The sequence below is a fragment of the Eucalyptus grandis genome, chromosome 10, assembly GCF_016545825.1.
Source record: "Eucalyptus grandis isolate ANBG69807.140 chromosome 10, ASM1654582v1, whole genome shotgun sequence".
Taxonomy (NCBI): Eukaryota; Viridiplantae; Streptophyta; class Magnoliopsida; order Myrtales; family Myrtaceae; genus Eucalyptus; species Eucalyptus grandis.
In genome coordinates, this window is record NC_052621.1 from 13,220,386 (window position 1) to 13,280,607 (window position 60,222).

Here is a 60,222-nt window from a genome sequence, read left to right on the forward strand (position 1 = left end):
GCAGCGCATAGCTGGAATAAGAGATTAAGAAAGTGCCTGCGCCACAGCTCATTATCCTCGAGCGCGAAAGCGGTGATGGTGTCAGGTCCTCCGAGGTGTAGCAGCAGAAATGGAGCCCAAAATGCCAAAAGGTCTCCATATGCATAATCCTCGTCTGAAGTACCACCATTGAATTGGGCTTTGGCAATGAGCCCAAAGGCGTAGTCAGCGACCCAGTCAGCAACCAAGTAAGCTGACCAGGTGAGGATCATTATCAACCAATTGGACGTCCGCTTTCGAATGGGTGCCAAAAATATGAGAATGACTTGCAGAAATAGGCTCATAACGATCATCCCTCGGAGATTGACCTTCCACCATAACTTCTGGGCTGCTGTGAGAAATTCCATGTTTCTCTCTTACTAGATCCTGCAAGGAAATGTTCTAGTCAGGAAGAGTATTACAGTAAGGCAGCGATTATGGAAGAGTATTACAGTAAGGCAGCGATTATGGAATCCATATGCAAACTGGAGAACATAATAGCAGAAAAGGTGATTATTAAGGGCGAAGAGTCGATGATACCTCAAAATTTATTTATGATCAGATAGGGAATGGACGTCCTGCTTCACGCACATAAGTGTCGAGCAATGTGTAGTTATAAAGGGGTCACACCCATTTCCAAGCCCCAAAAGTCCCTGTTGACATCGCTTTTGCTCAAAGGGTCACTAGTACTCGAACGTCACTTGAACCGTCAATCTTGTTATCCTATCAAATAATTGAGAATCAATATTGCGTAACACGCTAGATCAACTATGAAACGGTTATACTACGCTTAAACTCTAATAAAACGACTAATACGCACTAACAAATCACATACCCAAGGCAATCATTCAAGCTGTTTACAATGCAAAGCTCGTACATAAAATCCTAATATTCTCGCTCTGACCAAAACCTTGCTTGTAAACGATTTCCGTTAAACTCATGCCTCAATAACGCCATAAACCACAATTTTCATGAAATCCCGAAGCTTTATAGCTCAAAAATCGGATTATGCAACTCAAATTTTTCAAAATTCCAAATTTAAGCTATAATTTCGAAAATTACCTCGATTAGGCGAATGAGGGACGCGAATACTTATCAAACGTTGTATTATGTAATTGAGCCGACTTGGCGAGACGTCCACAGCGAATACATGCGAAACCCCTGCTTTTCCTCTCTTTTCTCCTTCTTCTTCTTCTTCTTTCCCGTTCTTTTTCTCTCTTCTTCACACCCTTTCCCTCGAACTGCTTCAGCTGTTATAAATGAGCGAGCAGTGTCCTTTTCCTTCTTCTTCCCCATTTCTTTTGACTTTTCAACTCTTTTTATTTAATTATTGAAATTCGTTCCAATAACGTGGAAGGAGAGTGAAAGATTTAAATCTCCACATTTTTAGAAAGAATTATGATAAAAAATGATTTAATTTTAAGTGTAGATTTATACTATCATGTTTTATAAGGAAGCATGTCAAAATATAAGATTAAGAATTAGAATAAGAGTAAAATAAGATCGGTAAAATTTTTTATTTTTTTTTAAAGATAAGGCCCTCTCTTTGACTTGGTCAAAGAAATATTCAAATATTACGAAAGGAGTTAAGAGGCAACATCACCTGAGCTGAGGTCAGCATGGAGCAGAACAGGCGTTGGCGAGAAACTCGTGGAGCGTAAATTAAATGCACGAAGACTAGGGCACTTTGGCTGTTGTTAGTGGTGTATGTTGTATTTTTAATCATACTTTAGCCTTTTCTTCTTTAACTTTAGGGTTAATTTCATGAAAAACTCCAAACTGATATATTTATGATAAATTTATCTCAAATTATTTTTTTGATCACTAAAAACTCAAAACTAAATTTACTACAAAGTGGTACACTTATGATAAATTTATCATATATTAGTTTTTGTTAAATTTCTATCAAATTATTAAGTTAAATGACACGTGACAATTGACTAGTATATCAATTTGAAATTTTTCATTTCATTTGCCACAGTCTACAATTTATTTTTTTTATTTTTTTATTAATACAATTTAGTAGATGATATATTTGTCACAAATTTATTAATTTTGAGTTTTTTTAAGCGGTCGAAAAATTAGTTTGGGATAAATTTGTCGTAAATGTATCGGTTATGACTTTTTATGATCGGTTGGGGTGAATTTATCACAAATGTATTAGTTTAAGATTTTCTTATGGTCAAAAAAATAATTTGGTATAAATTTATCATAAATGTACTGATTTAGAATTTTTCAAATATTAACCATTATCTTTAATGACTCTTCCCATTCAATCATCATCATCGAGGGGGAGAGAGAGAGGTAGTCTTTTGTCATCTCTTGCTTTAGTAAATAGAGTTCACAGAGTTCAGGACATCATCCAAGCTCAATCTAGTAGCTTCACTCCTTCGCGCGAAATGTGCAAATTAATCCTATAAAAAGAAAAAATCGAGTACTCGTCCGGAACTCAGACGGCGAGCGACCAGAATACCAAACCAGAGCGCAATTTCTCTGTAACGCAAATCATATCCTTCTCCTTCTGCACGGAATCTGTAATAATTGAAACGTTTGACCAGATCAAAAGCAAGTGGTGGGGCCCAGAACAAAAAGGAAGAATAAAGAAGGGAAAGAGAGAAAAAAAGGCACACTTTACTTTCTAATTGGACCGACAGAACACACGGCAGAAAACAGGAGGAGAAAAGAACGGAAAGAAAAGGGAAACGTAAGAGGGTTCTGTGCCACAAGGTTCTCATCAAACCAATTTGACTTCTAACGCAATGTCGGTAAGGGCTCGTACCCTCTTTCACCTGATCAGAGTAATAGAAATTTTGAACTAAGAGATTCGATTACAGGAGTGTTGAACAGCGCGTTACATATATATATAGAGAGAGAGAGATGACGGAACCATAAAATTTTGAAGTAAGAAGTTCCCTGGAAATTCCAAATTCCTTCCTAGAGAAAAGAGGTCTAATATATATTGGTGGATCAGAGAGGGCTTCGTTTAGAGACAAGACGTCAGAGCGAGTAGGCGAACAAGTCTATGATTAGCTCATAAAACAAGGCCTAATTGAACCTGATGAGGACTATCCAACCCCTCTCATAAATAAATCTAAAATACATCCATGCATTCGTTACATGCTTTTATCTCGTAGGCGGAAGAAGCGGGTTTTTCTATTTTAGTTCGAAGGATGAAAGGTTCTGAGGTTCTCTGAAACTGCTCCTTTAGCAGCAGCCGCCTGCTCTTATTAGATGAAGCAGACAATCCACCTGGTAGAGAGCTGGCTAAAGATGATGAATTGTCCACGGTGTTCAATGTTAATCAAAATACCTTCGTCTACAACCCCAAAGGCTTTTTAAATGAACTAGCCTACGCAATTTTAAAAGAACCTAAAATGCATACCATGTGATACACATATAGCATGGCCTAAACTAGGTGACATGCATGACATTTTTGGTGTTCTTATTAAAATTCGAAATTAAAAAGTAAAAAAATATAATTAAATTGAGATATTACTTATTTTAAGTTGGGAAATGGACCCACTTAAATCCTATCTTATCTTGCATACTTATCTCAACATGCAATTATATTTTTTAAAATGATATATTGCCTAGATATTATCTAAACACACATTTAAATTAATATAGGAAAATATCTATCTAGCCATGTCATGCAATCTAAACGATATGATATGCCGTGCAATTTTTTTATTCATTGAAGCTAGCAATTTTATCTAACCAAAATTTCAAACATGGCAACATCATTCATGACATTCGATCAAGATTTGAATAAATGATCACAATATCTAGAAAAATAATTCATCATCTCGCATCTTAAATTAATGAATATCATAATCTTGATAAGGCACTTAAAATCAAATATAATCAAAAAAATAATACGTCGTCTCACAACTCAAATTAAAGATTATTGCAATCTTAGCTAATGAAATTATCCGATAATAAATTGAAATAATTTAAAAAATGATATAATATTTTTACGGATCAAATTAGTAATTAAATTAATTTTATTAATAAGCTCTAATTAGATATGCTTAGTATCTCAAATATCACATATCACATGACAATCACTTCGAATTAAGAAATGGAATATTCCAATTGAATTGGATAAAAATTATTATCTAATTCGAACACGTGTAATAAGGATCAAAATCGCACTGGATCATGGCTTACAGATGGGGCTCGGCGGATGACCGGCGTCTGGGAGCTGCTCGGCTTAGCAAGGATGGCAGGCTCGCCAAAGCGGCGATGGCGACGGCGACGGAGGTGTTCGGTCGTGGTGGCCGAAGGAGACATTGGCCTTTTCCCTTCTCACTTTTCTCTCGTCTTTTATTTCTCTGCACTTGTCAGAGGAGAAAAGACCCCACTTTCTCTCTCCTCTCTCTCACGTTTTCTTTTTCTATAGCCTCCTCTGAGCGTGTCATACTAACAGAGGAAAAGACGAGAAAATATTGGGTACGTCTTATGTAGCCAGCGTGGCAAACAAGAAGGCGGTCGCAGCGCGACACGTGTCTCGTGGGACCATAAGGTCAGGCGCCATTTTGAAAATGTTTATGTACTGTAGCTAGGGTTTTCAGTTCTTTCTTTCGTCTCTCTCTACACTCGCTCTCTCTCCCCGAACGAACTCCCGAGGAACTCTCTCTCTCTGCCCTCGCTTTTTCCGACCGGCGAACCACCGCGAGCAACCGACAAACCAGGATACCGGCGAGACGACCGCGAGCGACCAACCGGCGTGCGACCTTCCTCTGCCCTCCCTCTTTCCGGCCGGCGAACCACTGCGAGCAACCGACGAACGAGGAGGATACCGGCGAGACGACTGCGAGCAACCTCCCTCTCTCTGCCCTCCCTCGCTTTTTCCGACCGGCGAACCACCGCGCCACCCCCTCCGGCTCCGGATCTGGCCCCGACTCGTCCGTCCCCTTCTCTTCTCTGTCTGCCCTCCCTCTCTTCGCGGCGAACCACCGCGTGACCGGCGAACCACCGCGCCCCACCTCCAGCTCCAGATCCGACACCAGCTTGTCTTGTACGCTGGAACGTTGGTGCCCGACCGCCTCACACCCGCCGACCTGTTGATCTCCAGTTCCGCTCGCATCACGATCCCGCTCTTCTCTGTCTGCCCTCCCTCTCTTCGCGGCGAACCACCGCGTGACCGGCAAACTACCGCGCCCCCCCTCCAGCTCCAGATCCGACACCGGCTTGTCTTGTACGCTGGAACGTTGGTGCCCGACCGTCTCACACCCCCCAGCCTGTTGATCTCCAGTTCCGCTCGCATCAAGATCCCGCCAGTGCTTTGGTTCAGGTAAAAGTCAGGGGAATACAGTGATTTTGGTGGGAAGGAATCAGTCACATATTAGATTGTTTTCCATTAAAGTAACAAACGCAGTTTGATTCCCTGTTTTTATTTTTTGGTAGTCCATTGTGAAAAGTCTCCTTCCCCCTGTTTCCTGGGAGATTATTGAAAACTATGCAAACTGCTGGGAGATTGACTTGAATCACTTCCTCCTTTTCTTGAATACCAATTTGTTGATTCTCATTTTTTTCCCTTTGTAATATAACTAGCATAGTCATTCCAGAGGACATTTTCTGTCGATTCTTTATGCATGTGAACTGCTTTTGCCATGTTTTACTGCAAAATAACAGATACTACAGGGAGAATACTTTCTTGGTATCTTAAATTGAACCTGCCTTTTTCTTATTCTTCTATGTGCAGAACGTTGCCCGATTTGTTTAGCAGTAGTGTTTCCTATCACACTCTGAATATGTAAATTCCATCGGGTTAGTGACTTCCTGAACTCTTTTATCTGTACATCTTGTTTCTCATATTCTGCTTCCTTAATACTTTTAGAAACCAGGGCCTTCTTGATGCATGGACATCTTTAATGATCATTTGTGTCCCCTTTAATGCAGCTGTTTACATGTAGGCTAAACATTTTTCTTAGTTCTCATAGCTCAGTTGGAAATGATAATGACTCGGTGGCGTTGAAACTGATGTAAAGTGTTAGGTAGGTTTGGCAATACAAATCTCTCGGTGCATGTGAAACCTATCAAGTAATGAACTTTTGAGACCATCACCTTCTTGTGTACTGAATTGGTAGTAATGGTATTTCAATACATCAACTTCACATGCAAGAAATAGTAGTGGACCCACATGGAGGTGTCCCAAGACCACTTGACACTTGTTCTGTTCCGTAAGAATGGCCTTCAAGTTAATGTTTTTCATTTTCATTTTCATTGTCATGATAAATAATAGTTCATCATATAATGCTGTGAGACGACATTGTCCAAAGATATGAATCTTCAGTTTTTGAAGTTTGTCTAAATTAGCTTAAACATGACTTTGTGACTGCTCGAAGCAATCATTCTATAGCACCTGTCCAATCTGTCAAGCGTACTTGGGAATTTTTTTCTTGATGGATGTTGAAAGAAAAAGTGAAAATTCAAGTATTGTTGTTTATTGTCAAGAAAGATTGGACACCTTCTATAGTTTGAGTGCTAATTTTTCATTACTTCATATGTTCAAGATTGAATTATTGTCTAAAGACAAAACTGTGCAAACTAAAACAACAAAAGTGATAAACAAGATGTCAACTATAAAGTCATTTTCAAACAGTAAAACAAAAGAAATCATTTTGATGTACTTTCGATCAAGGTCACAAATGAAGCTCAAGCGGAAAATGTCCTATTTGGAGATGTTGGTGCAATCCCAGGTAACTAATTCGTTTCTTCTCCTGGATTCTTGACTCAGCTGGAGCGATGATTGCAAAGTATGTCCTTTGTCATGCAATGGATTGATTTAAAAGATGAACGCCCATCTAAATAAGAAGAATAAATTTAAATGTCAAAATGATGCCGCATTGAATGAGGGAAGTTCTGCAGACACTCTTAGCTAAACAACGTTCACTTTTGTTGTTGAAAACAGAAAACTAAAAGTTTTATTCGATAAACTAAAGAGTTTATTTGCCAGCATTCTTATTCTAAATTTCGTGCTGCATGTGTCATATTGCAGGTGAAGGAAAAGATCTAAAATTGGTGGACGCCCCTGTTTCTGGTCATGTTAAAAGAGCTGCTGAGGGAAGTCGATGACTTCTCATATGGATGTGGACAGGCTTTAAAGAGTTACGGACTTATTAATGTGCAAGAAGAAGAATCTTATGGTGATATATCGTTGAAGTTGACTCCTACATTTTCAGAGGCGCAAATTTGGTTTCACTTATAAATGAGGTCTTGGACCAAGTGAAGATTGAATCTGGTAAGATTGAGATTGAGGATGTGCAGTTTGATCTAAGGGCCATATTGGATGATGTCGTCTCTCTTCTCGGGGAAATCTCAAGAAAAAGGAGTGGAGGTATTGACTGCCTTTGTTACATGGTGCTGCTAATTCACCTGAGTCATTATCTAATAATTTCCACCCGTTCAAATCTGCAACTAGCAGTTCACATTTCTGAAAATGTTCCGCAGAAGTTGATTGGTGATCCGGGGAGATTTCGGCAGATCATCACAAATCTTATGGGGAACTCAGTTACAGTAAGCTATTTAAGAGTGGTTCACACATTTTCTGAGAACTTTGTTTTTGAATCTCAAGCCGCCATTATAATTCTTGATCTTCCTTCAATAATCAGGAAAATTGTACTTATTATCATCTTGATATATAAAAATATTGCCAATGACTTGATCATTCAGGAGGTCACATGGATTGGCTCCTACGTTACAATATTTACAATCTATCCCGCATCCATGTCATCTAAATAGCTAATGTATCTATTATGGTTTTCCCTACCTGATGTTCGTGTCGATTGTCATTAAGGTTTTCCCTACCTGATGTTCATGTGCTATGAAGCGTGCAAGAGGATTATGGTTGAGGACGATAAAGAGGCGTAACCACATATTTGACAAGAAGAAATACAAGGTCTTTTGCTATGGATCATCGACAGAAAGAGTGGATAAAGATGACTATTTTGTATACTATGATTTTTTTTTTTTTGGTCAGATGTATACTGCGATTGAATGGTTTAGTTTATGTTTTTTTCTTTTGCTCATACGATTTCTTAGAAGAATTCTTCAAGGAAGTTCTTGTTACCAAGGTTGGTTCTACATGCACTCGCAAAGATATTCGAGGGTTTACTTTTCTTTTGGAGTTCTATGTGTTTCGAAGAAGGTATTGGCATGTTTTGATAATGTGAGTATTGCCTTTCATGAGAAGATGAGTCGGCAAGAGTCGAACCAAGAAAGATGGCCAATTTGTCCAATATAATGCTGATTGAGATGCAATGTTTTTCACAGGGGTTACTTTGCGTGTGCATAAATCTCTTGGAGTACCTAACATAAGGAAAGCTTTTTTGCTTATTGGATTGTCGGTTTGAATGAATAACAGTTTCATGTTTGGACTATGATGTTTCAATTTCAGGTTCGAGTACCTTCAGCTTTCTTTGACAGAACAAAGCTTTGTATTAAATGACGTCGTCAGATGTTGATTTTATTTCTGATCCAAACTGTGGCCCAGTTACCTTGCTAGGCAAAGCTCTCGCTGCCCTACCAATCTTGGCAAACCTGCGGCTCCAAGGGATTGCTACTTAGTATAAAATCTAAAAGTGGCAATAATTCAACCCCATCGACTCTGAATTTGACGATATACAAAGAACACATCACATTTCAATTATCAATAGTGTGAGAGAGAGAATTAATCGACGTGCGGGAAATGCTTTCCGTAGAGCCTTGCGTTGATGAGAGACCTGTTGACAATTTGCAAGAGAATTGTAGGAACAGTAATAAAGGCATCGACTTAAGCTTGACCAATGAGCTTGTTCTGTATTCAACCTTTAAGTGTTGAATTAAGTTCAAAAGTGCTACATTCTTGTGATCAAACAACAAAATACTGCACAATAAATAACAACAGATGAATCAAAGCTTCGAGATGCCTATTTTCCAACACGGACAACTGTGGAAAGGACATGACAAAAAATGACATTCTCTGCTTTTTCTGTTTTACACCCACCTTCTTCCCGGACGAAAGTATTGCCTCAATGATGAAAAGTGACTTTGGGTGGCAATGAGAATCTTGTTACATACATAAAAGAACAATTAGCACTTGAAGATGGCTTCCCCCACAGGCCAGCATTATACAATTAGCAGTTGATGCCGCATTGACCATTTGCAGCAGATTTTGTGAAGGCTGAGGTGAAATGGTCAATCCGTACCCAGAGCAATGAGAATATGGAAGCAAGAAGGATAGACCACACAATAAGAATCGTACGAGTACGATTCTGCCGACCCAACAGACCCTTCAGGAATGGGTAAAGGTCAGCGATAACCCATATGGCGAAGAACAGCTCGCCAAACAGTGGACCCCATGACTGATACCCGCTGTTAATCGCATAAGACACACCTGCTACAATGCCAATGATGTTCACGATAAGAACTGTGGTCGGAGGAATGAGAAGCGATGTCCATTTGAACACATAAAGCTCAGCAAAGTCTCCTTCCTCATCGGCTGCTTTCGAAGTGACTGAAGTTGGTATCAATGCCAGCGAGCACTTTAAGAAGCCCTTGGAACACAGCAAAAAGGTGAGCGGATGTACCACCAATGACCCAGAACTGCTCATTCCTCCACCAATCCTCAATGCTGACACCACTCCAACGGAGCTCAAGAATACCAATTGCGAAAATTGAGACGAAAAGGAGAATGAACCACATGCTAGCAAAGTTACTTATCTGCAATTTTATTTTTTTTTAACATCGGATCGGTCATCAAATGAAAGAAAAGAGGAAACAATCTCTAATTACGCTGAAATTACTTACATGTAGCTCTAGATAGTCTAGCGTAGAGAAAACTATATTTAGTTTATGAAATCGGTAGTATAGCATAATAAGGAGAATATCTAATAAAGATGGAAACTAGCATCGTAATTGAGCCGTCTTTTGTCAATGAAGATTACTTTAAATGTACAAACGATGCAGAAGAGCCAGGACTAACAGCTACATCATTTTTAAGGTTTAAAAAAAAATGCAAATAAATGAAATTGAGGATCATGATCATACTCTAAAGAATACAAAGAAGAGTCCACCTGTGAAGAGGACTTTGGTGACCACACAGTAAGGGCACCTAGAATATGGTTGACTTAGGGCTTTCTATTTAACTATATCAAAAGGCCTATGTTTGCCAGCTATCAGCTGAATATTATTCAACCACCATAGCCATTGGAATGATCTTTAGGCATCTTCTTTTACCAATGTTTCCTAATGGTTTCTCATCCAAGCTTTATTAAAACAAGATGCAGAGCCACTCGAAAACTAAATACAAAGAGAACATTAACTCCATTCCAAAGAGGCGGAGATGCTATGATCAGATGACAGAAGTAAACAATGACCCTTCTTTTGTTCATCTCACTTAAATAGAGTTAATGTGGATTAACGTACAACAAACGAAATACATGAGATTGAATACTCTACAATGAAGAGAGAAGTATCACTTACCTCAGGTATAATAAATTTGTTAGTGAGAAGACAAATTGCAGGGTGAATACAATACACAATCAGCGGTGTTGACGTGAGGGGATACACAATTGTATTGATGTACGCCAATCTCTCCAAGAGCTTCAATTTCCCATTATATCCATACCATATAGGACAATGCCTGCTTAGCAAAATCTCAATTGACCCCAAGGCCCACCTGAGAACCTGGTTTAAACGATCAGAAAGATTGATGGGAGCAGACCCCTTGAATGCTGGGTGAGGAGGCATACAATAGATTGAAATCCAGCCCCGAGCATGCATCTTAAATCCAGTCAAAATATCTTCTGTAACAAAACCATATATCCATCCGATCTGTTCGTAGAAAGAACATCAAGTCAATTCCAACCATATGACATGGAATTTTACATCTAGAATAGAAATTGTATATCATAACATACCTCTTTGCCCATTCAGTCTTGTCCTCATAGCCACGGCTAATAACATGGATGGCTTCTTTCAAAAGTGTTGCAGGATTGGTAGATGGTCGTAGGCCACCCTGTTCCATGAAAGTAGCCGCAATGAAAACAGGAGACTGACCGAATCTTTTCTCTAGACTTTTCTGAGACATCAGGAGCGACCTCTCATCATCATATCCTACAAAACAAATTGGTGCTGTTAACATGATATAACACATAGCAAAGGTACTGTTAAGTCAGTCGAACAATTAAGTGGCATCAAAAGAGAGACATTTTTTGGTTTATTCTACAGCTTAAGGGGGTCCTTTAAGGGCAAGGTAAGATTCCCCAATCTGACATCAATTCAGGCTAGTTTTGACAGTAATCATGGAGTAAGTCCAGGCATTTGGACCAGTATAAGTCTGCTTTCTAATATCCAAAGATACAAAACGAAACTCATAATTAAATCAAGACCTACCTTCAATCCCCTCCTCAACATCTTCTATATTGAAAATTGGAACAGTGGATTCAGTTCTTTTCATTGCTCTTTTCTTGTCAATGTACTTCTTATTGCCACCCTTCCCCTTCTTTCTTGAACCACAACTCTTTACAATAATATTTGCTTCCAGATCTTCCTCAGTTAATATAGGGTCATATCCATAAAGGGCTTGCCTGTTGAAACAACATCCAGTTCCGACATAGACAGGACCTTGGATGACGTCAAGCCCTTTCAAGTTAATCTGCATTGAGATCATAAATAAGATAATCTAGCTCAGTTAAAAAAGGCAACAAATGAACATAAACAACTAGCATTTTGGAAGTAGGAAAAAGATGAAGACACACCTACATCAAAGAAGACGATGTTGCGGTTAGCATATCGATCATGCAAGTCAATCCCATCAAAACGTTGTGGGAACTGCACATAGCACGTCTTCTTTCCATAAGCGGGATCCATCATGAAACACATTGCTTCTTTCAATGCTTTACTATTATTAAAGTAATGATCACAGTCAACATTCAAAAGATACGGTCCGTTGGTTAGGACAGCTGAGACCCGGATCTACACAAAATGAAACAGTAAGTTATAAATTCAGAATGCCAAAAAGTAATAAGCAGATCTAACCAATTTCTCCAGCGGATAAGAACAACATTCAGACAAGCAGCAATGTGGGAAAATCAAACCGTAATATTTGTTTCTCAATATGAAGAGAAATAGTATGAAGTTAAAGTAGGGTCGGGAACAATGAATCTCAGCTTCAATAATGTAGCGTGAACTTGGAATGCGATTTCTCGAACCTAGAGATCCATTAATCAGGATCCTAATGCATATAGATATAAATTTCAATGCAAGCAAGCGATGAAGAACCTAAATGAAGAATCTAAACTGAAAAACCAAATCACACCAACATACATTCATTTCTTTACAAGTAAAGATGCCAGCCTGTCACTAAAAGAGACACATGACAAGAAAAGCTACATAAGATGTATAGAGATGACAAACCAAAGCAATCATGGCTCCAGCTTTCTCGTGATGTTGGAAACCAGGTCGCTTTTCACGAGAAACATAAACAAGTCGAGGTAGCTCATTTCCATCAGTATCAAGTCCCCCACTTTGGCCCAGGAAAACCTATTATTTTCGACAACAAAAAGAAAACACTAACTAGATGCATGAGAGGGGAGAGGGTTGATTTAAATGCTTCTAGAATACTGGTTAATATCGTATACCTGTATCATTCCAGGGTGATCCCTGGGGTTATTTCCAGCCCAGGCAGTGCCATCCTGTATTGTCCACCCTTCTTCTGGCATCTTTTGTGCCTTTGCAACCAAAGCATTGATTCGCACCTTGAACTCCTCATATTCTCTCTATCAACCACATAATCAAACAATTTTACATTATATATACCAAAACATTTGTAATAGATTATGCATCTGACTAAATGCTACATTGTCGATAGGCAAACCACTAAATAATTTTTTCCTTTCCCAAGAAACTGAGTTACAAAGGTAAAATAGGTGATGTATGGACCCCTCCCCAATGACATTCATTTCAGTTTTACAAAGGCTTACGACAGAATTCAACATAAAGCAACTGATCGAATAATTAAGCAGCACCGATCAATCAATGTACCTGCTGAGCTTCTTAGAAGCAGGATCATAGGCTTCACCGCCACCCTTAGCCCCATCAACCTTCGCAGCGTCGACCCCGCTGTCATCCGACTATCCAGGCTTCTCCTTGTCGCCGGACCCATCGGCTATCTCCGCGGACCCATCTCCGGGGGAGTCAACGAGCACGTCAGCGAGGAACCTATCGCAGAACTCCTGGCTCAAATCAGCCCTAATCCCGCCACCGACAACTCCGCCATCCTCGTCGTCCTTCATCAAGATGTTCTCGATCTCGTCGAACCCCGACTCTATTGACGACGACGACGTGTTCGAGGAGCAAGCGCCGATGACGTCGCCGGCCTCAGGAGGTCGCCGAAGAAGCCGTCGAGGTCGATGTGAGACATCACGTCGTCCTCCATATGCAACTCCAGTTCCGCCATCAAAACAGAAGGAAAAAAAAAACAACAAAACAAAAAAAAAGGGGAAAAAGAAGATGAAGGCGACGATGGGAGATCTCTACAAAAACATCTCATTTGCTCGCGGTGGTTCGCCGGTCGGAAAGAGGGAGGGCAGAGAGAGGGGGAGGTCGCGGTCCTCTCGCCAGTCCCGTGTGGTGGTTCATCGATTGCTCGCGGTCCTCTCGCCGGTCCCGTCCGGTGGTTCGTCGGTCGGAAAGAAGGAGGGCAGAGAGAGGGAAGTCGCGGTCCTCCCGCCGGTCCCATGCGGTGGTTCGTCGGTCGGAAAGAACGAGGGCATCAGAGAGAGAGGGAAGTCGCGGTCCTCTCGCCGGTCCGTGCGGTGGTTCGTCGGTTGCAGGCAATCGTTCGCCGGTCGGAAAGAGAGAGGGTAGAGAGAGAGGGAGGTCGCAGAGAGGGACTTCGTCGGGAGAGAGAGCGAGTGTAGAGAGAGAGGCGCAATAAAAGAACCCGCGGCAGAGCTACAGTACAGGAAAATTTTCAAAATGGGCGCCTCTGAAATCGTGGGTCCCACGAGACACGTGTCGCGCTGCGACCGCCTTCTTGTTTGCCACGCTGGCTACATAAGACGTACCCAATATTTTCTCGGAAAAGACTCACTTTTGTCTCTCTCATTGACTGACAGCTAGACTAAGAAAGGAGACCCCACTTTCGTCTGTTTGCGTGTAGCTTTTCATAGATGAGGGGACTAGGGTTGTCACAGAGAGATAGCGTAGACTCTCTTTCCAATTGCGAGCACTTTTAAAATATTTCATTTCCTTCTATTGCATGAATATTCTCTTAAGATCCCGCACCAGCTTCCACGTCATGGTCACTTGCCTCGCTGGACGATGGAATAATTCTCTGTGTATTATTACTTATCTTCTTTTTGTTTTGGACCCTTTACCTTTGGATTTTCTTCCATTACAAAGCCTAATCTTTGTTTTAACACTTTTGTAGCGGTGGGATCCAATATCACCTCAGCAGCGGCATGGGAGTTCCATCGTTGAAGTACATAGGATCATTGAGGGGGTTTTATCTACTTTTTTTCATTTTTATAAACTTCCTAAGTGGTGGATTGCTTAGGGTGGATGTGGCTGAAGTTAAGGGCCTCTTTGCTTTTAGGAAATGCATTCCATTTTGAGAATGTGAAAACTACAAGACCATTTTATATTTTCAGTTTTTTTTTTTTCAGAAACATGTTTGGTTTAGAGAGAGAGAGAGGTGTGAAGCAGAGCACCACAGTTGTCCAAGGATCTTTTGCATTGTGGGCGTCCATGTTTCCAATTCGAAGAAACCATACAGAACATTACAAAATTATTTTCAAAAGTTAGGCCACAAAATCTTAAAACTATTCTTCATGGTTTCTTTGGAGAACAAGTTTTAAAGACCCTTGAAAACTCACACCGAACAAGTTTTAATCTAGACTTTTCAAATTTGAAAACAAAAACTTGGGAAATTCCTCAAGAAAACTTACTGAAGTGTTCAATATGAGAGCTGGCTAATGGATTTTTGTTTGCACTCCGAACTTTATTAGAATTCACGTTTTTATATTTTTGACTATTTTAATGAATGAGACAGACACTTGATTGTTCTATCCTTTCAGGACTTGCAGAAAATGCATGCGTATACTATCTTAATTGAAGTGAACTTATTCATCTGTGCATATTGCTTTTTGCAAACTGTTGATCAATTCTTCGCTCTTACCATTCCAATGAGGTATACGGAATTAAATAGCATGCTCAATGGCATTGACAATGTATTTCACATATATGCTAATTGAGTCACTGATAACTTGGGTGCGTTTTTCCTAAATGTCCTCTGTTTCAAATGATTTTCTCTTATTGAGAAGAAAAAGCAATATGTCTCTTATGGGTTTGCGTGTTTAATTCTCTCTCTCTCTCATCAAAATTAAGACTTCCAGCCCCTATGTTCTTTCTTAAATGTCAACCCGCTTTGGCTGTTTGAGATTTTTCTCGTACATAGTTGTTGTTTCCTTTATGTTTTGTTAGGAAAATACCATTCTTCTTGTGAAGTACTCAGTACATTATGTTTGGTATGTGCAACTAGCAAAGAGGAGCAAATTCCACCAGAGCTAGTCTTTACACGATTCGAAAAGGAAGCTGGGATGAAGGCCTTGGTGAAGAAGGAGCTTTTCGATACTCCTAGGATTCCTGATGAGCGAAGATCAGTTGAAATTAACATTCGACAACGCCAACACTGTGTGTGCAGTTATGTGTGCAGTTAAAAACTCTATATGTGAGTGTTGCTTTACTCTTTGCATGTGTATGGGAAGTTATCCACTTTCATATTGTTTCTGAAATTGGTGAACACGATAAATGTCAATCCATAGTTTCGTGAAAATGCACCACAGAATAATGGTGCCCGACGTTGCGTTAAAAGGAAAAAAAAGGTTAGAGTTGTATAAAAAGCTAAAATGCTGAGAAACAATACAGCTTTTAGATTTTAAATTGTCGAAGCACACACAGATACTAATGACTTATTTTGCTAGAACTTTCCTTCTTGTTTAATTTATGTAGGCAGGAATACAAAATAATCACTAGGAATACAGTCTTGCATGCTCGGTGAAAGGAGATGGTTTGCAAATATATATTCCAGCTGAAGAACTGAAAGGTGCTAGGTGAAGAGAAATAAATAAATCCATATCGGAGATAATCAATGGCGGTTGGTCTTAGTATACTTCATGAACTGTCGAAATTAACTTAGCCAAGTTTCTGAGCGGGGAGAGGGAGGGAGGGAGGGATGAAGACAGAGACAGAGCTTACACTGTGCAGGCCTTGACACTAGTTCGGTGCCACTGCGAATTTTGGTTAAGTCATTGTTGACTAATCAATACGTATGTTTTTATTTCCTGACAGTGTGCAATTAGTCAACTTAATAAGTTGGAAGATAGCATATATAAGCGATGGAGCAGGAGGCAACGTCACAACTCGGTAAGCTTATGTCCTGGGGGTTCTTCTCCCCCCTCTCCCTCTCAAATTTTATCAAAGCAGGAAGTTCTCTTTTTCTAATACTGATGAGACTTTGGCTATCACTTTATAAGCTTCAAATGAGCCACCCTTGTCTCCCATGGAAACTATTTTGCCACTATGTTGTGAAAGTTTAAACTCAAGCTTACATGAATAGCTTTAGATTATTTTTATATCTTTGTCCATTGAAGAATGCTTTTCAAGACAAACCTTCAATGTCCGAACTCATCAAGAAAATTTTCATTTGACGTAAGCCCAGGCTTCATCATTGGGGGTGGTTCTTCATGCTTGTTTTTATGTCTCTCTTTCTTGAAGTGCATGAATCTTCTCATCTCTTCGATTTCATTTATTTCAGCTGATTCTTTGGACTAGAAAGATGTTAAGCTTCTTCTTGAACTAATGCTCTGCATACTTCCAATGTTTTGGCTGTGGATTTGCATTCCAAGACCTAATATAGGATTTTTTTCTTATGAAAATAAGTTTATTTTTACAAGCATTTTGAATGGAGGTTTTACCTTTGAATTTATCTTATGATTATTCGTACTACACTGACCAGATTCTTTAGATGGAAAATCAAAAAGCTTGGTGCAAAAAGCATTTGATGGGAGAAAAAGAGATTTGAATGCAGCCATCAATCGCATATGCAAGTTTACTGGTAAGAGTTACTAGTTTTCTCACTTGTTTCCTTCTGACACCTTGCCGAAGAGTTTAGTGACTTCAACTTCGGGAACCAAGATTGTCTTCTGAGATTTAAGGAGCCATTCATCGAGAATCTGTATAAACCAAGCGTTTTTCAGTCGATATTAGAGTCATTGGTTGAACTACTTGACATGGTAGGTCTTTCCTGTAAAACTTTCATTCAAGTCTGTTTCATCTTTTCACAGCTGCTTAAAGTGAGAAAGATAATTTCCTGAACCTGATTAGATCTAAGATTTTGAGGCATTAGCATAGTTGACTAATGTTGATCTGAATAATATTAATCTTGTATGATTAGGTGCTCATATATGTATGATGATATAATTAGCCCTAGAATTGTAACAGTGAGTCTTGTCATTTTGGAATGTTGCAGGGACTGAATCAGTTGTGTCACATTATTGTGGAACCCCTTAGGGATCGCGTTGTGACCGGTCTTCTTCAAGCATCACCGGTGTCACTTTACTTACATAGGGGGATATAAACCTAAATCCATTGTCACTCTTTTATGGTACTTATGCTATTCTTCCGTTGCGAGTTTTCTAACCTATAGATGCAAAACTATTGGAGGAGGATTTAGAAATACTGAAGTTACGTGGATGTAAATACAAGTTACACCTAATATATCTGCAAGAGACATTTGATCAGTGATGTTTGTTGTACTTTTGGACAATGGCACCTCATTATATGTGTGCGTTTACATTACAAGAGTTCTTTATCTCCGGAGAAGATGGGCTTCCATAGGGCGTAGTCGAAAATCAAGTGGCCCGAATCTGTCATGTTATAAGGTTGCATGGTTATGAGATTAGCTGTTTTGCTATACAGTTTATTTCTCCATCAATTGGAGAAAGGATCACAATCTCAAGTAATTTAGTATTCAAAGCTTTATATGTGCCCTAGCTTGGCTGTCTTTTTCGGCCATGGATAATAGACAAGGAAAATCCATTTTCAATAAGTAGAGTTGCAACAAAACTAGATGACCCAAGTCCTCGCTTTATATACACATGAGTCTTTAAATTAAGATATTGAGCTATCACATGAATCTCATTTTTACCTCTATGGATCTCAAAAGGAACGTAGATTATAAATAAAGCATACATGAAAATCTTAAGTTCTATCTCCTAGCAAAATCCATATATTTCCCATCTTGATATCTAGATGTGCAATTTGTCCTTGATCATTTGAGTACTACAAATAATTATCCGCTAAATCATCTCTTGTAGACGTGAGAACTGATCGACTACTCAAAATCTGCAAGTAGCATGGAAATGCAAAGTGACATAAGCAAGCTTGGCGCCAACTCTAACACACTTATGAGAATATTAGGCCCGCAGGAGTGACTCAGAGGCGTCGCAATTACTTAAAAAAGCAGTATAAATTGCCCAAATCTTCTGCTTAGGGTAGCTTTTACGTAACCTTGGGATCATCACCGTCAAGCCGTTTAAATAGTGTGATGGTTCTTCCTAAATGAAACTTGTATCTCCACAACATTCATTGTGCTTTACCTTTATTCATTACTTCTTTGTTGTAACGATAAAGATTCTTGAACAAATTCCATCGAATGTTTTTGTAATTAGCTGAAATAAGTGTTCTTTCCTTTAAGAGACATTTCTGAACGCCATATTCCCAAGTCATAGTTGTGCAAATCCATGACTAATAACTTGAAGCCAAGTGTGGGAAATTGAACATTTTGTATGTGCTCTTGTTTGCGGTAAAAAAAAAAAAAAAGGAAGCTAATGCCTTCTGCATGAGATTAATCAAGGTCCGTACTTTGGCTTTCGGGCTTTTTTGGATTTTCTCTTAGCCTCTATTAATTTTGTGAAAAATGAATGATTTAAAAAATATTTGTCTAAAATGTTTGCTTGCATCTCTTGGAATATATTAGTTAATAATTTTTTTTAATTATTGACAATAATTTACGTTTAAATATTTTCTTGGATGATGGAAATATCTTTTGTTAATTCATTTTTAAGAGAGATACAAGCGATTATTTTTAGGAAAGTATTTTTCAAATCATTCGTTTTCGAGAAACAAATACACCCTTAATTTTGTTAGAATTTCTTGAGGAATTACCTCTTAACTTGCAATTCTATTTCTTTGTATGATAAAGTCAAAGCAGTTCCATCCTACGAGCTAAACTCCAATAACATGAGAAGTCTTAATATCATTCGTCTTAAGAAAAGCACCAAATTTTCTCCGTGTGGATTGCTTGATAAATATTTTAAATAGATTCTCGTAATTGGCTATTTAAAATATTCGTTGGTGCCTTTGAGAGGTATGAGACTAGTCTTATCATCAGCAGAGAGAGAACATGAGGACTCCAAAAGCGATTTCACGGTGATGCCAAAAGCCCAGCAAGAAATGAAATTAACGTAGCAAAATAAAGAATATGTTCCATGAAATAAAAAATTCCTTCCTGGTCTAGAAGTTATTACCTTCCCTTGTCCCACTTCCCAATCTCAAGTTATTCCCATTTTTCCCTTCTTGGGTCCTTTTCTTTGGTAAATAGAGGAAAGCTATAACCTCTTGACACAATCAGGAATCTTCAAGTTGAACCCAAACAAAGCCGTCGTATGTTTTTGTAATTACCTGAAATAAGTGTTCTTTCCTTTAAGAGACAGTTCTGAACGTCATATTATTAAGCTATAGTTGTGCTAATCCATGACTAATAACTTGATGCCAAGTGTCGGAAGTGGAACATTTTGTATTTGCCCTTGTTTGCTGTAAAAAAGGAAGCCGATGCCTTCTGCATGAGATTAATCTTGCAATTCTGTTTCTTACTGACGGTGAAGACAAAGCAATTCTATCCTATGAGTTAACGCACGACAAAATGTTTCACGTAGATTCTCGTCTCTAACTCATAAAGCATGGACGTCATTGGTAAAATATTTGTCGGAGAGCCTTGGAGAGATATGAGACGAGTGGAGAGGGAACATCAGGTGTCCGAGAAACGAATTCACGGTGATTCCAAAAGCGTAGCAAGATACGAAATCGATGTAGCAAAGTAAAGAATATATTATGTCCCACGCTAGTTCCACGAAAGAAATAATTCCTTCCCTAGTCCAGAAGGGATTACCTTCCCTAGTCCCACTTCCCATTATCAACTTATTCCCTCTATTCCCCTTTTTTGGTCCTTTACTTCCATAAATAGGGGGAAGGTATTACCTCTTGACAATAATGAAAAGCTTGGAGCTCTGTGCTTCCATTTTTCGTGGACAATCAAATTTTTGCTGTTGCCCCCTAGTTCTTCTCTGCCTGTTGCCTTCAATGCCTGGGATCATGAAACACCAAATTCTCTTTGCCAATCTATGTAAGTGTCGTTCGTAAAGCTTTTCCAGCTACTATTTACAACGGCAGTTTATTAGTATTCAGATATCTTCACCATATCTTCTATATCCTATTCCAATATCATTTCATTTAATAATGCAAATGTCTGTGGATAAAGACGTGTCTGGTTACATGAAAGATTTGATATCTAAAGTGCAATCCTGGGAAAAGGACATGTCGGCTATATTCACTGACGTTGAAACCAATGTTAACATTGCTGAGAAAAAGCTTGGCGACTTAGAGCAACTTGTGCAAGAATACGGGAAGAAGATCAAGAAGGCTAAGTCCTCAAGACACCGACAGCAACCTCCAGATATCTCTGAAGATTCAAAAGAAAGCACATGCGATAGCCATCTTGTGAAGAACCTTCAGCTTATTTATCACAATATGAGTCCTCAGTTGAAGCTATGCCTTCTTTCTTTCGCGATTTTTCCCAAAGATTCCATTATAAAAAAGAGAAGTTTAATTTATTGGTGGATAGGAGAGAGCTTAGTTTCTGAAAGACAAGACAAGACGGCAGAGCAAGTAGGCGAAGAAGTCTATGAGAAGCTTATAAAACAAGGCCTAATTGAACCCGACGATAACAATCCAAGCCCTCTCATGAATAGATGTAAAATACATCGATGCACCCATTACATGCTTACCTGCCTGGCACGAGAAGCGGGGTTCTTCTATTTCAATTCGAAGGATGAAACGTCTCCTGAGGTTCTCCTAAAGTGCCCCTGTAGCAGCAGCCGCCTGCTCTTATTAGATGGAGCAAACAGTCCACCAGGTGGAGAACCAGCTGAAGTTGAAGATCGGTCCACGGTGTTCAATGTTAATCAGATAATACTTAATCTTCCACCCCAATGGCTTTTGAAGATGAAAAAATTGACAGTTCTTCAACTAGGACGGTGGATGTACTCCCCAAACCATCATATTGAAGTTGATGATCAGAGATTCTTGAATGATATCGGGGTTCATCATCGGCATTTGAAGTTCCTAAGTCTTCGAGGAATTTCTAGGATCACGTCTCTTCCTGATTCTATTGTCCAACTAGTCAGCCTAGAGATTCTTGACCTCCGAGCGTGCCACAATTTGGAAGAGTTGCCTGAAAAAATAGCATCATTGAAGAAGCTCACGCACCTGGATGTATCGGAATGTTACCTTATAGAGCGCATGCCGAAAGAGACTGAGAAACTGTCCTCCCTCCAGGTCTTAAAAGGGTTTGTTATAGGGACTGCGAGGAATAATCCATGCAAGATCAGTGATTTGGGAAATTTGACTAAACTGAGACGGCTAAGTATATACATAGGCCGTGGAGCAGCCATAAATGATATGGATTTTGCATCGTTGAAGGATGTTGCATCTCTTTGCTCTCTAACCATCTCATGGGGAGTCACTTCTTCGGCACTGCACGCAAAGGGTGCTGTTGATTGGGATTTTCCACAACAACTGGAGAAACTAGAGCTCATAGGTATGCCAGAGAAGAGGATGCCAGACTTGAAGAATGTAAGGAAGCTGTACATCATTGGAGGGAAAGTTGCGAGCTTGGATCCCCTGCAACAGATTGAATCAGTTGAGATATTGCGGCTGAAGCACCTTAAGGAGTTGAGAATTGGAAACACGGAAGAGGTGCTGAAAAAGTTTCCCCGGTTATTTTACTATGAGAGCAGAAATTGTGCTGACGGCAATAAGTTGTGGTACAAGGGTAGGGAAATTAACAAAGGATCGTGAACCATTATTAAGAAGCCCATGAGAGAAAAACTAGAGCTTGTAGAGAAACTGTTCTCATTTGAGAAAGACTGATGTGACAGTCAGGCTCATGAGCTAAAACTGTAACTTGACAAATGCATTGTCCTTCGCTACTGAAGCTTTGTCTCATTTGTTGTCTTCTAATTTCTATTGTAATGATTTTCAATGGTCATTTGTATAACATCTTTAAATTAATTCACTTGAGATATTATCTATTTCGGCCCATCCCATTCCGAACCTCTCAATTTTGTCCTTTGGCATACAGTCGGGTGTTAGGATTAGATGCACAAATACAATGGAATAAAGAGTAAAGGCAAGAAAGAAAAATTGAGACACAAGATTTATACTGGTTTACACTTAAACTAGGGCTACATCCAACAGAAGATCTCACTATAATTAATATCTTCCACCCCTCTATCACAACTCTCGGTTATAAGAGATTGCGATTATATATAAGTGGCACAAGGAAACCCTAGGGATCAAGAAAGCCCTATATCACTTGATCGGTATTCATGAACTCAAACTCAAACTACTAATAAAATATGAGTCTAAACTATAAAGCCACTAGGCAGTCTAAGATTGCTACCCTCTTCGACCCTCATCAAGGTGTCCTTGGACCTCTAACTGCTCACTTAGTAGCTATTCATGAGCGGGACTTCCTATTAATGGAGAATATGAACAACACCTGAATATGAGGCACTTCCTTAGAAGGTTACCCATCTTGGGAGTGCTCCCAAGCACGCTTAGCCCTGGAGTTCCAAAACGAAGCTTGCCCTTATGTCAAAATATGCCTCTATGACTTAATTCTAATTTTCACATATATATCTAGGCATGGTTCCACCTGTTCATTGTGCAATTTGATTTAGTACTACCCCTTTGGCCAATCTAGAAGCCTATCAAAAGTCGCTTCTTTTCCAAACTCTCTAGCCTTGGCAATCACTTCCCACCTTTTGTCATACTGGGTCATTACAATTTATTTGCTCCGTTGAAAGTATGAGATTGTTACAATTTATTTGCTCTGCTAAAAGTATGGGACTTAAATTTGTTTGGGATATTTGGTCATTTGATAGTAAAAGTAGTCACCAATATCAGTGGAGCTTTTTTTTCTTTTAATTGCTGAATTGTTTATGTCAGCAAAGTTATAACTGAGTAGAATGAGCAGGCAAGAATTGTTTACACTTTATTTTTGTTAATTAAATAAATAAATACGGCAAAAAGTATACATAGCCAAAACATAAAAATAAGTGAGCATGAATAAAAGGGGCCATATAAAGAAAGGAATTTACAAAAAAATAAAAATAAAAATGAAAGTAAATTTTTTACAACTGGCCTGCTTGGGACAGGTTCAATCTGGCCCGCTTGAGCCTAACGCGCACATTGGCTCAATCCTTATCACGTTTGCCAATTTTCTCCGGCCCAGCCCTTTCCTTGTTTTCTTTCCTCCTTAATTTTTATTTTTTTCAATTTACACACACATTTATGTGTTTTTTTTATCCCGGAATCGCTTTCGATTTGAAGTATATGTTTTCAGCGATGTTAACATTGTCGGTGAGGTTTGATGATGGCCCAAGAAATAACTAGTGATGATGTCCTAGTGATGGTCAGTGAGGTTGGTTATCAACGTGGGATTGGTTGAGATTTTAGCATGAGTTCGTATAATGAAATTTAGTGTTGAGTTCGTTGATGGAGAAGCTTCAGTGATGTAGATGTCTTGGTGAAGAAGACAGACTCGGGCAGAAGATGAACAAGAAGGGAAACAAAAAAGTAAAATAAAAAGTGAAAAAAAAATCAAATATAATAAAGATCGGGTCAGATCCGGTTATTTGAGCCGGATCGGGTTGTGGTCTGGGTCGGATTGGAAGTTGTGCTGAGAAGTCAATCTGGGCAAAGATATGGATAGATGAGTCGGGCCAAGTGTTCTGATTGAGAATGCCTGGCTAAAGAGTCGGGCTGAAAGCCGAGCCAGGAAAATGGGCTGAATATTGGTGGGGCTGAGTTTTGAATATAGACTTAAATGGACTAAAGACCAAAAAGTTGGAAATTTGGGTTTGAGCCATTGGATTTTGCTCGAGCCCATCAAATCATGACCCTATTCGGACTGGGTCTTAGAGGCTGGTCCGAATCCAACCGGGTACCCCAACCCAATCCGAGTCCCTTTTTCCAAAATTTAAAATAAATAAAATATCAGAAGAAAAATTCAAAAATTAGAAAATTTTTAGAAATTAGTTGTTGGCTAGTTTCATTTGATTTTTTTTTTTATGCGTCAATTTTAGTTTAGAGTTAGTTTAGCATAAAAGAATGTGAAAATCTTTTGATAAAACATGAACACAATCATTAAATTCTAGGATGCTGTTTAGACACTTTCATTTCTATTTTACTTGATTGCACTCTTTCAAAACATTAATTTTTTTTCCTTTTCTTAAAATGGGTAGGATGAATTTTAGGATCTTTGATTAGTAAAAGGTTGCTCTAATACCCTAGTTAGCAAATAGTCATACTTTGGTACCGAAGGGCACTAGTTAGAGGGACTAGTGTAATCAAGTCTTCAATACCTACATTTCTAGTTACCTAGACAGTGAGGTATTATCACTTACCTCATTAGACTAATGGCGACTCCTTACATAGAATTTTTAGGATCAATTCCAATTTAAATTACAAATCCCATGTCACATGAGGAATGATATTGAGAGAGACCTTGTTTATGATTGAGGGTTCGTTTGCAGTGTTATTGAGTAATGATCCATTCGAGATCTAAGCCTATATGTACCATTTGAGCCGTCTCATCAACACCTCAAGGATAGGTCGCGACAACTTGGCGACTTAAGAACTTAAACCTAGTATAACTTGGTTGTTTAGTAAAAATGGTTTCATGGCAGCGCATGCCGTGAAGGATGAGGTAAGATTGCTAATGTTGTATTAAATGTTGATATAGGTTGGGAGTCATTAGGGGCGAAATGATTGTTGACCTATTTGTTTTGCATATGAGTGTTATGTTTTTGTGGAGGAAATTAAAGCGGTATTTTGATATTAAGTACTGTGCATATGCTTACACACTTTAGCACTATACCTTTTGCACACACGGCTTGCAATTAAACCTCGGCCGCACCATCAAGCATCACTTAGGAGGTGTCCAGAATCAATTAGACCATCCGTAGTTAACGATTGTGGGAAAATCATTCTCAATCTCGCTCATTTCCTCGAAAGAAATAAGTCTAATCCAACCACAATTTGCAATATTAGGAAAAGGCTTACTATTTCGTTGAGATGAGAGCCTTGAGCCTATAGTATACCTTACCCTTATATGTCAAAACCAATGAATTGATCTCATTTTTAAGAATAGAAACAACCCTTTGGAAAGGGTTGCAAAGTGAACAGATTATTATTTTTTTAATAGAATTCCAGATTTTATAATTTCTATAAAATAATGATTGAACAAATATAACCTTTCAAAGGCTAAGAAATTATGTCTAAACATGTTGCAACCTAACCTCGGGTGGAACCACTTAGAGGTTCGACTAATGAATTACTAAGACTAAACTTAACTTAGGCTTTTCCAAGCCCATACCAATTCGTGAAGTTTTTAGTGTGATAATGATTTTTATCTAGGAGTCATCACCAACCGGTTTATGGTGAATCGATTAGACATCGAGTTAAAATATTGAGAGAAATATCTTACTTCTACGAACCAAATATCAAATAAGTTTGGGAACTTAAATTACTTGAAAAGCTCGAACAACCTTCAACAAAAGAGTACCTATACCCGAAATTGACAAGGGTGGATAGGTAGAGAATATCTAGGGGTGTGAGACAACTCTCTTTAAGGAACTCGACAAAATAGCCCCGTAATGTCGGGAGAAGGGTTGCCTCCTCACAAAGGGGGTCGCAGTGACCAGGCCCGAGTGACTGTTTACCAAAACACAGGTCTTCGCCATTCTCTTTTATTTTCAACAAATATTTTGCATGTAACTTGAATTGATTTTAGGCTATCTCTGACATATAAGGAGGTCATGCGGGTGTATAACCATTATTGAACACTAACAAAAAAACAGGGCAACAAATAAATTGCAATAATATGGAGCAAATACTTACCTTGATGCAATGTAAGCATCTGTGACAATTATTAATTAGAAACACATATTCGACCTATGTGTAATTTCTAATTATGACACAATTCCACTCAAATCTCTTCTTACCTTGATGCAATGCAAGCATCTACAACAATTATTAATTACAAACACATATTCGACCTATATATTATTTCTAATTATGACACGATTCCACTCAATTTTTTTTTTTTTTGAATTTTCTCTTATTTAAATGAAATTTAAACTATATGTCACACAATTTAACTAAATGGCCAGATTATGATGACAAACAATAGTTTAAATGCGACTACCCTACATGACATGCGACCTTAATTAAATAACTCTACATGACATACGACCCGATTAAACAAACCTATCATGCAATTACTAAATGACACACATCTATGACATGCATTAATTACATGACCTAAACTATATGACACGGTAGATGACTTGGATGTGATGCATCTAATCTGTATGACATAGTTCAAATTTAGAAACATCTAATCAACTTGATTATTCCATGAATAAAATCAATAAATTAATTATAAGCTTTAAATATCAAAATATTAATTTTAAAATTTTTTGAGAGAATTAATTATTCCATTTAAAGCCTTATACATAGAATAAATCTAAAGCCTAAAACCAATGTGTTGTTGCGAATTAGGAAACAAATCATAATGAATATTGCCTATCACTCAAATATGTAAATGTAGACAACAATCTTCCAAATTAGGCAACAAAATATCTAAATCAAATTTAGACAAGATAATTACCTATTTTGAGGATTGCATTTCCAAATTTGAACCGACGAGTGACGAGACGGCCAGCAATGATGTATGATTCACGACAAGGATGACCGTCGGCTTGGCTCGCAGCTCATGGTGCTCGTGGTGGCTTACGGCACGTTGACAGTGGGAAATCGTCGCAGAACGGGGAGGCAGATCACGGGCTAGGGAGTCTCGATTCAAGGGACGGATCTTTGGGGAGGCCTATAGCAGCTAATGAGAACGTCAATCTAATGGAGTGCCGCCAATGCACATGTGTATTCAAGTGCGAGTCCCTCCTGGAGTCGTATTGACTATTTAATTGAAACTCATCCGGTATCTGTTCGGATAAAAAAAAGAAATAACAAAGACCCAAACTCTTCTCTTGCAAGTGGTTTTGATTTGGCCTAAGTAGAGAATTTCATGTTCCGTCGTGTGCCGCTCCCCGAGCTTCTCTTTTCTCCACCGGTCTGCTGTATGGATTATGTCATCTCCGTGAGATGACCCAACCTGCACAAGAAAGATTCAGGAGTAATGGCCAAATAGCCACGCAACTGCTCACGATGAGGACTGGCCGGGACTGGAGGAACAGTGCAGCGACAAAGGCGGATCAGATGCAGCTCGGTTGGTCACGGCAAGGCCGTCGGCAGCAGCAGCAGCATCCCCGGAGCAGGAAGTTATTGCAGCGCGAAGTAAAAACAGAACAAGCTTGGCTCGCCGCTATTAGGCTTCCTGAATCAGGGCGGCGGCGAAGACATCGTCATTGTCAGAGGCATCCGCGCGGTGAAGGAGAGCAGAGGCTCGTCAGTGCAAAGACCTCCGCTGTGCGGGGCAGCAATTCATTGGCTGGTGTCGCAATTTGGCGAGGCAGAAAAACGGCAGTGAGGTGCTGGATGGACGTCGGCGCGGCCACAGCACGGTAATACCAGTCGTGACTGAGGAGATGAGCGCGCCCGAGGATGAAGACAACCACTCTTTCTGTCTTGTATTTTTCTGTGCGTCCTCCTACCACTCACGTTTTCCTCTCAATGGCCGTGTATTCTATTGTGTGGCTCCTCTTTTTAGCTATGCAATGGTCTATTTATACCGTATAGGAACCGACCTCCTCATTCCATGAACAAAGTAACGAGGCTTGACAAAAGTCTAATACAATATTATCACGAGCTCAATCCAATTAATCAATTAAGCTAAAAATCATTTATTTGAGTCCATCCGCCGCCAATCTGATTAAAATGCAAGCATAAGAGCCTATTAACTACTAATGCAGATGCTCCTAATAACTTCATGCAATTTTAAATAACATTTCTGTTTAGAGGCTGAAATTTAGTCCCTAATTTTCTATGTAATTAATAATTAAATGAAATGCCAAAATTTAAGTGTCAACAGAATAAATACAATCTTTCAAGGGTTATAAAAGTGCTTAAGGAAAAAATAATAAAATAATTTGAAATTAAATAATAATAAAAAGTAGTCAAACTCTATTGCAAACACTCACATTGTTTCAATATTACGCATATGTTATTTTATAAAGTCGAATTTTAATAAATAAATAATTCCTATTGTATACCATACCCTTTGTTGTAAAAAATGATGAATTTAGTTTAGTCTTTAGAACAAAAGCTACCCTTTAGGCAGGGTTGCAAAGCAAACGGATGTTTTTGTTTTTGTTTTTATAGAATTCCAAATTTTATAATTTCTAAAAAATAATGATTGAACAAATATAACCTTTTAAAGGTTAAGAAATTATGTCCAAGCATGTACAATTTTCGAAAGGTTATAAGAGAGCCTAATAACAAGTAAGCAAAAATAATAATAAAATTTGGAAAACATGATAATAAAAAATAACCTTCTTTATTGCAAAAAGTCACATTGTTTCAATAGTAAGCATATGTTATTTTATGAATATGAATTCAATAAAAAAATAATAATAAATAAGGATTAGTGCCATTAGTAGACATAGTTAGGGAGGCATAGTTCGTGAGGCTTAAGTGCGCCTAATAACCCCCCTCCACGCGGGTACTGTTGGTCTAGCCCACTTAACACAATGTCTTCATTTGAACAAGCTAGATCCTGTTAAAAAAAAAAAAAAAAAAACAAGCTAGATAATATCCACACTTATATAGTAGCTCATACACTCTTAACTTTTTTATGTGGGATAAGAAAAAACACAATTTTGTTTGTTTTAGAAACAAACAACCTATAGTTCGTGGGTATCTCCAAACAATTTTGTATTCTCTTTGCCAAAAGGCACTCCAAGAGAAAACCTATTTGTCTCTCTCCGAGCAAGTTATGAAGTGCTTTACTTGGGGATGGAATGTGACTAAAGATTGATGATGAAGCCCTCTCCTATTCAAGAATGAAATAATAAGGAATCGCCGTAGGCGGAGCAGCTCGAAGAGCTTCCCTTCATTCGCTTTGTGGGGGCCGCACAGCACATAGTTGGAAATCAAAAGGCCCATACTACCTGCCTAACCCTTCAAGCTTTTCATTGAACTCCCTCAAGCCAGTCATCCGTGCACCAAATTTCATCCACCACAGGCTTCGTGATGCTAAAATGGCTTAATTCATCAATATCATAGCCTAACTCCTTGAAAAACAAACACTATCACCTTAGGCTTGTCCACTTATTTTCCTAAGGATGCGATGAACATAGCCATATCCTGGGATGAAAAGTTGTGGACACATCTGATCATTAGAAAAGACTACGTGCCAAAGTTGTTTTCTTTGTTCCGCATGTACATGTCGTTAAGATTATGTGTCAAGTTTGAATTTGTGAAACGTGACTCAAATTAGAGGATGTTGATCGAAATTCTTGACTGACTCCGTGATGGAGTCTTTGTCTGTATTGGAGCTTGAACTCCATATACATTAGTCACTAAAAAATGTAGGATAAAGTTGGACGTCAATTTCTTTCCTTGCTTAATAGTGGTCGGTCAACAAGGGTTTGACCATGACATAGACTCCTATATGTCTCTTCTATTTCGACCACACCATAGCCTTTTTCTTTAGAAGGAGCTGCACAAGAAAACAAAGGATAAAAAAAAAAAATAAAAAAAATGACGGATGTCTCTGTTTAGAGTTTCCTTTGGCGCACTCACAGAGTGAATAGAAGTTTTGTGCTGTGAATTTTACATTCAATTGAGGTATTTATTTGTAAATATTATCGGTTGTGATGTAATTTAAGTATGGAAAACACTTTAAGTGTTAAGTGTGTGAGTGATTGTAACTACATGATTCTTCGATTTTCAATAGATTATTTACTACTAGCTCTCTCCATGGATAGATATCGATGCTCGGATCAAATTATGCGAATCTCATATTTTTTTACCGTTTCTCATTTATTTCTTAGGTGATTTTGCATTGATTTGATTGTAAGATCCATCAGTCCTACATCCCAACCACCCTCAATCCACATCAAGAAGATTCATTACGGATTAAATCTCTGTGGTAAGATATTGTGTATTCCTTTACGAGATTGAGAGATTATCTCATGAAAAACTGTGACGTATTCTATGATAGTATCTAAGTCATTCGAGTATGGTTATAATCTCCATCATATCTCTTGATATATAATGAAATCATGTGACGGTCTACCTGTGTGGTAGTTCAAATTGATTGATTCACGTAAATATAATGTCCATTTTTTTAAAATTTGTTTATTTTACTATACAATCATTTGTTTTCACAACACTTTAATCCGGTAGTGAATTCAGCTTAGTTGTACAAGAAGAAAACCGTTTCTTTGGGGTGTGAAGGAAAACATAATTAGGATGAAATGTATCACCCCCCAAATCCAACAAAAATAAGGGATGACAGGATCATCCTTTCACACGAAGGACATAGCCTTAACCACAACTGATAACTTATTATCAAAATATATATGATAAGGTAGTAGGTTGTTTCCAACATTAGAGTTTCTAAAATGCATCATTAAGAATACTTACATCTTAGAGGTTAGCTAAACACATTGAGTATCAACTCACAAATCATATAACTAGCTAAGCTCATACCAAAATCCTACCACAATAAGTTCCTAGTTGACAATATTCTCGCCTACTCGCCGCTAATCACCGACCTAAAAAATTGAAAGATAAGTGGAATAAACAACTAAGAGTAGTATATCTATTGTAAGCAAATAGAGTAGATACTATGCATGTTTATAATGCAATACCAAAATTAAATACCCCAATCCAGTAAATAGCAAGCTTACAAGATCAAAATGAATTTATAATATTACAACATATAGAAGAAATATATTTTTCATTAATAATATCAAAATAGATAATTAATGGTCTAGTCCATTGACAAATCTCAAATCACACATTAATAGTCTATTCCATTTACCAAATTTGTATCGCATCACATCTTAAGGCCCTTGAGGTAGCTCCCGCAAAACTCACTTCATCTTATAGTACTTAGCCTTTGAGTAGTACAAAGTCCCAAAGGTGGCTTTAACAAGATTTGTGTCGCTGTAGAATACTTAGCCATTGACTAACACATATCAATAGTATAAGACCCTAGAGATGGCTTCCATGAAATGACGTTTTCATGTAACACTTAGTTATTGACTAATGTATATCAATAATACAAAGTCCTAGAGGTAGCTCATGCAAATTTACTTTATTATGTATCACTTAGTCCTTTATTGGTCCATAATCACAATTGGCTTCACAAATCAAAACATAGCCTTTCACAAATTAATTCTTTTCATAAAACCAATCAAGAATCTGTATTATAAATTGGTTTCATATACCAAATCAAATCACCTCTCATAAACCATTCTCAAAGTCAATGTAATTCTTACACAAAAAGGTTTCACAAACCCAAAATATATCATCTTTCTCAATTTCGTTGATTAGACAGAGTATATATATTTCAGAAGATATTTTTCACATCATTTCGAATTCATTTTAGAATTCATGTCATTAATCAGTTCACAAGGTAATACACAAATATATACTTTCACAACACCTTCCATAAAACACTTCTCAAACCATTCTTAAATAATAGAAAAGCAGTAAATGCCTTTTTAGGTTTTTATGCAATAAAAATGTATTTCATAACTTATAATATATCAAATTTCTATAACTTCAAGAGATGAGTTTACAAATTTATACAAGATATATCACTACAAGCTTGGGAATGTCCAAAACCAACAACACTCAACTAAACGATCCAATGACTTGTAATCCTAACAATTAAACGAGAATCAACATCAAATCTAAGTAAAATACTACAACAATTGCAAAACAGCTATGCTAAACTTAAACACTGGCAAAACAACTCCTATGCCCTAACAAAATTCTCAACCGAATGGGATATTTGAAGTTATTTCGAACGTGGTGCTTCTACACAAAACTTGATCGTACCTTAACTCTCTATACTAAATCCCATTTCAAGTGAGCTTATAGTTAAAAAGAAGAGCGCTCAAAGCACTAGAAAACCCATAGATTGGCTAACCCAAATATTGAGTCAAAAAGCGACAAAATTTGGCCAGAAAATTGTTAGTCACACATTGTTCATTGCATATGGGAAACTTTGAAAATTTGTTTCGGACAAATCTTAATCTCAATCAAGTTTCGTAAAATATGATAACTCCACAATTCTCGAAATTATCATTCCCTCATAATTTCTCGGCTTAACAACTTTTAAATTGGACCTTGCAATTCCAATATAACTAATTCTGAATTTGAGTTATAATTGCGAAAATCATTTCGATTAAATGAACAAAGAGCTTAAATCCTTACTAGGCATTGCAATTCAAACTTTAATCAATTTGTCGGGGTGCTCGAATTGTAAATGCCTTGTTCCCAGGTTTATCAATTTAGTTTTTTTTTCTTGGTAAAGCTTATCAATTTAGGTTCAGTAGGAGTAAAAAGAGTAAAACAATATGTTTGGCTTAGTTTTGATTCCCTTTTCCCCGGTTCAAACATAACACTACTTAATAGCCACAAACATTTCAGCATTTACATTGGTTTGATCACGTATATGAAGGATATGTAATTTTGCGGAAAATGCTTTCCTTTTGGACAAGAAAATATATTTTTGACAAAATGACTGATATTTAGTTCTTTTGACTTGAGAATGTTACTTTCTATTGCCGATTCAACATTAAATTTGCGACATGAAAAATAAACCAATGCAATTGGATGTAATTTGTGTGAACTTCAGTTCAAAGAAATGCAAAGGAACTCAAGATATTGGAGAAATTGAACAGCTAGAGTTTATAGGGAAGGACACTTCAGCAAGGTACTCTCATAGCAAATAAGCACACTCATTACAAGAAGAAACGAAACAAAGGTGTAAACAAAGTGACATTCCTACCATGAGATTCTCAATGGAATTTGCACGTGGGAGCCTCATCCTTTGCCGACTCAACAACTTACCCCAACTATTTTTCAACAAGCAGCTTTGCTCTAGCGTGACCCTCGACTATTTGGAACTGTTCACTTAAGCCGAGATGTACCGTCAATAACCAAATCAAGGTGAGAAGTTCTCCTCCTTTACTGAGTTGTTGGGCATGATTGTAAGGTCGGCAATGGATGGCAGCATACACGAGCAATTCCACCCACACTTCACTCACGATCTCCCACTTGGTCTCCTCAAATTTGTCCAGCTCTTTTGCGAGTATACATGCATCAAAAAGCACGGATTTGCTCCTGTCCCCTTTCACATCAGCAGGCTTCACATCTGTAGGAACAACAAGAAGACTTTGGCACACACTTTCCATCGTTTTGCTCCCAGCAAAGAATTTTTCACTAATGAACTTGTGCATCTCCGCACAAGTGTCTCGAAACCTTATTTGGCCAATCCCAGCCACTGTAGACATCATATTAGGTTGTTTGATCATAAGATAAAGCATGTAATCTGACAAAATCTTACTGGTTTTCTTCCTAGTTTTGCTATAGAAGTTTGTATTTTCATCCTTATTGTAACAAAGTTCAGTGGCAATGTGCCACAGTAAAAGGCTCTCGCCATAATCAACTTCACTGACGAATGAAAGCAAGTCTTTCCAATCTTCCTTCTTCTCCAAAGCCCATTTACCTCGAGTAGCACACATCTTTTTTATGCTATCTGAATCTCCTACAGCATATGACATCTGTATCAACACATCAAAAATCAGTTTGCCTAATTCGTCGGTGTACGGTTCTTGTCGTCCAGACTTCAAATCATTAAAAAATTCCTTGAGAGAGATGTGATGAAGGGGTTTCTCAATCCACTTTGGCAACCTTCTCAATTGAGAATCAATCAAATTGTACTGGAAGATAGATTTAGACCATCTAGAATAGAATATAGGCATCGATGAACTTTTAGATTTGAGTTTTACGAGGAACTCAATGACGGTTTTTCCTATACGATATTCCTCATATCTCCCTAAAAATGCAATTGTCCAGTCAGAGCAAATGAGCATACTAAGAGCTACAAATTCTAGGCCAATAGCTCCATGGAGCAAGGCATATGTAATCCGTATATCATATTCGTGAAAGCCATGCTTGTCCAGGACATGGAAAAGTGCAAACGCAATAATGACGGAACATATTGAGATAGCTCGGAAAATGTACCCTGTTAGATAGTGAATTACGGCAGCCTTAGTATAAAGAACATCATAAAAGAAGTTGAGCTCAGCCTCAATGACCCGAAAGGCATCCTCAAAGGTTCTGCTTCTGAAAAATTTCATGGTTTCATTACGTTGACGGAAGCTGAAGATGAGATCCACAAGGAGGCCTTTATAGGTTGAGAAGTAATTAAATGCCTCTTTTATCACTTCTCTGTCGTCCAACGTGGTTGGTCCTTTCGCTTTTCTGCTTTTAGCTTCATCCACGGGGATTCCATATCGGGCTCCGGCGTCATCTTTATTGAAGCAGGGATATTAGCTTCCTTCTTGGAAGAGTATTCTTCCATGAGCTTGGCATAGTTTGGGCCAGCATCATCAGACGCGAGCAAGGAGTCACGGAATTTACTAAAGCTTCCGAGCCACAGCGCATATGTTCGCTCTATGTATTTGATGATTCCACCAATAAACATGAGGATGGTTGGCCCAATTAGCTTGTTACTGGGCAGCGATTGATAAAATACATAGCCTGCAACGCCTAGCTGGAATAAGAGATTAAGCAAGTGCTTACGCCACAGCTCATTATCTTCGAGCGCAAAAGCCGTGATGGTGTCGGGTCCTCCGAGGTGTAGCAGAAGAAATGGAGCCCAAAATGCCAAAAGGTCAGCATATGCAGCAGCCTCGGAATTTGAAGTACCAGCAGTGATTTGGGCTTTGGAAATGAGTCCAAAGGCATAGTCAGCGACCCAGTCAGCGACCAAGTAGGCTGACCAGGTGAGTAGTATGATCCCCCTTCGTGAACTCCTCTTGCGAATGGGTGCCAAAAATATGAGAGCGACTTGCAGAGATAGGCTCACAACGATCATCCCCGGAGATTGAGTTTCATCCATAATTTCTTGGCTACTATAAAAATTTCCATATTTCCCTCTATCACCAGATCCTGGAAGGAATTGTTCTAGTCAGCACGAGTATGCAAACCGGAGAGCATAATAGCAGAGAAGGAGACTATTGAGGGCAGAGAGTTGATAATACCTCGAAATTAATTTACGATCAGATTGGAATGGACGTCTTGCTTCATGCAAATGAGTGTCAACCAATGCGTAGTTATAAAGGAGTTAGAAGCGACGGGTCTTGAGATGAGGTCAGCATGGAGCAGAACAGAAGTCGGCGAGAAACTCGTGGAATGTAAATTAAAAGCATGGAAACCAAAGCACTTTGGCTGTCGTGAATGATGTACGTTGTATTCTTTATCACACTTAATCACACTTAATCACACTTTAGCCTTTCTTCTTTCTCTTTAATCTCTCTTTCATCGCACCTGTCGCTGTCCATCCCTCAGGAGATCATGTACCAGTTTGAAGCCGAGAGAGAGACAGACAGACAGAATCTTCTTTTGTCATCCGGTGCTTGTTGTTGTGGAGCTTTAATACTGTTTTTTTTCCCAATTTTAGCTTTAGCCTCATTCACATTTCTCTCTTTTTTTGTCTGTCTCGCAGATTCTCATCTTCCTGATGAAGAAGAACATAAGCCCAGATTTACGAGCAACAAGAGGCTTCACAACCACAATTTTGACATTGACAGCTTATTACCATGAAGCATCGCACAGTAAACAGAGTTAACAGAGTTCAGAACATCATCCAATCTCAATGTAGTAACTTCATTCCTTTGCGAAAAATTTGCAAATTAATCCCATCAAAGAAAATTGAACATTCAGTTCAGAACCCAGGTGGTGAGCTACCAGAATACCAAACCAAAGCACAAATTCGATGTGATGCAAATCATATCCTTAACCTTCTGCACTCGCTTCCGGAACGCGTCTCGCACCGCCACATACGCCGACTCCACCAGACGAGTGAACACCGTGCCCGGACGTTGCACCCAGGCGGGAAAAAGGAAGATTAAAAAGAAAAACCGAAAAAAATAAAGAGAAGAAGAGCCATCAGAACAATCTTTTCCTTTTTTTAATTTTTTATCTTGATTTAATGTCGAATTAAATCATTTCCATTAAAATCGATGCGATAATAATCACACTATTAGTGGTTCTTATCACGACTTTCAAAGAATTCAGATTGAACCATACGTTTTTTGACATCCGCAATTTATTGAACTCTATTAGCATAATGTAGTAAATTAATCAAAAGAAAAATAATATACATGTTCTAAATATTTATTTTGTAAGCATGACGCAAAATTCTTGACCTCCACCAAAAAGTAAAATACATTGCATCAAAATTATTGACTGCAACTAGTCTTTTTGAGGTGAGGCAATATTAAGCTACATTTTGCTTGCAAATAATGGCAAGTTCAACAAATAAATGCAAAGATTATAATAGCTTTTAAGCTGCAAATGAAGATAGAAAAATATTCTATAGGTTAATCCAATTCCAATCCCCAAAAATGAAAAGGAACAGGATCGGGGAGGCTCTCCTTTTTCGTACATTGATGAATTAAAAAAGAAAAATCAGGCAGGCTACAGCTCCACATCATTTTGTTAACAAGTTATTAAATATCCAACCGAAAGTATTAATTGTGATTAGCGATTAGGAATATATTGAGAGATGTCATTTTGTCTCAAAAAAAAAAAAAAAATACTTCAGAAAGAAAATCACTGGCTGGCTTGGCCCAGCCCTTTACCTGAATCAAAGACGGTGCCTCCCCCAGTGGAAGCAGTGAAAGCCAGTGCACTTGGTGGGATATCCACAATTTTGCTCCCTACCCTTTTGCCCATCAAGTTGACATGGTAAAGTGAATATATCCCTGGGTTCCCGAGCAATGAAGTGTACTTTATATTTTTTTGCTGGCCCACTGGGTCAACCAGAGCGAGCCGGAGGATTTTTCAGACCTGAAATTGGGCAAGCAATACGAGAACGTGGACTGGTAAAGGCTCTGGGCTCGGGACATGAGCGACAACGGGCCTCGACTTAAGCCCAGTAGTCCCTACGCGGCATGGAGTTCCCCGTGGTTGCTTGGATGCAGCTGAAGGTGTAGCTGGGGATGGGGTCGGTGGCTACGGTGAATGTGTCTTGTGAGAGATTCACCGGTGGGGTGGAGCCTCTGTATGTCATGTTCAGTACCTGAAATTTCTTTTACACCTTAATTAGCTCGTGTGAGCCCTATTTATGAAGCTGACTTACTTATACCGATCATTTTAGAACAATAAACTTGTATGATTTTTTTGCTGAAGTACATCTAAAGCGACTCTTCAAATGTCTTAAATTACGTTTAGAAACAACAATATCAAAGGTTTTAGGTCATTGGTTAATCAATCTTGTCTTCATATTAAACTCATGTAAGCACTACTCCTAATAGTCGCGGATGTCAATGAAGAATCTACTTATAAAATTTATTCGAGAACTCAACAAATTGAATATTTTCACTCCAAAAAAAAAAAAAAAAAAAAATAGTCGACCTGACTCGTGCTTTTGTGTCGTAGTATTATACATAACGAGCGAGATGAACAATTCAGACATGTCTATCTAACTTGTATACTATCTCAAGACAAGAACAAGGGCATAAATAATCAAATGCATGTATACTACCCGCGTGCACTAAGAAGCTTGACAATCAAGGGACTTGAAGGTAGTGGACTTGGCAGGATCAAACACAACGCTTGGAGAGCAACCCACACACCCATTGCAAGGGACCCAAACAGCATTGTTGCTGGCGTCCACAGCCATGAGCATGCTTTGAGAAGGAGTCCCAATCTGAACCTTCACAACATAAGGGGCACTCTGTAGGATCTGCCTCCCAGATGCAATGGGCACCACAGATTTCTTAGCCGCTAGGCTTGAGGACAAGAAGTGGAGCCTTGCTTCGTCCTTCTCTTGCAATTGGAGCATAGTGTCTTCCCAAGACATGGCCTTGGGTGGCCTCAGTGGAGAGCATGGGCTGTTCACGTGGAAGACTTAGAGGGTTGAGCCATAGTTTAGGAGGTCACATTGGTTGAGGTTGTAAGGGTCTAACTTTTGGCCTCACTTGCCAATAATATTGTCCACTTTGAGCTACAAGATTCACTTGTCCAATGCCCTCACGATTTTGTTCTTATGGGTTTCACTCAGGATATGCCTCGTTGATTTTTAAAACCAACGTTACTCCTTATATAGTACATTATCTCATTTTCCCTAGGTAATATGATATTCGGTTCATTTCTATCCCCTTCACCATTCTTGAGACGGAGTCATACTCCCATCTCTTGCAGGACCAAGTTGTTATAGGCCCACCAGTGAAACCCCACTTCCGATTGGGTTAGCCCTGATACCATTGTAAGGGCCGACCTTTGGCCCCACTTACCAAAGATATTGTCTGCTTTGGGCTACAAGACTCACATACCCCATGCCTTCACAATTTTGTTCTTTGAGCTTCGCCTAGAAAATGCCTCGTTGATAGTTAAGATTTGTGTCATTCTTTATATAGCACATTACCTTACCATCTCTAGACGATATGAGATTTGATTCATTCTTACCCCTTTGCCATCCTCGAGGTGAAGCCACATTACCACCCTTTATAGGACTAGGTCGTCACAGGAGTTTACGCCTTGTGAGATGGAAAATGAGAGGAGGGCCAATGAGGGCAAGAAAGGGGTTTACTTCATGGTCGGTCTGCGTTGGGTTGGAAAGTATCGGTGTTTCTTAGATATGGTTAGGCTTGGGAGAGTCTAAGAGTGAACGAGTTATATACAGCTGGGTTTGTGGGTACTTGGGAGTGACTAGTGAGGAATGGGAATGTGGAGGTTTGACTTGTGAGTGGGGTCTTTTAACGGTAATTTGATCACAGACCATATTCCATTTGCTTTCGCAATTTGGACCTCTCCATCCCTTATCCATTCATTTGAAGAGATGACTTTTGTTCTATTTTTCTTATTGCTATATAATTATAAAAAGACTTTGGACCTAAGCAAGTCCCTAAAATGCTTCATCTCAAGTCTTGTTTGGACCTCAGGATCCCTGTGATGTAAAACAACTTTGGGGTATTCCCACTCTCTAGGAAAGAAAAAGATATAAATTGAATGAGGGGTATAAGGTGTGTAAGCACTGATATATAAAAATAAGGAACTCATTCGGATAATCCATTGTCATTGCAAAGCAAACAGACAGATGCAGGAAGCCTTCATAAATAATAAACCCCCTAGCTTTGGTGAGGTTAACCAAACATCAAGAATCCAAAGCCAGCCCCTGCTTAAAGGTTAACTCAGGTCATGACTCACAAGGGACAGCATGAGCATAAAATGCCTTATGTACATGCATCTAATGTGGAGTGTAGTGTGCTCCACAAATTGCTAGTGCATACTAATTGATGGATTCTTTAATTAGTGATGGACCTAAGTTGGCCCGTCCGCCCATGCTGGGCCCAAAAGGCCCGACCCACGGGAATAGGGCCCGTGGAGGGGGAATGTATAAAAGGGATGAGAGAGAGAGAGGACGCACCTTTTGGTGCATAATGTACGTCTTTTTCTCTCCAACGCTCTCTCCCTCCTAAAACAAACAGTAAGCACAAGGCCACTGTTTTCTCCCCTTCAAGCGTCATCGAATCGAACAAGGGATAAATTCTCTTCCCCTCTTCGGCATTGGTGTCTAATCTGTGGCTAACAAGGTACGCTCGACTCCGTGGTGTGCTTTACGATCGGTGATACGTGTTTTCCTGGGGTTCGTCTTCCGCATTGATTTAGGGGTTTGATTTAGTGTCGAATCCGTTTTTCGGGGATCAGTTATTCCCAACATTGGTATCAGAGCCCTAGTTCACGTTTTTCCCGACCTGTTTGACGTTTTTTCATTGATTTTTTCGCGAAAACCTTCGGCCGTACGGATCGGGGCAAAAATCCCGACACCCGAGCGCTGTTCGACCATTTCTCTGAGTTTTCGTAAGTCGAAATTGAATTCTGAAAACACTGGGTGAAAGAGGTCGTCGAGACGAGTCCGGCGACATGTTGTGCGTCGCGAAAGACGCCGCACGCACCCACACGCGCGGCCACAAGCCGCTGCGCGTGGGCGCCACGCGCCAGAAGCATTGGCTTCGGCCAGCGCGTGCGTCACACGCGCCGGCGGCGAACCGGCGCATCGGCGCCGGCGGCCGGCGAACCGGCACGCGCCGGTCGACGGACCGACGCGTTCTGACGTCACCCCAACGGTCAGTAACTGGCGGGGTGACGTCATTGATGACGTCAGCAATGACGCCGGTTAGCCGAGCGGTCACCGGCCGGCGACCCGACCCGACCCGACCCGACCCGACCCGCGGACGCCCGACACGTGCGCAGCACGTGCCAGCTGGCGTCTCGTGTCGTCAGCCCGCGCACGCGCGTGTGCCGATTGACGTCTCGCGTGTCGTCAGCCCGCGCACGCGCGCGGCACGTGTGGGCGGTTCGAGCGAACCGGCCCGACCGGCCCGACCGGTCCGACAACTTGACCGTTGACCCGTTGACCCAAAAAAAAAAAAAAAAAAAAAAAAGGTATTTGTTTCTTTTTCAATTATGTCTGTATGGGTTGTAGGTAATCCATTTTTTATTCTGCATTTGTTACATGAATCATGGAAAATTATGTATTTTCCATTTTGGTTATTATGGATTATAAGTGATCCATTTTAGTTCTGCATTTGTTGCAGGAACTATGATGCGTTATGCACGGATACACCGCAATCCCAAGAACGGACGAATGAAGAGCTAGACCCGAAAAGGCTGATGAAAGAGTTAGCTGATTATCGGTGGCTTGATGGTGATTTAGTATCACACATGGTCAAGGTCAATCAAATGATACAAGAAATCATCTGGAATGGTTATCTCATGCCGGATTTTGAGAAGGTGCTGGCTTTGATGAACACTCTTCCACCTGAATGGCAAGCAGTGTTAGATCGGCTATGGGAGGTTAACGTGGTTCCGGGTTACAGAGGGCTAGTGGAAGCTTTTGTAAGAGAGTTTATAGGATTGAGTTAGCCAAAACTTCAACCCTTAGATTGAGCACCACATGGCGCAGAGTGAATGCGCATTGGTGGCGACATGAGAGCTCTCCAAAAGTTTTTCCATGGTTGGCAAATGTACCTTCAGTTTTCTCAGATGTTTTGACTGATAGATTAGAATGGACATTCCCTAATTATTTCTTAGATTAGTTTGGGATATTTTTTATGGATGTAAATATCTCTTTCCATGTTGATATTTTTCTTTGTATATATTACTTAGTGTAATGTATAGTTGTATTATGTGAAAGCACTGTTATTCTATTGGATGTTAGATAATATTTGCTTTATGTTACTGCTGATTGCTGTGGGTAATTAGTTGTGGGTAGTTTAGAAGTTTTTGTAACTTCATAGAATTGATTTTGCATATGACAATCATATTAATGATAGTTTTAAGTTAGGATTTTGGAGGATGATTGGAAACGTAGTGACCTTTTGATTCTGAAACCTTACTTGAAATTATTCATTGATATGATGGGTCTCAGGCAAATAGGGATGCATCAATGATAGGCATTAATTATTCGTGCATGTATGTCTGATGTGTTCAGATCGATGTTTTCAGCAACTAAGAACGTAATTGCTGATGTAAACGGCAGCAATTGTGAAATATTGAATATGAAGATTCAATATGTGCTGAAAAAGCAAGAAGCACTAGAAGCTCTTGACCATGTTATGGAAGATCTTATAAATGATGTGCGCCACTTTGAGCTAGGCGAGGACCGACTAACAAAGCATTTGAGCAGAAAATAGATATTTGCAATGCTGGTTCTAGCTCGAAAGGGCTTTGTGCTCTAAGCGCAAGCGTATTGATTCGTTCAATATGTGGGAATGCAAAGGATCAAGTCCTTATTGCAAGAGATCAAGAGTTAACCAACACAAAAGAGGAAAACGTCCTCAAGTGAAGAAAATGTCAAGGGTGAGATGTTACAACTGTGACAAAAGGGTCACTATGCTCATGTCGTGAGCCAAAGTAGCTAAACACCTCTTGCACATTTGAGAACTTTGCTTATGTGTCGAAAGTTCTGCATCATTGGCTTAATCCAATCCTTTGTGGATTGTAGATTCAGGAACGACAGACCATGTAGTGAAGGATAGAGGATCCTTCGTGGAATTCCGACGAGTACCAACTGGAATTATGTGGATCTATGTGGGAAATAATTTCAGAGCTGAAGTTAAAGGGATTGGCACCTGCTAATTGAACATGCGTGGTGGACGCAACTTGTTCCCACATGACGTTCCATATGCTCTAGAGATTCGTTGAAATTTAACGTCTGTTTTAGTGTTGGTTAAACTTGTTTTTTTATGAACTTCCATAATAGAGGTGTAGATTTGTGTTTAGATACAAACTGTTATGGTTGTGGTCACTTTCTGGATGGTTTTATTGAACTGAATGTTGACTGTGGTGATGTCAATATGTTATTCCCTTGTTTCACGTCTTTTACTTCATGTGATAATGATGTGAATGTGTAGCATGCTAGACTTGGTCATATTGGCCAACAATATATGAATAGACTAGCCAAAGAGGGCTTGTTGTGCAATATTGAATAAGTCGATTTGTCCATATGTAAGCATTGCCTAGAAGGGAAAACGACAAGGAAACCATTTGGAAAAGCTAAAAGAGCTAACGTTCCTCTGCATTTAATCCATTATGACGTTTGTGGTTCAATGAATGTGAGAGAAAGGCATGGACTGTTTACTTCATCACTTTTAATAGATGATTATACTCGATTCGGATGTGTCTATTTGATTTCTCATAAATCTGAAGCATAAGTTATTTCAAAAGGTTTATGAACTTGGTTGAAAATCAATTAGACAAGAAAATAAAAGTATTTAGATCCGATCGAGGTCGATAATATTTATCTGATGAGTTCAGAAAATTATGTGGTGAAAAGGAATAGAAATACAATTGTCTATTCCATATACTCCTCAACAAAATGGTGTTGCAGAGAGAAGAAACAGAACCCTACTGGAAATGGTTAGGTCCATGATGGCGTATGCTAACTTACATATCACTTTCTTTTTTTTTGAAGTGATGCGTTGTTAACTACTGCCTAAATACTTAACCGGGTGCCTTCCAAATCAGTTACTTCCATTCCATATGAGTTATGGATAGGTAGAAACCGGACTTAAGTTTACTTAAGCCATGGGGTTATGCTACCTATACTCATGTTTTCTCACAAGTTTGGGAAATTGAGTCTCAGATAAAAGTAGAGTATTTTAATGAGATACTCCGAACACTCGAAAGGGTATGTGTTCATAGGTGAGTAGGAAAGTGGGAGAATAACCGAATTTTGAATCACGGGATGTCACATTCTTAGTGGATGAATTTCCTAAGAAGAGCGAAATAAGGGAAGATTACTTCCTATTTGAAACCTTGGATCAAGATAATGATATTAATGGAGTTCATCCAAGTGGGAGTAATATGAGAAGTGATGAATTGAATTCAACTCATTCTCAATTACAACCACATGATGAGACAACATCATCATTATCTAATCCAAGTGGGAGCATAATGGGAAATGATGTGCTAAGTGTACAATCTTCCAAACAGCGAACAAGTCGCCAAAGTATTCCCCGTCGACGTTTAGACATTGAAGGGGAAACTTTTATGGTTGCTCCACAAGATGAGGATGAGCCAAGAAATATTAATGAGGCTCTGAATTGCCCTAATAAGGAAATATGGATTTATGCAATGAAAGAGGAAATTGAGTCAATGAAATCAAACCAAGTTTGGGAACTGGTTGATCTTCCAAAAGGACACAAAGCTATTGGGAACAAGTGGGTTCTCGAAATAAAGCGAAAAGTTTATGGCTCGATAGAAAGGCATAAGGCTCGCCTTGTGGCGAAGAGGTATAATCAACAGGAAGGAATTGATTATTAAGATACATTTTCTCATGTAGTAAGATTTACCTAGATTCGCATTATTTTGGCAATAATAGTATGGATCTTGAGTTACATTATATGGATGTAAAGACTGCTTTCCTCAATGGAGAATTAGAGGAAGAAATATATATGGAACAACCTGCTGGTTTCATAGTGAAAGGTCAAGAAGAAAATGTATGTCGACTTTGGGGGTCGATATATGGCCTTAAGCAGTCGTCAAGACAATGGTATATACGTTTTCATAATGCCATAATGGCATATGACTTTACAATGATAGATAAGGATCATTGTGTATATATCAAAAGATCATAAAATCAATTTGTGATCATATCATTATATGTTGATGATATACTAATTGCCGGAAGTAATATGGAGTTTGTTAATACTGTCAAAAGTTGGTTGTCTTCCAATTTTGAATTGAAGGATATGGGATTGTAAACCCATAGACACTCCTATTGCAAAAGGTGAAGGATTGAGCCATAGGCTGTGTCCAAGGACTCCACAAGAGAAAGAACAAATGAAACATGTTCCTTATGCTAGTGATGTTAGAAGCTTTATGTACGCTATGATGTGTACAAGACCTGACATATGTTTTGCAATTGGAATGGTGAGCAGATACCAATCCAATCCATGTCAAGCACGTTGGAAAGCCGTTAAAAGAATACTATGGTATCTAAAGGGAACTGTTGATTATATGCTGAGTTATTAAGGAAATGATCTGCGACTCAAAGGCTATTTTGATACTGATTGGGAAGGAGATTTAGATGAAAGAAAATCTATCTCTAGGTTTGTTTTTCTTACCGAATAATGGCACCATATGTTGGAGCAGTAAGAAACAAAAGTGTATAGCCTTGTTCACGATGTAAGTTGAGTTCGTAGCATTATCAGCAGCAGTATAAGAAGGTGTTTGGCTTAAGAGATGTTTTCGATCATTTAGGTGTTATTGGAAGTGCTGCAGATTCATTGTTGGTTAACTGTGATAGCCAAGCAGCAAAAGTGTACACCAAAGATCCAAAATATCATGGCAAGACCAAACATATAGATACCAAGTATAATTTCGTCAAAGATATGGTTGCACGAAAAGCATAGAATGGTAGCAGATCCTATGACAAAGCCAATACCTAGAGATGTGTTTTGTGGCCATATGAAATCTCTAGGACTGCGTAGAGGCTAATGTACTGAATATTATAATTTTCCCTAAGTGTTCACATATGATGAATTTATGTTTTTCATCATTAATGCCTATGAATCTTTGTTTGATCTTTATGCATCTTAATGCTCAGTGCATTACTTTAAGTTAGGAAAGTATGTCGGACAGATATGAGATTAGCCCACTCACACGGGTAATCGCCTCTATTTACTGTGTGATAAATAGAGATGAGACTGTTTTTAAGCTTATTATCTAGGTGATAATCGAGAGCTCAAGCTTAAAACACGTATGTCGCCTTAACTTGGTGTTAAGATGAGGACATAATACTTACTATGTCCGAGAGTAAAATACCCCACATATTTTACTTTATCTGTCTATGATGCCAGATGTGTGTTCTGATGAATTTAGTGAATGAGTAGATACGTGAATTCAAGTTAGACATTGGGTATGTCTGAACTATCATCTGTACGGTATTGAAAGGTGTAGACATATGCTCCATGGGAAAGGAGTTGATACCGTAATACGTATTTCATACTGCGTATGCATGAGACGACCAATAAGAGTGGCAAAAGTTTGATCTCAACTTTTTTTTATGTCGTGTGAGACTCTTGAGGAAAAGAGTTCCTCAATTTTTTAGTCCCCTCATGACTCTTACTTATCCTCAAGATTTCTATTTAGTGTTTGCTATCTTAGGATGTTACCAATTGTCATGTGTTGATTCGATCTAATGGGGCATTTCTAGAAAAGCACGCTGAACTGAAATTGAGAGTTTGAAGGAAAGAGGAAGATCGAATTTGGAGAATCACATTGTAGTTTTTGTATTCACCGGTTAACCAATTATGACTGTCTTTGTGATAATCATAATTGTGAATACAATATATATATATATATATATATATATATATATATATATATAGGGTACTGCATATATTAAACAATAATATATATATATATATATATATATTATTGTTTAAAAGAGATCAAGAGAGATATAAATGTGTCTTAACCAAAAAAAAGAGAGATATAAATGTGATCGATCGATCTAGGGTACTGCATACTAAATCTACTCGGAGTGAAATGCCCATTATGAGCTGTTATATATTCCTAACAGATGTATGGCAACGAGCTCTCAAAGTATGCTGGTCGCACGGATTATTCACCGGTATGAATGTTGAAGAGAGGAAAAGAGGATTCTGTTCGCCCACCATGTTAAGTGAGAGTCTATGATGGATTTTCTCGATGGGGATGAGTAGGGCCTATCCGCCCATGTTGGTTTTGGACCACCATGTGCGAGTGGGAGATGATGGATTCTTTAATTAGTGATGGGCCTAAGTTGGCCCGTCCGCCCATGCTGGGCCCAAAAGGCTCGGCCCACGGGAATAGGGCCCGTGGAGGGGGAATGTATAAAAGGGATGAGAGAGAGAGAGGACGCACCTTTTGGTGCATAACGTACGTCTTTTTCTCTCCAACGCTCTCTTCCTCCTAAAACAAACAGTAAGCACAAGGCCACTGTTTTCTCCCCTTCAAGCGTCATCGGATCGAACAAGGGATAAATTCTCTTCCTCTCTTCGGCATTGGTGTCTAATATGTGGCTAACAAGGTACGCTCGACTCCGTGGTGTGCTTTACGATCGATGATACATGTTTTCCCGGGGTTCGTCTTCCGCATTGATTTAGGGGTTTGATTTAGTGTCAAATCCGTTTTTCGGGGATCCGTTATTCCCAACACTAATGAAGACTGATCTTTGCAGGGTTCAGACTAGTTCTGTTGCAATGATAAGTATTCATCATCTCAAGTGTCTCCGAATAGATATACTAAATTTTAATGATGATATAATCACACGTGCTCTTTGGCCATTCTTTCGTGTGTGGGATTGAGGATATTGCTTCATTATTAACTCCAAGACTGTTTCAAGATGAAATTTTATTGAAATACGACTATTTTCACCTGCCATAACGTATGGTAGGACTGGCACTCTCGTCCACAAAGCATCTCTCTCTCTCTCTCTCTCTCTCTCTCTGGGAAAATGGGTGCAGATGATAACAACAATCTACATTAGGCAAAAATGCACGTCTCTTTCGTTTGTTTTCTAGTCCTTAATCATACTTCATTCAAAGCACACCCTGAATCACTACCCTTTTAGTTATTTCAATCACCAGAATGGAAAAAGCATATAGACTTTCTTGCTACCCACATTGGTTTTTGTTTAATTTTGATTCAAATTACAGCCTCCCTTCTTCACATGATTGGTAGTCTAGAAATTTCCGCTATACTTGGTGCAAAGTACAAGTTCATTTAAGTGCAATGAATCCTAAAATTTTCAAAAAATGTCATTAGGTCATAAAATTTGTCAAGAAAGTACAATTAAGTTCTAACACTTTTTAAAAATGTAATTAAGTCTTAAAATTTATCAAAATGGTCCAATCAAATCCTTACAATGATTGTATTTTTTAAAAGTTCTAGAATTTAAAAATACATTCTTGAAAATTTTAGAACTTAATTGCACTTTTAAAGTTTTAAGACTCAATTATACTTTTAAGATAAATTTTAGGACTAATTGCACTTTTTAAATATTTTAAGATTTAATTATATTTTTGTAATAAATTTTAAGACTTCCAGTAGTGCACTTTTTTTTTTTTTTTGTTCAAAACTCTCTCCATGTACATTTGTCGCACAAAAATGAAGGATAAAGTTGGACGTCACTTGCTTTCCTTACTTAATTGTGGTCGGTCAACAAGGGTTCGACTGTGAAAAAGCACTCCTATTCTCTGCTGTTTTTACCGCACAATAGCCCTTTTTCTTAAGAAGGAACCACACGAGAAAGGAAAGAATATATATAAAAAAAAAAAAAGGATAAAATATACAAAGAGTGCCAAAACTTGGCACATGTGGGCAATTTAGTACCAAAAATTCCAAAAGGTATACTTAAGCGTCACTTTTTTTTTTAAGTGGAACACTTCAATGTCAAGTTCGAGGAAAGTAAAACACGACATTTTTTTTAAATAATATATGTGGTCTACATGGCTTGCCATAAGCCAATTTAGCAATGATCTCGCAAAAAACGACGTCGTTTTGCATCAAAATTGAATTTAATATAAATATTAATTAAAAAAAAAAATTTTAATGAAAGGGAGATTCAGCAAGCTTTAGCGAGGGCTGTAGCCCTCACCAAACCTGTTCCCCTTCTTCTTCTTCTTCTTCATTTTAGTTTTTTTAATTCATTTTAATTAATATTTATATTAAAATTCAATTTTTGGATCATGTCAGCACCAAAATGATATCATTTTGCACTTATCATACTAGAATGCCACGTCGGCAATTTCTCAGACTCGCCATTGGCACTTGAGTGTTCCGTTTTTCTCCGATTTCGGTACTTAAGTGTATCTTTTGAAATTTTTGACACTAAAGTGTCCCCCGATACCAATTTTTGACACTCCATGTCCACATCTCATAAAAAAAAAAAAAAAAAAAGGGACGTCTCTATTTAGAGTTTCCTTTAGTGCATGCAAGAGTGAATAGAAGTTTGGAAAATCTCTAAGTTTTGTGCTAGGAGTTTTACATCCAATCGAGTTATTTATTTATAAATAAAATGGGTTTTGGTATAACATAAGTCTCTGAATGATTGTACTTATGTGATTCTTCTTCGATTATTAGTAAAAAAATTTATTGCTGGCTCTCACCATAGATATATATCGATTATTAGATCAAATCATATAAATATCTTAGGTTTTTTTTTTTTTTTTTTTTTACACAGTTCGTCATTTATTTCTTAGGTGATTTCCGTTGATTTAATTGTAAGCTCCATCATTTTCCGCATCTCAACTACTCCCAATCCACATCTAAAAGATCCATTCCCATTTAAATCTTGTGGTAAGATGTCGTGTATTCCTTTACGAAATTGTGAGATTATCTCGCGAGAAACTATGATGTGTTATAAGGATTGAGAAACACTGATAGTGTTTGACAGATTCAAGTATGGTTATAATTTCCATTGTATCTCTTGATATATAATGAGATCATCCGATGCTCTACCCGTATAGTAGTTTAAACTGATCGAACTACATAAATATAACGTCTAATTTATTTTCTTATTTTGTTTATTTTACAATTTGATTGCCTATTTTTTACAATATTTTAATCCTGTAGTAAATTCAGCTTAGTTATACATCAAGAAAGTTGTTTTTGGGTTGTCTTTTTGGTCGAAGAGGCAAATATATATAATTAAGGAAGAGTTACACCGTTTGCAAATAGATCCGTACAGATTATATCCAAAAGCGGAGGGGGGATAGACGAGGGCCAATTTAAAGGAAGACTTCTTGAAAGCTGGGCCTTGGCGGCCCAGTTGGCTGCCTCGTTCGCGTCTCTACTGCAGTGGACGAAACACAGATTGGTGAACCCTTGCAGGAGCGCCGCAGCCTCAGCAAGCAGAGAGCGAAGCTCCCATGGCGGAGGGCAAGATTTGTTGACCGCATCCACCAGCGTTTGACAATCCGATTCCACGGTAAGAGCGTGGTTTGTGTGTCCTTTCTGCATCAGATCTCGTAGTGTGAGGGTTAAAGCTTGGGCTTCTGTCTGTAGAGCGGTAGATGCAGCAACATGGCTTGAGAAACCGTCCACGATTCGGCCAGCGTGATCTCGAGTAATTGAAGCCACCGTTCCTTCCGATGATGCAGGGATAAAAGCTCCGTCTATGTTAACCTTCCGGTGCCGGGGAATCGGAGGGTGCCAAACACGATCGGAAGAGAAGGATCGAAGCCGAGATGCCGACTCGCTGCACACGACGGCGATCTGTCGGTGCATTAGCCAAAGCCGTTCGCACCACCTGTGTTGGATCAGGATGAGCTCTGCGAAATACAAAGCTGTTTCTGGCCTTCCAGATCGGCCACAGCGTATGCACAATAATGTCCAGATCAGGTAAGATATTGCTATTCATTATAATATCTGTTATCCAAGCATCCATACGTTGAGTATTATAAGCCGCCGGATTGATATTTAGCTGCGAATGCGACCAAACCTTTGCTGTCCATGGACATAATAAGAAGATGTGTTCTGAGATTACGGGTATGTGTGGTGCATAACTTGCATAGAGAGTCGAAATAACATGTCGACGGTAGAGATTCTCACATGTGGAAAGAGCATTGTGGCGGAGAGACCACAAAAAGACACGGAGTTTTGGAGATGTTTTGAGCTGCCGGATCTTACGCCAAAGGGTTGTAGGGCTTGGTAGGAAGATGATGCGTTGTTGCTGTCATTCATATTAGCTTTTGCTCTAAGGTAGTTATAACAACTCTTGACTGTATATTCGCCGTCTTGAGTGCCTTTCCATATGATCTTATCAGTTAGGCATTGGGGCCAAGTTGAATAGTTAGGATCTCGATCACTTTGTTTGGGCATCAAAAGATTGACGCAACAAGGGTTCATCCCAAATATACTGACTGGTAAGATAAAACCAGCAACTTGCTTCGGTTCACCTTGGGGCGCGGGGCCACCAATGGTTCCTCTTGAGAGCCACCTATCTTCGCGGATTGAAATATCTTGCCCATTACCAACAGCCCACCGAATGTTATCCCGAGTGAGTCTCGCAGCGGTAGACTCTGCCAGCCCCATGAAGGTCTAAAGCCTATATTAGCATGCAAGAAATCCGTAGAATGATAGTAAAGACCTTTAAGCAATTTAGTCCATAGGGAAGAGGGGTTATTCATTAGACGCCATGCCTGTTTGCCTAGTAAGGCTTTGTTAAAAATGGTAAGGTCACGAAAGCCCATCCCTCCAATATCCTTTCTCTCGAGTTAGAAAATCCCATCTTGTTTCCAATAGATACCGAGTCTTAGTACTCTATTCGCCACCAAAATCTGGCAATTTTCTGTTGAATAGACTTGCATAAAGAAAACAGGGATCTTGAAAATAGACATCACATATTGAGGGATAGCTTGAACAACGGTTTTTATTAAAAGTTCCTTACCTCCTTTTGAGATGAACTTCTCCTTCCAGCCTTCTAGTTTAGAATGCACACGAGCTAAGATCCGTGCAAACATATCCCTTTTGATCTTCCCATCGATGGTATACCAAGGTATCTACTACATTTAGTTAGAATAGGAACTCGGATTTCTTGGGCCAAATTCTCTTGTAATTGGATAGGACACGCCTTGCTGAAAAGGATACCGGATTTGTTTCGGTTAACAATCCGCCAGCAGCTAACGCTAAAGATTGATTTAGCAAATTCGCTAGATTCGACATTCCCGAAGTTTGCCATCCAGGAAGAAAACAGCATCATCAGCAAATAATAAGTGAGAGAGGGTTGGACACCACCTATTCAATGTGATACCTTTTATATTTCCCATGAGCTTCTTTGGATAAGGATAGAAAGCACATTTGCTACCGGGATAAATAGATATGGTGATAAAGGATCACTACTGACGGAGTCCTCTAGTAGGGTGAATATATGGAAGATTTTCACCATTAAATCGACACTAAGGGTAGAAGTTGTAATGCATTCCATAACCCTTTGGACCCATATTGAGCTGAAACCCAATTTAAGCATATAATCCCGAAGAAAATCCCATTCCACTCGGTCGTAGGCCTTCTGCATGTCTAACTTTAGGACGGCTTGAAAATGTTTCTTTCTTTTCCTAATCCTAAGTTGATGAAGGACCTCTTGCACGATCAAGATATTATCTTGAATCGACGACCACTAATAAAAGCAGATTGTTAAAATCAGCATTGGTAGCCACGGTTTGAGGCGGTTGGCCAAGATCTTTGAAATAATCTTATAGATATAATTGCAAAGACGGATTGGGCGTCCGATCTAATCTTTCCGGGTTGGGGACTTTGGGTATTAAAGTGATAGTTGTTTGATTGAGTGCAAGGTTGCAAGACACCGGTGCAGAAAAATGTTGTACCAAGCCAAAGAGATCTTCTTTCAAGATGTCCCAAGTAATGCTGGTAGAAAAGCCCATTCAGTCCATCGGCCCGGCGCTTTAGTTGCCCCCAACCGAAAGACAGCTTGTCTTAATTCTTCTTGAGTGACAGGCTCGTATGAGGTCGATATTCATATCTTCCGTGACCATCTGAGGGCACTGCTGCAATATAGGTTCATAATTACGATGTCCCATTGATGTATATAAAGATTGAAAATGATGAATGATCATATCCTTAAGTTGTTGTTGATCCCTCACCCAATGTTGATCTGTATCCTGAAGCATGCTGATCCGATTTCTTTGTCTTCGTTGGATAGTAGAGGCATAGAAGAATTTGGTGTTTTTATCACCCCACCTGAGCCAGTTAATACGGGAGCGCAAGGCCCAATACTGCTCTTCTTGTTGCCAGAGGTATTGAATTTCCATCTGCAGGCGAGTCATCTCTTCATTATCATGTTGGTTGTGGGGCGTATTCATTATGTCTTGGAGTTGTAGCGTCAAATCACTAAGTTTTTCTCTACCATTAGCGAATTTTCTTTGACTCCATACAGCAAGAGCACCTGAAACAGACTTAATCTTCGCTGAAATTGTAGAGTTGGACCGCAGATTGGATCGCCAGTTTGCAGTAACAATTTGATCACACTCATGATCTTGAATCCAGAAGGCTTCAAAGGTAAATCTTCTTCTCCTTTTTTTGTTTGTGGCTTCTGTGGAAAGGAGGAGTGGGCTGTGATCCGACGCGAGAGCAGGTAAGACGAACACCTCAGCTGATGGATAAGCTAAATGCCAGTCCATTGTGCAAAGAGCCCGATCCAGTTTTTCCTTAATTAACTCCTCTCCCTCTCGATTATTGACCCAGGTATATGCACAACCTTTACTTGCCACCTCCAGAAAAGAACAGGATTCAACAAAAGCACGAAAAGATCGCATCCGATAGGGATCAGCTTGTCGCTTACTGTTTTCTCCCGGTGGTAAAGGATTTCATTGAAATCTCCAACACACACCCGGGGGTAGAGTATTATAGTCACCGATATGGCGTAACTCATTCCATACATTTTGTCTTTGATTATAGACTGATGGGGCATGGACACGGTGAGTCGCATGACCAACATAGATTCCTTATCCGTACATAACATATCCAGGAAGTCTGAGGATTGGTGTACAAGTGACATAGACACACCTTCATTCCAAAACACAGCCAATCCACCTGCTGTCCCAACAGGTTCTTCAAGAAAACAGTGAGAGAAGTTGAGTCTCTTTTGGATTCTGATGAGAACAGAACTCTGGTTTTTTGTTTCCATCAAAAAAATTATTTGGGGCTTTTCTTGGGCCACTAGGACCCTTAAAGCTCGAACTGTCGGGGGATTGCCCAAACCCCGACAGTTCCAGCTCAATATCTTCATCTGTCATGGGGTGGCTGATTCGGGCTAGCCACCACAGCCCATCTGCTAGGTTCTTCAACGGTAAGAATTGGGGTGTCCATTAAATGTGAGTCATCAAAGTTCTCTCGGATTTGAGTGCAAACATCAGGGCTAAATAGTTTTTAGCCTTCTTAATAGGTCCAGATCGAAGCGAAAGACGAGAATGCTTCCCCTTCTTAGATTGTATATTGCTTGCCGTGATGCTGTCGGCTAGAAGTTTGTGGTGCACGCTTGATTCTTTGACACGATGGAACCATAGATTGCCATTTAATAGGAGTTGCAGCAATAATAGGAAGATCGGGCTCCATTACGCCATTGTCTCCGCTTACCCTTATCCTTTTGAACAGGAATAACGACCGAAGGGGATGGAGGAGTCTCTGGGACAGTCTCATCATCTGCAGTTGGAGAAGGATTCGTCTCATAATAGGTACGCCAGAAAGGGCTGTGGTCCCTAACCTCTGCTCGTAGCCATGAGCCATATAAGAAACTCTCATTCTTGTCCATATTACTTTCATCATAAGGAAACTCTGCACAATGCGTGGCATAATGGCCAAGCTTACCACATGAAAAGCAATAGTGCGAAAGTTTTTCATATTTGAAATCGAGCCGAAACTCTGTCCTTCAATTTTGATTAATATCCCCTTTGTCATGAGTGCACGTAGAAGGTTAAATTCAACCCTAACCCTTCCAAGTTTTTAGCATAGAGCCATCTTTACTTGCGATGCGCACATCCGTTACTCTCCCTATGTGAGCAGCAACCTTACGAAGCATATTGTCAGTACATCTTTCCAATGGCAAACCATAAATTTGGACCCACAGCTCGCAAGTATTGAAATTGTAGCAATGCAGAGGTGTATTGGCTTTCCAGGGTTTTAACATGACCAGATGGTTAGCAAAACGCCAAGGTCCATTTTCATACACCCTTTGTTTGACCTCCTCGATTGGAATTTAATGATATATAAACCGAGTCGCCCAGAAATATCAACAAGTTCCGTGCGCCATACCCTTTTCATAGTATTACAAAAGCCCGAAGTTAATCGTAGGATTATTTAAAAGTTTACCAACTAAAACTAACCGACATTCTTCAATTTTGTCAACAGGTGCTGCTTCGTCACAAATCTCCACTTTGCTTTTGCCGACCATAGCCGACCCATTCGATGACATAAAGCCCCCAGGCGAGCATCTTCATCAGTAGTCGTTGATTCCATAATTCGCTTAATACCAGAGAAATTCTGAAGAAACCCTTAGCGGGGGAGGCTGAGCACTGGAATTAAAGATGGACTCACCGAAACCTCTCTTCAGCCATCAGGGAAGGAAAAACAGACGGAAACAAGATGAAAGGGATGTCATCAAATGCCCGATCATGACATGCAAGCCGCTAGAAAAGATCGGGGAGGACGATGAAGATGGGGGTGAGGAGGAAAAGAGGTGAAGATGGGAAATTGGTTCGATTAAGAGGTTCAACAGGGTGAGCTTCGAGATGAGACTGGAAAATATGCAAAGAAACTACCAAGAATGGTAGAGAGACTCTACATTGCGTAGAGAGGGGAAAAGCAAGTAAATGGGATAATATTTAGTTGTTTTTGGGTTGTCAAGGAAAACAAAAGTAGGATGAAGTCGACCCAGGTTTATCAATTTGGGTTTGGTGTAGGAGTAAAAAGAGTGAAACCATTGGTTTGGCTTTGTTTTGAGTCCCCCATCCCCAATTCAATCATAACACTATTTAACAACCACATACATTTCAGCGTTTACATTGGTATGATCATTTATACGAAGAATATATATATTTTATGAAGAAAATGCTTTCCTTTTGGACAAAAGTATATTTTAGACAAAATGACAGATATTCTCTTGTTTTGACTTAAGAATATTACTTTATGTTGCCAATTCAACATTAAATTTACGACACGAATAATAAATAAGTGTAATTGGATGTAACTTGTGTGAGATTCTCTCTTTTAGTTCAAAAAAGAAGTGCATAGGATCACAGGATATTGGAGATATTGAACAGTTAAAAAGGAATGACACTCCAACAAGGTACACTCATAGCAAATAAGCACACTCATTACAAGAAGGAACGAAACAAAGGTGTAAACAAACTGAGATTCCTACTGACCATGAGATTCTCTATGGAATTTGCACATTGGAACCTTGTCCCTCATCGACTGGGCGACTTACCCTTATTATTTTTTGAACAATTAGTTTTGCTCTGGCGTGAGCCTCGACTATTTGGACCTGTTCACTTAAGCCCAATTGTTCCATCAATAACTAAACCAAGATGACAAGTTCTCCTCCCTTACTAAGTTGTTGAGCATGATCGTAAGGACGGCAATAAATCACAGCATACCCCAGCAACTCCATCCATACTTCACTCACTATCTCCCACCTGGTCTCCCCAAATTTGTCCAAATTTTTTGCGAGAATATACCCATCAAAAAGCGCAGATTTGCTTCTGTCTCCTTTCACATCAACTGGCTTCACATCGGTAGGAACCAAAAGGAGATTTTCACACACACTTTCTTTCCTATCCTTCGCTTTGCTCTTCTCAAAGGTACTTCCATTCGCTTTGCTCCCATCAGAGATTTTCATCCATGAACTTGTCCAACTCGGCACAAGTATCTCGAAACTTATTTGGCCAATCCTAGCCACTACAAAAATCATATTAGGTTGTTTGATCATAAGATGAAACATGTAATCTGACAAGATCTTACTATTTTCAAGGTGGCTATTTGTACTTGTATCGGTGTCAACATTGAAATAGAGTTCGGTGGTAATGTGCCATAGTAAAGGCTCTCACCATAATCAACATAATGGACGAATGAAAGCAAGTCTTTGCAATCTTACCTTGCTTTAGTATTCTCCAGAGCCCATCTACCTCAAGCAGCACACATTTTCTTCATGTTTTCTGAATCTTCTGCATCAGAGGACTTCCATTTCAGCTCATTAAAAATCAATTCACCTAATTTTTCACTGTATTGTTCTTCTCGTCCACACTTCAAGTCATCAAACAATTCCCGGAGGAAGATGAAATCAAGAAGTTTCACAATCCATTTTGGCCACCTAGGGATGAGATCAAGGAGTTTCTCAATCCATTTTCGCCACCTTCTCAGCCGAGAATCAATCAAATTGTACTAGAAGATATTTAGAGCATCTAGCATGGAGTATATGCAATGCAAACGATGAATCTTCATATTTGAGGAGGAACTCCATGAAGGTGCTTTTGATAGGCGAACATCTACGATGTTTCTCAGATCTCCCTAAAAGTGCAACTGTCCAGTTAGAGCAAATGAGCATACTAAGAGCTACAAATTCCAAGCCAACAGCTCCGAGGAGCAAGGTGTATGTAATCTTTATATCATATTCGTGAAACTCTACTTGTTCAGGATATAGAAAAGTGCAAAAGCAGTAATGACAAAACCAATTGAGAGAGCTCGGATAAGGCACCCTGTTAAACAGTAAACCCCGGCAGCCTTGGTATGAAGAATATCATAAAAGAAGTTGAGCTCAACCTTGATGACCCGGAAAGCATCCTTTTTCTTTTCTTTTTTTTAATACCCGACCCGGAAAGCATCCTTCGTGGTTCTACTTCTGAAAAATTTCAAGCTTTCGTCACGTTCACGGAACCTGAAGATGAGATCCACAAGGAGGCCTTCGAAGGTTGTGAAGTGAAAAAACGCGGCTTCTACCACTTGTCTGTCGTCCAAAATCTTTTCATCTGTCTTTCCACCATCTGTGGATTGAATATAGGGCTCCGGCATAACCTCTATTGAAGCGGGAATATTAACTTCCTTCTTGGAAGAGTATTCTTCCATGAGCTTAGCATAGTTCGGCCCAGCATCAGCAGGCTGAGCAAGGAGCGGAATTTACTAAAGCTTGCGAGATACAGAGCACATGTTCGCTCTATGTATTTGATGATTCCACCAATAAACAAGAGGATGGTTGGGACAGTAAGCTTGTTACTGGGCAGCGATTGATAAAATACATAGCCTGCAGCGCCTAGCTGGAATAAGAGATGAAGCAGGCGCCTCCGCCACGCCTCATTATCCTCTAGCGCGAAAGTAGTGATGGTGTCAGGTCCTCCGAGGTGTAGCAGAAGAAATGGAGCCCAAAACGCCAAAAGGTTACCATATGTATCAGCCTCGGATTCTGAAGTACCACTAGTGAATAGGGCTTTGGAAATGAGTCCAAAAGCATAGTCAGACCCAATCAACAACTAAGTAAGCTGACCAGGTGAGTATTATCCACCATTTTGACCCCCTCTTTCGAATGGGTGCGAAAAATATGAGAAAGACTTGCAGAGCTAAGCTCATAACGATCGTCCCTCTGAGATAGGAAGGAATTGTTTTAGTCGGCATGAGTATTCCACTACGGCAGCAATTATGGAATCGATATGCAAGCTGGAGAACGTAATAGCAGAGAAGGTGACTAGTGAGGACCGAGGGTTGATAAAACCTCGAATTTAATTTATGATCAGATAGGGAATGGACGTCTTGCTTCATGCAACCGAGTGTCAAGCAATGCGTAGTTATAAAGGAGTCAGAAGCGACAGGTCTTGAGATGAGGTCAGCACCGAGCAGAAAAAGAGTCGGCGAAAAACTCGTGGAATGTAAATCAGAAGTACGAAAACCAGAGCATTCTGGCTGTTGTTAATGATGTACATTGTATTCTCTATCACGCTTTAGCCTTTCTTCTTTCTCTTTAGTCTCTCTCTTATGTACCAGTTTGAAGTCGAGAGAGAGATCGAGAGAGAGAGAGAGAGAGAGTCTTCTTTTGTCATCCGGTGCTTCTTGCTCCCGAGCTTTAATACTGTTTATTTCCAATTTTAGCTTTAGCCTTATTCACATTTCTCTCTTTTTGTTTGTCTCGCAGATTCTTGTCTTCCTGATGAAGAAGAACATGAGCCAAGACTTACGACCAACAAGAGGCTTCACAACCACTTTTCAGACATCAGCGGCTTATTACCATAAAGCATCACACAGTAAACAGAGTGAACAGAGTTCAGAACATCATCCAAGCTCAATGTAGTAGCTTCATTCCTTTGCGAGAAATTTGCAAATTAATCCCATCAAAGAAAATCGGACTCTCAGTTCAGAACTCAGATGCGAGCTACCAGAATACCAAACCAAAACACAAATTCGATGCCACGCAAATCATGAAGAACACTGTTCGCGGGCAACGCCGAGCCTGGAATTAGGGACATCGAAGAGGAGGCGATGGTTCTGCTGCTGCATGCTGGCGATCACGTTGAGGACGGAGTTGACGTTGTTGGGGGCGGAGGCCATGGCGAGGCAGGTGGTGGTCCCAGCGGTGCTGTGGATGAGGAGGTTGTCCTGTGGGAGCGTCACGTTCATGCCGTCGAACATGAAGGTCATCGTCGGAGCAACGATGGGGACTGTGTAGCAGGTGTCGAAGCCTCCGAGCGAGGTCACCGTCGCGCTCCCACCAATTCGTTTCCGGAACGCATCTCGCACCGCCACATACGCCGGCTCCACCAGCCGAGTGTACACCGTGCCTGGACGTTGCACCCAGGCCCCAAAAAAAGGAAGGTTAAAAAGAAATACCAAATAAAGACACAAAAGAAAGACCAATCAGAACAATCTTTTTTCTTGATCAGTATATTGTAATGAATGAACTAATAAAGACAAAGCTACATTTTGCCTGCAATATAATTTGAAGCTAAATGTTTTTATGCTATAACTGAACATTATGGTGTTAATTGTCAATAAATGTCCGGCCCCCCCAAAAAAATTTTGATTGGCAATTTCTAATACAGGAATCCATTTTATTTTATTTTTGGTCAAAATGCAGGAATACATTGAGAGATAGCATTTTGGCTCATCTGAAAATAAAGGAAAAATTATTTTGAAAATTTAGTGACAAAAAAAAAAAAACTATTGAAAAGGAGAATCACTAGCTGGCTTGGCCTGGCCTTCTACCTGAATCAAAGATGGTTCCTGCCCCAGTGGTAGCATTGAAAGCCAGTGCACTTGGTGGAATATCCACAATTTTGCTCCCAACTCTTATGCCAATCAAGTTGACGTAGTAAAGTGAAGACCTCCTTGGGTTCTTGAGCAACGGCGTGTACTTTATTTTTTTGGGCTGGCCCACCGGGCCAAGCCGGAGCGACCCGGAGAAGTTGGTGGACCTGAAATTGGGCAAGCAATACGAGAACGTGGACTGGTATAGGCTCTGGGCCTGGGATAGGAGCGATAACGGGCCTCGGCTCAAGCCCAGGAGCCCCTGCGGCGGCAAAGAGGTCCCCGTGGTTGTTTGGATGCAACCGA

At 39.4% G+C, this 60,222-nt stretch overlaps 5 protein-coding genes, 1 long non-coding RNA gene and 1 pseudogene across 8 annotated transcripts in view; 2 read left to right on the forward strand and 5 right to left on the reverse strand.

Moving 5' to 3' along the window:
- The first annotated feature begins 4,569 nt into the window (after positions 1–4,569).
- Positions 4,570–8,124, forward strand: LOC104424255. 2 transcript variants are annotated; one of them, XR_005546824.1, is made up of 4 exons: positions 4,570–5,314; positions 5,726–5,790; positions 7,022–7,360; positions 7,474–8,124. It is a non-coding gene; the product is annotated as an uncharacterized LOC104424255 (long non-coding RNA). The 2 variants fall into 2 exon arrangements; XR_005546825.1 differs by lacking the exons at positions 4,570–5,314; positions 5,726–5,790 and adding an exon at positions 5,799–6,722.
- A 670-nt stretch (positions 8,125–8,794) lies between these two features.
- Positions 8,795–13,298, reverse strand: LOC104416362 (probable cellulose synthase A catalytic subunit 1 [UDP-forming]). The gene is given in 9 exon segments (XM_039302823.1): positions 8,795–9,519; positions 9,521–9,723; positions 10,486–10,836; positions 10,919–11,118; positions 11,398–11,659; positions 11,767–11,979; positions 12,421–12,546; positions 12,645–12,782; positions 13,212–13,298. Coding segments are annotated over 9 exon segments (1,962 nt in total). The 3' UTR covers positions 8,795–9,137.
- Positions 13,299–20,351: 7,053 nt separating this feature from the next.
- Positions 20,352–22,410, forward strand: LOC104423569 (disease resistance RPP13-like protein 4). Its single transcript, XM_010036040.3, has one exon. The coding sequence runs from the start codon at positions 20,584–20,586 to the stop codon at positions 22,201–22,203; it is 1,620 nt and encodes a 539-aa protein (XP_010034342.3). The 5' UTR covers positions 20,352–20,583; the 3' UTR covers positions 22,204–22,410.
- Positions 22,411–33,464: 11,054 nt separating this feature from the next.
- Positions 33,465–34,751, reverse strand: LOC120288711. Its single transcript, XM_039302824.1, has one exon. The coding sequence runs from the start codon at positions 34,749–34,751 to the stop codon at positions 33,465–33,467; it is 1,287 nt and encodes a 428-aa protein (XP_039158758.1).
- Positions 34,752–34,803: 52 nt separating this feature from the next.
- On the reverse strand, positions 34,804–35,797 carry LOC104421862. Its single transcript, XM_018863818.2, has 2 exons — positions 35,658–35,797; positions 34,804–35,565 (listed from the first exon to the last, which is right to left on the reverse strand). Exon 2 carries the CDS (start codon positions 35,513–35,515, stop codon positions 34,835–34,837), a length of 681 nt encoding a protein of 226 aa, XP_018719363.2. The 5' UTR covers positions 35,516–35,565; positions 35,658–35,797; the 3' UTR covers positions 34,804–34,834.
- Positions 35,798–36,359: 562 nt separating this feature from the next.
- LOC104423570 lies at positions 36,360–39,117 on the reverse strand (annotated as a pseudogene).
- Positions 39,118–58,938: 19,821 nt separating this feature from the next.
- The window catches only part of LOC104421863 (aspartyl protease AED3), a 2,434-nt gene continuing 1,150 nt past the window's right edge, over positions 58,939–60,222 (reverse strand). For both annotated transcript variants that reach the window (XM_010033987.3, XM_010033988.3), the window contains exons 2-3: positions 59,875–60,222; positions 58,939–59,450 (exon numbers count right to left, since the gene is read on the reverse strand). The exon at positions 59,875–60,222 is cut by the window's right edge. In XM_010033987.3, coding sequence (XP_010032289.2) covers positions 59,089–59,450; positions 59,875–60,222 — 710 coding nt within the window. In that variant the 3' untranslated portion in view covers positions 58,939–59,088. The remainder of the gene's footprint in view (positions 59,451–59,874) is intronic.

What these genes read in the sequence shown, in the direction of transcription:
- LOC104423569 (XM_010036040.3), top strand. Translation starts at nt 20,584, where the DNA reads ATGCAAATGTCTGTGGATAAAGACGTGTCTGGTTACATGAAAGATTTG.
- LOC120288711 (XM_039302824.1), bottom strand. Translation starts at nt 34,751, where the DNA reads ATGAAATTTTTCAGAAGCAGAACCTTTGAGGATGCCTTTCGGGTCATT.
- LOC104421862 (XM_018863818.2), bottom strand. Translation starts at nt 35,515, where the DNA reads ATGGATGAAACTCAATCTCCGGGGATGATCGTTGTGAGCCTATCTCTG.